General features: G+C 46.1%; 2 protein-coding genes across 2 annotated transcripts; one reads left to right on the plus strand and one right to left on the minus strand.

Annotated features, from left to right (window-relative positions):
• FGF23 (fibroblast growth factor 23) lies at window positions 28,094-36,574 on the plus strand. The gene is made up of 3 exons (XM_018049064.1): window positions 28,094-28,289; window positions 34,493-34,596; window positions 36,137-36,574. The coding sequence occupies exons 1-3, from the start codon at window positions 28,094-28,096 to the stop codon at window positions 36,572-36,574; spliced, it is 738 nt and encodes a 245-aa protein (XP_017904553.1).
• Window positions 41,891-60,499, minus strand: TIGAR (TP53 induced glycolysis regulatory phosphatase). The gene is made up of 6 exons (XM_018048615.1): window positions 60,252-60,499; window positions 54,651-54,688; window positions 48,227-48,348; window positions 45,791-45,868; window positions 45,046-45,156; window positions 41,891-44,010 (listed from the first exon to the last, which is right to left on the minus strand). Exons 1-6 carry the CDS (start codon window positions 60,281-60,283, stop codon window positions 43,579-43,581), a joined length of 813 nt encoding a protein of 270 aa, XP_017904104.1. The 5' UTR covers window positions 60,284-60,499; the 3' UTR covers window positions 41,891-43,578.

A 69,807-nucleotide genomic window follows, 5' to 3' on the forward strand; every position in this document is an offset into this window, starting at 1 on the left:
ATGAACACTGTTAGTAATTTCATAAATACAAGTGAACTGCAAGAGTTCAACACTTCCCAGCTTGATCCAACAAACTCCATCCCAGGCACCAAGGTTTGTGGCCAAGCATGGTCCCACCAAGTTCAGCTTTTGAGAAGTCCTTAAGAGTCAGTGCACATGGTTTGATGACTTTTATGCTTGACTCGCCAGTGCAGGAGACCTGGGTTCAATCCCTGGGTCTCCAAGATCTCCTGGAGAAAGAAATGGCAACCCACTCCAGTATTCTTGTCTGGAAAATTCCATGGACAGACATGCCTGGTGGGCTACAGTCCATGGGGTCGCAAAGAGTCAGACATGACTGAGCATCTGAGCAGGGACGCAGGCATGCACTCCTCTTAAGAGAATCAGTGTGACCAGATCTCTCAGAAAAAAAATGGTCAATTTGATGACTTATGCACAGAAGAAAATTTATAGAACAATCATAACTAAATCTACCAGCCCCTGCTAACGAAACATAACAAATGACCCTCTTGCTTACTCAAATCTTCCTAAAGTGAATAAGCTAATTTTCTTTGATGGCTGCAGGCTCCATTGTATTCATTTCTGTTGAGAACTTCTTCACAACAGCAGATGTGTGCTCCAGAGTATCTGGAGGTTTTGTTCCCATGGTTTCTGAAGTTCCAGCTTTTCCATACGGCTCACATCTGCCTCTTGACATTAACAAAGGAGTGGAGAATGTATAACTAGCCAAACTCTATCCAGGATGCTTTCAAATTGTGGTGCTGGAGAAGACTCTTGAGAGTACCTTGAGCTGCAAGGAGATCAAACCAGTCAATCCTAAAGGAAATCAACCCTGAATATTCATTGGAAGGACTGATGCCGAAGCTGAAGCTCCAATACTTTGGCCACCTGATGTGAAGAGCCAACTCATTGGAAAAGACCCTGATACTGGGAAAGATTGAGGGCAGGAGGAGAAGGGGGGTGACAGAGGACGAGATGGTTGGACGGTATCACTGACTCAATGAACATGAGTTTGAGCAAACTCTGGGAGATAATGGAGGAGAGAGGAGCCTGGCATGCTGCAGTCCATGGGGTCGAAAAGAGTCAGACATGACTTAGTGACTGAACAATAGCAGCAACAAAGCCCCATCCAGAGCACATCATTCAAGGCCTCTAGAGAGTGTTTCTCTTTCCTTCTGTCCTAATGATTCAGGCCCTTTCCGAGTTCCAACGATTCTTGGAATCTGAACCACACTCTGAGTACACTGCTGACAAGCAACAGTGGTCAGCGGGGAGTGCTGGGGGTAGGGAAGGGGGCAGGGGTCAGCGGAATGCTTGGCCTCTGTACCTTTGCAAGGTTTCGTTTCCCAGGACAAGAGCATCCGTGCCTGGACACAAGCGTTTTCTGAGAAATGATCATCACTGCTGCCCCTCTTCCTGGACCAACTTTGGCAGATGCTAGCCGGAAACAAGTCTCTTCTCTTTACTGGAATGTTATCCCTGTTGCTGTTTCTGGAATTAGCATGTCATCTCTGCCTGTTGCACCCCCTCTTTATTATAAAGAAACACAAGCCTCACGTGTGGGGCTGCGTCCGTTCATTTAGTCCATGCATTCAGTAAACAATCATCAAGAGCCTTCTGTGAGCTCAGACCATGTTAGCACTATGGATGTGGACACAGTTATTAGAGAATTAGAATTATTAGAAATATTCCCTCTTCCCAGAAAGACTATATAAACTAGGAGAAGCAGAGGACCATTTCCTGAAGGCAGCGCTCAGATCAATTCACTTTTACATAGTCACTATCTTCATGAAACCTGCAGCCCCCCAAATTTTTTTTCCAGAAATTGTATTCTAAGTACTCTAATTAAAGTTTCTCTAGTAAAGTTTATGAGGAAGGACACTTAACTAGAGAACAGTTGTATCAAGTCCTAAAGTCCCTTCCTTGCTTTCAAATTCCACGATTCTCTGAGATCAAGCCAGAGTATTAAAAGACTTTTAAAAAATGAATACTAAAAAAAGGCAAGGATGTAGTATGATCAAAGTCTGGCAAATACTAGTATCATTAAGGTAAACGTGTACTTTATATAGCAAATCTCAAAACATGAAAATGTCAGCTCCCTTGTCAAAACTTCTTAAAGTTTTGAAAAATTTTAAAATAGCTAAGTGCTATCAATTTCTGTGCAGGTGGCAAGGCTCTAGAACTCACTACTTCCAAGAGTTAATCTAGATGGAAAATATAGTTGGGCTTGGGACAGAAATTACATAAGTCAGCAGATGAGTTATCATCATGGGCATGTTTGGGGACATGTTCCTGACATAATGTATTCTGGCCCAGGTTCTACTAAGTGCGGCAACACTAAGCCAGCTGTGAAAACTCAGACAAGGCACTTCCCCTCTCTGGTCTCACCTGGAAAATAAGGGGGCGGACTGCATGATTGCCAAGTCCCTCCCGTCTCCACCGTTCTGAGAAACCATCTCTTGGAACAGCTGGAGAAAACAGGATACAGGGCTACATGCCCTTGTGGGATGCAACGGCAATTCTAAAAAGAAACCTACAGTGGTTTCTTTTGTCATTAATTCACTTGTTATTTGTAAGATTCTGTATGCTTGTCCACAACGACCTGTATGCATATAAGCAGAGCCTGCTCATTGGAAAAGACCCTGAAGCTGGGAAAGACTGAAGGCAGGATGACAGAGGATGAGATGGTTGGATAGCATCACCAACTCAATGCACATGAATCTGAGCAAATTCTGGAGACTGGTGAAGCACAGGGAAGCCTGGTGTGCTGCAGTCCATTGGGTTGCAGAGTCAGACACGACTTAGCGACCAACAACAGATGCAAGAGTGGAGAAGCTGTGTAGTCTGGGAGCGGTCAGAAGAGTCCAGGGATGAATCTTGCCTGGGTTTTGGAGGGTGATCCGGGCAATGGGAATAGGGAACAGAACTGTGTGCCCGGCAGTCGCTAAGGACACTGACTGAAGCCACTGACTCTCAGCAGATCCCAGGACTAGTTGCAGGTTAGCCGCTTACATGATGTGGTTCAAGGTGGGTCAGAAATTCCTCTGAACTTCTTTCCTCCACTCAGAAACACCCCTCCCACCAACATGCATGAAAACGGCCATACCTGTGGACTTCCTGACAGATTATAATTTGTATTTTTGATTAAGAAAAACCAAATCAGTGTTTCATGTCACTATGCTTTGAATTTCATTTCCCTCTTAGTGGGCGCGCTCATTTCTAGATTCTGTGGGGTCAGAGAACTTTATTGCCCCGAGACTGCTGGGTTGGCCATCTGTACCTTTGCAACTTGAATGAGCAAACATAGACAAAGGTGCCAGCAGTTACCAGCCTGAGAACCAGGTTCTAAAGATGGAAATCATCAGAAAATTTAAGAAACCAGGAAGTTTCCGAAACAAACTAACCTTTAGTTTCCTCATCTGCAAAGCAGGAATCAGAATTCATTTTTGTAGGGTTATTGTGAGGGTCAAATGTGATAACGTCTGTAAAATATCTGGTGGGTAGAAAGCAACTAGTATGTTTTTGTTGGGTGGTATTCAATATATTGCTGGATGTTGGAAAGCATTCACATTTTCATAGACGCCTACTGGAGATAGATCCTGACTATGAAGGAACGAATTTTTCACAGCCATAATGAGATAGCTGTTGGAGGAGGTACAGAGTTTCAGTGACCACAAGCTCAGAGGTATGGGGATTACTTAGGGATTTAAAAAATGATCCTTTTCTTGGCCAAGGTTAGGATTTCTCTGGGAACACAGTTTCCTTAATATTTTTGTTGCTGTTCAATCACTAAGTCATGTCTGACTCTTTGTGACCCCATGGACTGCAGCACGCCAGACTTCTCTGTCCTTCACTAGCTCCCTGAATTTGCTCAAACTCATGTCTATTGAGTCGGTGATGCCAGCCAACCATCTAGCCCTCTGTCATCCGCTTCTCCTCCTGCCTTCAATCTTTCCCAGCATCAGGGTCTTTTCCAGTGCAAATCAGGTGGACGAAGTATTGGAGCTTCAGTATTAGCATGAGTCCTTCCAATGAATATTCAGGGTTGATTTCCATTAGGTTTGACTGGTCTGAGCTCCTTGCTGTCCAAGGAATTATCAAGAGTCTTCTCATCACCACATGTAGCTTCCATCAATTTGCTTCTAGTCAGTTCTATGACTTATTAATCCTCAACCAAAGACTTGATCGGGATGTGGTCTCTGAGTCCCCTGATAATCGAGCTCTTGAGCCCAGTGTAAAGACGTCTGCCCAGAGGCACTTTAAATAACATTCCTGGGCAGGGAGCCCCCACCATAAAGCTGATCTTGCTGACACCCTGTCCAGAGCGTCTGGTGAAGAAACTCAAAGGAAGGTGTTTGGGAGGGTCCTGGCCACTAAGGTTTTTATGGGCTTAAGTATCTCCTGGAAACAAGATTCCCACCTCCTTCTCTGCTTTCCGATTGGCATAATCTTGTCTCTTTCTTGTAAGATTTACTAAAGGCCACCAAAAACAGTCAGTGCTCCAATATCCTGAATTTCCCCTCATTTCCCCTAACACCACGCCCTCAATGGGCACTCACTTATCACCCCACAGTTCTACTGAAAATAGTTGCATCTGGTAACTCACAGCCTCACAGCAGTGTCCAGTTGTCCAGCCTGGACCAGCGGGGATCTTGATTCTGGCTCCTGCTTCCCCACCTCCTCCCCTCGCCCATCCCTCATTTGAGGGCCACTCTCTTCCTCACGCCTGTCATCCCTTGGCTGTGCCCCTCTGCATGGACAACTTTCACTCCCACAGTGGCAGAAAAATAGCCGTAGACACAGCTAGCACATGCAGATACCACCACCCCTTTCATACACATTTCTTCGGGAGCAAGAATTTTCCCGAAGCCCACCGACAACCTCTCCTTTATGCCTCACCCCCCACACTGGGCTGTGTGCCCACTCCCAGGCCAGCTTCTGGTGCGGTCACCAGGACAGCTTTCAACATGTGTTTAGGGGCCCCTGGGGGCACTGAGATCCTTTCAGGAGGTCCATGAAGAGACAACTATTTTCCTAACGGTATTGCCTTTCTCTCTCAGTCTCTCATGATGGACTTTTACAGCAACTGCATGCTGGGTGATAACACAGCAGATGGAACACAGGAGCAAATGTGGGCATCCCGCTGTGCTGCTATCAAGCCAGACGCTGAAAGGAGTTTTGCAAACATGTGAAACAATGCTGCTCTTCTTCTCTAGGACTATTGCCTGGAAAATCCCATGGACAGAGGAGCCTGGTGGACTACAGCCCATGGGGTCGCAAAGAGTCGGACACGACTGAGCGACTTCACTTTCACTTTCTGTTTGTTTACATATGATCAGCGGATGCCATGGTGCTAGATTGGCAGAGTTGAGTATTTGCAGCATGGCCCACAAAACTGAAAAAAAAAAAAAAAATGCTGCTCTTCTTACTGAGTGTTTGTGGTTTGGGAAAATAAAAGATGTTTTCTTTAAAATATGCTAATCAGGTAAACATCTAACTGGCTTCTTGTTGCTATCTGTAAATTAATTCAAAAGAGTTCTTAAATTCCCTACTTCTAGTAGCAAATACAGTAAATATTGACAGACATAGCCCCTAGAAATGAAAGCTCTTTGAGTTCTTCAAAAAGTTTCAGAAGTGTGACGGTGTCTGACACAGATGCATGGATACCAAGGGGTGGGGGAGGGAGTGGGATGAACGGAGAGATCGGGATTGACACATACACACGACTGTGTATAACATAGGGAACTAATGAGAACCTACTGGTGTAGCGCCGGGAACTCTGCTCAGGGCTCTGTGGTGAGCTAAACGGGAAAGAACTCCTAAAAAGAGGGGATCTATGCATAGGTAGGGCTGATTCACTTTGCTGTGCTGCAGAAACTAACACAACATTGTAAACCAACTATCCTCCAATAAAACTTTATTTAAAAAAGAAAAAAGAGGGTAAAGCCGTCTGAGACCAAAAAGTGTAAGAACCACTGCTTAAATTAATCAGCTTCCACCTATTCAGGCTGGGGCGGCCCATGGTCAGCATCCCCAAGCTTGTCTTAGAGGAGGGGTGCGTGTCTGAGCCGATCAGGATCTGTTGGAAAGGAGTAGAGGGCAAATAATTATTGCGCAGGCAGACAACAGTGTTCACTACAGTACACAGAATTTTTCAACCAAACTTAGACGTGCACTCACCAACTTGCCCAAGGTCACACAAAAGCTCTGCTGGAGTCAAAGCTTAAAAGCAGGACTTCTGGTTGCTGGTTAGAATTCGTCAGAAGCCTGACTGTTGTGCTTCCTAAGCCCCACTGCCTTTTTTGCAATAGGTCTGAAAGAGGTTCAGAAGTCCTGGCAAGGCTGCCGTGATGGGCCACACTCATAAAATGCCGGTCGGAGTATAAATGGTACAACCCTTCCAGAAAGCAATTTGGCAGTAGGCAGGGGCAGTGTTGAAAAATGTTTTTACCCTTTCACTGAGTAATTCCACTTCTAGGAATTTACACAAAGGAAATCATCAGGAATGCGAACAGAATCTATGTGTGAGGATATTCATCAAAGTGTTATCTGTGGTGATGCAGACAACCTGGATGCCCAACAGCACGGAATAGTTATAAATTCTGATAAAGCTGCTGGCTGCTTCGAGTGGTTTTCTCTTGAGGTGAGAATATCAGGAATGTTCGTAAACATGAATATTTTACAGGGATGTGTAAGTTTGGTGATCCAGAAAAAGAAAGATAAATAATAAAAAAATAATTATGACCTTGAAAAACTAACGGTGTGGGAAAACACAATACTGAGGGTTTGTTTTTTTTTTTAAACAGCATGGTGCCATACCAAATATATAATATAATATCATCTACATATGTCAGGGGTGGATTTCTGGAAGGAAATGTTCTTAAATGTTAACAGTTGACACCATCTCTGGGGTATGAGATTATTGATGATTTTGCTTTCTTTTCTAATTTTTAATTTTTTAACAGCAAAGACATTTTATATTGGGGTATAGCCGATTAATAATGCTATGATAGTTTGTGGTGAAGGGTGAAGGGACTCAGTATCCATTCTCCCTCAAACTCCTCTCCTATCCAGGCTGCCACATAACTGTTGCTCTCTATTTTTTGTTTCCTGAATTTTCGAAGGCTTTAGAATGAGCATCTTTTCCACTTGTAGTCATGGGAAAAGGAAGGCTATTATACAAATATAAGAGGTGGCCAACAAGACATGAGACGAATCCTACCAGGGCCTCAGGAAGCTTTTCCTTCTGTTTCCCCTTTATCGCTGCCAGGAAAATGTACATGATGTCTGGAGTTGGAGTGGCCATCTTTCAACTCCAGGGTCAAGGCTGAAGAATCAAAATGATATAGCCCTGATGATAAGCCACTGGACCATTACCAGCAAACACCTACTAATATTTTCTTATTACCTGAGAAAAAAACCCTCTCTGTGTTTGAACTGTTGTCAGTTGGGTTCTCTGTCAATCGTAACGGTAAATATTCACTCTCAGTGGCAAATATTCATTTCATGGGAATTAGTCTAACAGACTTGCATAGATTTTTTTCAGAGCTATTCTCAACCTCATCCTTGAACCCAGAACAAGCAGAGTTGCTCAGACAGAGTGGGAAAAAAAAAAGTAGAAGTTATTTAAGTTTAGTCTCTAAGTTGTGTCTGACTCTATTGCAACCCTTCAGGCTCCTCTGTCCATGGGATTCCCCAGGTAAGAATACTGACTTGAGTTGCCATTTCCTTCTCCAGGAGATCTTCCCAACCCAGGGATCCAACCCACGTTGCCTGCTTGGCAGGCAGCTTCTTTATCACTGAGCCACCTGGGAAGCTCACTGTGGAAGAAGTGGTCGGGATCCATCATTAAGTGGATTTAAAAAAAAAAAAAAAGGACACAAAACTGTTTATAGAGTTGTTTTAGTTATCTATTTCTACATAACTAATCACTGTTAAACAACAATCAGTGGCTATGGCTTCAGTTCAGTTCAGTTCTGAATTTTCCAAGGCTTTAGAATGAGCATCTTTTCCACTTGTAGTCATGGGAAAAGGAAGGTTATTATACAAATATAAGAGGTGGCCAACGAGACATGAGATGAATCCTCAGTCGTGTCTGACTCTTTACGACCCTATGAATTGCAGCACACCAGGCCTCCCTGTCCATCACCAACTCCCGGAGTTCACTCAGACTCACATCCATCAAGTCGGTGATGCCATCCAGCCATCTCATCCTCTGTCGACCCCTTCTCCTCCTGCCCCCAATCCCTCCCAGCATCACAGTCTTTTCCAATGAGTCAACTCTTCGCATGAGGTGACCAAAGTACTTCAGCTTCAGCATCATTCCTTCCAAAGAACACCCAGGGCTGATCTCTTTCAGAATGGACTGATTGGATCTCCTTGCAGTCCAAGGAACTCTCAAGAGTCTTCTCCAACACCACAGTTCAAAACCATCAATTCTTCGGTGCTCAGCCTTCTTCACAGTCCTCTTCTCACATCCATACATGACCACTGGAAGAACCATAGCCTTGACTAGACGGACCTTAGTCGGCAAAGTAATGTCTCTGCTTTTGAATATGCTGTCTAGGTTGGTCATAACTTTTCTTCCAAGGAGCAAGCATCTTTTAATTTCATGGCTGCAGTCACCATCTGCAGTGATTTTGGAGCCTCAAAAAATAAAGTCTGACACTGTTTCCACTGTTTCCCCATCTATTTGCCATAAAGTGATGGGACCAGATGCCATGATCTTCATTTTCTGAATGTTGAGCTTTAAGCCAACTTTTTCACTCTCCTCTTTCACTTTCATCAAGAGACTTTTTAGTTCCTCTTCACTTTCTGCCATAAGGGTGGTGTCATCTGCATATCTGAGGTTATTGATATTTCTCCCGGCAATCTTGATTCCAGCTTGTGTTTCTTCCAGTCCAGTGTTTCTCATGATGTACTCTGCATAGAAGTTAAATAAGCAGGGTGACAATATACAGCCTTGACGTACTCCTTTTCCTATTTGGAACCAGTCTGTTGTTCTGCCGGGAGCCAGCGTGAGGAACTCCGCCCATGGCAAAGGTCATGAGGAACGAAGCTTGGCATACGCAAAGGCATGATCAAGCCTCAGGAAACCCCCTGTTCCCGAGCATCAACCCCAAAACCAGAGTCTGTTTTATGCTCTCACCTACACCTCTGACTTTACGGGGGGCTCTCCCCCATAACCGTTTCTCTCTGAGAAGGAGTAAACGTGCAGCTCCAAGGCAATAAAAATTCCTGGGCGTGACAAGAGTGTTTCAGCTTACGGACTCCTCTGAAGGTTATCTAGCCCACCTGTATAGGTTTGTCTGGCCACATGTGATTGTTTACAGCCTCCCAATCTGAGAGGCACGAGATGTTTTAGACTTACTAAAGGAAAATTCTTTTGGGGAGTTAGAAATTATTAGTATAGTGGGTTGATTAGGAATTATATTGGTGAAGGGTTTTTCATTTGTTGTGTCAATAATTGCTACTAATTCCCTGCCCTGGGTGGGACAAGGATGTCTCAGGTCAAACCTCTCTGCTTGTGTGAGACTAGCTTGTGTGACAGGATTATCCATACTCCTGCATGATTGTTTACTACCTTTCAACCATAAACAGCACAGAGTTTTGGAGTATTTTGAGAGTCCTAATTAGCATAGGGCTTTTTCTTCTTGTTGAGTCAATGATTGCCGCCAGGCCTCCATATCCTTAGGCACCTGGGAATATATTAATTAATGTATTTGGAATATAGAAAAGGAAATATAGTAGTTTTTAAGGTTAGCAATACTAGGCTTTTCGAGTTAATGGATTTTCTCTTTTGTAATAGATCACTGTACTTTATTATAAATCACTGTGTCCTTGTTATGTAAAAATGTAACTTTATCATATCTTAAGACTAAATAGATCTTAAGGGGAGCATTGGTGAAAGGATTTTCATTTGTTGGGCTGATGTTTGCTGCTAAATCTCCATGTTCCCTACCCTTATAATGAATATAACTAGCATATAGGAAGAAATAAGTATTAACCTTTAAGCATATAGAAGAAATAAGTATTAACCTTTAAGACTAATCATGTTAACCTTGGGTTAAATAAATTCCTTTCTTGACTGTAACTCACTACACCCTCACCCTATAGGAATGTAACTTTATTTGGAGGGGGGTGCCTGGTTTAAGAAAAAACACCCTTGGAAGAAATAAGTTTTTTGGTTATCAGAAAGAAAGGATCATAAAATGTCAGCAGGTCTCACTCATGGCCAGAAGATGATGTACCTTTTTTATACATTAATGTGAAGCACCTGATTTTGATAAAGGTCAGGACTGCTGACTTCCGCGTGACTCTGTATTCATCCCTATGTGTAACAAAAGGTATATAAGCAAACCCCAAAATAAAGAAATCGGATCAGTTTCCGGAAAGACTGATTCCCTCATGTCATTCTTTTCTGCTCCCCGTTTTTCTGGCTGAATTCCCATCTGGAGTGTGGGTGCCCTCCAAGTCTACTTATTTGCCCCGGTTTTCAAGCCCACACGAGAAGGAGCCCAAGGAGGGTCACCTTCCGATATTCAAGTGGCACCGGTGGCCCAACGTAGATGGTGCAAATTCCTTGTCTTGGAATTTTATTGGTATCCCACGTAAACCAAGCTATTCAGCCCCTTTTTCTCTCCTACTATTTTCTGGCCTAATTCCCATCTGGTGCATGGGTACCCACCAAGCCTATTAATTTTGCCTGGGCTTCTAAGATCGGATGGGGGTGCCTCAGTGCCTCCTCTCCTTTGGGAGAATGGGAAGACACCTGTGGCCTGTGTAGGTGGTGACTGGTATCCCATGTGAACCAAGTTATTCAGCCTCTTTTTCTCTGCTAATCTTCTAATCCCTTTCTATCTGTAATTAAGTAAGTTATTTCCAAAGACGCCAAAGCCGTCCCCACCTTCGAATTCCCTGGATCCACCAGGGCTGGACCCCGGCATTGTTCCATGTCCAGTTCTAACTGTTGCTTCCTGGCCTGCATATAGGTTTCTCAAGAGGCAGGTCAGGTGGTCTGGTATTCCCATCTCTTTCAGAATTTTCCACAGTTTCTTGTGATCCACACAGTCAAAGGCTTTGGCATAGGCAATAAACCAGAAATAGATGTTTTCCTGGAATTCTCTTGCTTTTTCCATGATCCAGGGGATGTTGGCAATTTGATCTCTGGTTCCTCTGCCTTTTCTAAAACCAGCTTGAACATCAGAGAGTTCACGGTTCACGTATTGCTGAAGCCTGGCTTGGAGAATTTTGAGCATTACTTTACTAGCATGTGAGATGAGTGCAATTGTGCGGTAGTTTGAGCATTCTTTGGCATTGCCTTTCTTTGGGATTGGAATGAAAACTGACCTTTTCCAGTCCTGTGGCCACTGCTGAGTTTTCCAAATTTGCTGGCATATTGAGTGCAGCACTTTCACAGCATCATAAATGAAGAATGTGAGTCGGGATTAGCTGGGGGCTTTTTCTGCTCCACGTCACCAGATGGCGTCAAGACCTGGCTGCATTTAGCGTTGGCTGTGCTGAACCAGAGGGTCCAAGAAGGTTTCGCTCACATGCCTGGCTTCCCTCTCTCTTGCCGGGTGGCTGGCTTAGATTTCCTCACAGTAGGGCAGTCTCATTGCATTCAGGCTCTTTACAAGACTGCTGGCTTTCAAGAGGGAAGACACTTCGTCCTTCCAAGTATAAAATCTAGCTATAGGAAACAATACACCTGCAAGGAAGTAGAGTCAAGCTGACCTCAGACTTCCAGGAGCATTGTTTACCTGACAAATAATGGGGCAATATTTACAAAGTTTTGAGGAAAAGAAAGCGGCACCCCAAATTATAACCACCAAGAAGTCATTTAGCCGAAGTCGAAAAACAAAATTTATCAAACCTGAAAGAACTTAGGAAGACAGCACCTAGAAACTCTACTTGGGATGAGGGGGGAAAGCTATTTAATAAAATTTTATATATTAAAATAAGAATCCAAACAAAAATTCAGGAAATGAGAAACAGCTGAAAAAGTACAGGTGGTAGGCACTAAAACAATTAGATACTGACTTAAGACTAAACAATCATAGAACAAGCCTTAAAGATGTAAAATTAAGAATATAATTAGCAAAATTAGGGCGTTGTGAGGAGAACACAGACATGTGAAAGACGCTAACTACCTTATTTTTCGTAGCATTTGCCCAGCTGAAATCGCCAAATTTCAATCAGTCACCAAAAAAATATTGACAGATAGGCAATGATTCTAACCTCTTAATGCTTTTATAATATTTTCATAATCTATTTTCTTAAATGTGGGAGGATTTCATCAAAACAGTATCTCTTTTGCAAATGACTCGTTTAACTGAAGTTCACCAATTACTTGGCCACTTTTACTTCCATTGTTTCCTTCCATTAAATCCAAGTAATACCGAATTAAAACATTTTTGCGTAAAACATGGATATGTGGTATGATTCCATTTTTGTAAAAACGTTTCTGTTAATGTTTCTGCCTGTTCTTCTATCCCTAAAGATATACATGGAATGGTGGTGGCGGTGCTCGGTCATGTCTGACTGTTTTGTGACCCCATGGACTGTAGCCCACCAGGCTCCTCTGTCCATGGGGATTTCCCAGGCGAGAATCCTGGATCGGCTCGCCATTTCCTCCTCCAGGGGATCTTCCCGACCCTCGAATCGAACCCTGGTCTCTTGCATTTCAGGCGGATTCCTTACCACTGAACCACCAGGGAAGCCTATATATGGAGATATATACAATGAAGTTCATTCAAGAGTGAGTATTGATAGATGGCAGGGTTGTTTTTTTAAGCTTTGTTCTTTCTATTTTATTCTTTTTTCTTTTTTCATTTTATTTTCTTAAGTTATTTATGAGTAACAAATTCTCACAAAACAAAAAAAGGTGTTCAATAAAGGAAGGTCTAAAGAAAATACACTGAGTTGTGATCAAATAATTTTTCTTGCTCAGACAGAGTATGAGTATTTTCTTGCCTCTCTACTTTTCTATAATTTACACAAGTACTCACCTTTCAGATCTCGGTTTAGCCCTCATCATGTCCTCCCGGTTATTCACTGTCCTGTTTGCCGGGATGTGACCCACTGACACACTTGCTCCTGGGTCTGTGTTCCACCCATATTGCAACATTTATCAACTTTTAATGCTTACTCCTTGGAAGGAAAGTTATGACCAACCTAGACAGCATATTCAAAAGCAGAGACATTGCTTTGCCAACAAAGGTCCATCTAGTCAAGGCTATGGTTTTCCAATGGTCATGTATGGATGTGAGAGTAGGACTGTGAAGAAAGCTGAGTGCCGAAAAATTGAAGCTTTTGAACTGTGGTGTTGGAGAAGACTCTTGAGAGTCCCTTGGACTGCAAGGAGATCCAATCAGTCCATTCTAAAGGAGATCAGCCCTGGGTGTTCTTTGGAAAGAATGATGCTGAAGCTGAAGTACTTTGGTCACCTCATGCGAAGAGCGGACTCATTGGAAAAGACTCTGATGCTGGGAGGGACTGGGGGCAGGAGGAGAAGGGGACGACAGAGGATGAGATGGCTGGATGGCATCACCAACTCGATGGACGCGAGCCTGAGTGAACTCCAGGAGTTGGTGATGGACAGGGAGGCCTGGCGTGCTGCGATTCATGGGGTCGCAAAGAGTTGGACACGACTGAGCAACTGAACTGAACTGAACTGAATGTGACTTCTAAAATAGTCTTTCTTCCCTGCTAGACAGTCACCACTTTGAGAGTGCAGGTCATGTCTATCACTTTTTCCTGCCAAAGTATCATATAGCAACACTCCTCAATAAAAATGTATTTTAAAAGTGTATGTGCTGGAGTCATATCAAACAGCAAATATTACCACTGCACATGGCAATTGCTTTTTATTTTCTAAATAGAATCCTCTGGTTTTTCCAGACTTATCAGGCTATAAGGTACATGAACATTTGAAGAAGGAAATCTTTTAAGAGTTTATTTTTTGATGCCAATTTTGGGTTCACAGCATGAAGGCACAGAGATTTTCCATCCTCCCTGCCCCCAACATGCATAGCCTTTTCCTTGATCAATATCCCACACCAGAGTGATACATTTGTTACAACTGATGAACCCATATTGACACAAGATCATCCAAAGTCCACAGCTTCCACCAGAGTTCACTTTTGATGTTGTTACAGATTCTATGGGTTTGGACACATGTATCAAGTGACATATATTCATCATTAGGGTATCATATAGAGTATTTTTACAGCCTTGTCTGTGTGCTCAGTCATGTCCAACTCTTTGCAACCCCATAGACTGTGTAGCCTGCCAAGCTCCTCTATCCATGGGATTTTCCAGGCAAGAATATTGGAGTGGGTTGCCATTTCCTCCTCCAGGGGATATTCCTGACCCAGGAATGGAACCCGAGTCTCCTGCATTGGCAGGTGGATTCTTTACCATCTGAGCCACCTAGGAAGCCCAAGAAATCTGCAGTTTGAACCCAGGGATAAATTCTCTCTGCTCTGTCTATTCATCCCTCCACCCTCGAACCGTGGAAATAACTGATCTTTCGCTGTCTCCATAGCATTGCTTTTTCCAAAAAGTCACATAGCTGGAATCACACAGTATGTAGCCTTTTTCAGATTGGCCTCTTTCACTTAATACTAGGCAATGAAGGTTCCTCTGTCTTTTCATGGCTTGATAGCATATTTATTTTTAGCACTGGAAGATCCCTTGGAGGAGGGTAGGGCAACCCACTCCAGTGTTCTTGCCTGGAGAATCCCCATGGACAGAGGAGCTTGGCAGGCTGCAGTCCATGGGGTCGCACAGAGTCAGGCATGACTGAAGCGACTCTGGCACACATGCGCACAGGGTAAGAGTATGTTTAATCTTGCAAGAAACTGCCAAGCTGTTTTCCAAAGTGGCAGCACCATTTTGCATTCCCACCAGCAATGAGTGAGCGTTCCTATTGCTCCGCGTTCTTGGCAGTATTTGGCACTGTCAATTCTGAATACCAATCTAATGAGTGTATAGTGTACAGGTGTGTAGTGGTATCTTACTGTTGTTTTAATTTGCCTTTCCCTGATGACATATGATGTGGAGTATCTTTTTGAATGCTTATTTGGCATCTGTATAGAATCTTTGTGTGAGGTGTCCAGGTTTTATGCTTATTTTTTAATTGTTTGTTTCTTTTCTTATCGATGAGTCTTAAGATTTCTTTGTATATTTTAGCTAACAGTCCTTTTTCAGATGTGCCTTTTGCAAATATTTCCTTCCAGTCTGCAGCTTCTCTTGACTTTACTTTCTCAGAGCCAAAGTTTTCATTTTAATGACTGGTATCTAAAAAGTCACCGCCAAACCCAAGTTTGCTTACATTTTCTCAACCATATTATCTTCTAGGAGTTTTATAGTTTTGCAGTTTGAACCCAGAATTTTAAAAATAGTCCCTGATTTCCCATCTCCTTGATTGGAGAAAACAGTCAGTCATGGATGGATTAGCCCTGTAAGCCCTTCCACAAAGAAAGCCTTATGAGCGGAACAAATGATACAATAGCAGTGGTATTCCTGTAAAGTTTTTCTTTTTGTGATTTGATAACTGCATCACTTTTCCTCTTGAGTTTAACTAATTAGCCTACACCATCACTCTATGGCTCTTCCTATTAATGTTTCTCCACACTTTAGAAGAATGTCCACACTCTCCACTTTCATCCCCTCATTTATCTTGACTTCAGTCCACACAATCTGGTTTCCAGCCCTATTCTGTTGAAAGAACTCTTAGCAAAATCAAGAATGAAAAATTGCAAAGCCTGATCCCTGAGCTTGTGTGTCCTCTGGGCAGTGTTGGGAATGGTTCTCCATGCCCTCTTTCTGGAAATCTTACTTCCTCAGGCTTCCCCAAGACCTCCACTCCCCTTTTTTCCTCTCCTCATTCCTGAGAATTAAAAACAAACAACAGGGAGCTGAAGACTTCCTCATCACTCCAGCCCTGGGAATGAAATCTCACATGTGAGTCAGTTATGAAAAGGGCTTGTTTCTCTGGGGTGTACACCTTGAGGTTCTGAGACACTAGTGGCTGGAGCTCTTTAGTAGAAGGAATGAATAAATCGTAGCTAGGAACATCATGGAGTACATCACACCAGGCTCTTCTCAGCCACTAAGTTCCCTTTCTTCCTTCCCTTCTCTCTGCCTCCTTAGATACCTGGTGGGAATCAAGGCCAGGCTGGAAGGAGGAGAGACCAGATGGGTTCTACTCCAGCCTCTCAGAGGAGGGTCTTCAGTTATTCCCTTTAGTTAACTGTTCATTCATTTCCTTCTTCAGGAAGTCACTGGAGATGAAGAATAATCCACCTAGAAGGAGCCATACGCTCGGCCTACCTGTTCCCACCCCCTTGGGACAAGGCTGGGCAGAGAGCGGGCCGGGGAGGGGGCGCTGAAATGGGGCCATCTCACTGATGCGGCTGGTGATGCCACTGGCCACGGGGTGGCTGGGACTTGAACCCAGGCTTTCTCTTTGTGTTCGTTTTCCTTCCAAGTTCAATGCCCTGCCCTTATATCAGGCTCAGGGGGGAAGTCATCCCTTCATTCCATAAATACTTAATAAGATCCTAACAGTGACTGCAGCCATGAAATTAAAAGATGCTTGCTCCTTGGAAGAAAAACTATGACAAACCTAGATAGCATATTAAAAAGTAGAGACATCACTTTGCTGACAAAGGTTCGTATAGTCAAAGCTATGGTTTTTCCACTAATCATGTACGAATGTGAGAGCTGGACCATAAAGAAGGCTGAGCACCAAAGAATTTATATTTTCAAATTATGGTGCTGGAGAAGACTTTTGAGAGTTCCTTAGCTGCAAGGGCAAAACAGTCAGTCCTAAAGGAAATCAACCCTGAATATTCATTGGAAGGACTGATGCTGAAGCTAAAGCTCCAATATTTTGGCTACGTGATGTGAAGAAGAACTGACTCACTGGAGAAGACCCTGATGCTGGGAAAGACTGAGGTCAAGAGGAGAAGGGGGCGACAAAGGATAAGATGGTTGGATGGCATCACCAGCTCAATGGACATGAATTTGAGCAAACTCCAGGAGATAGTGGAGGACAGAGGACCCTGGCGTGCTGCACAGTCCATGAGGTTGTAAAGAGTCGGACATGACCTAGGGACTGAACAACTCCAAACAAATACAACAAGCGCCAATATGTGACAGGCATCGGAAGTAACTCTGAAATGACAGTAGCTCTGAAGGTCACTTGTGAGGAATTATGGCTGCAGGAAAGATCCAGGTGGGAATGGTCAGACGGTTCCCACCTGGATCTACAGTAGGAGGTTAGAGTCTGGAAAAGGAACTGCCAGCAGCAAGAAAAACTGACCATCTACCAAGCAGGGCTACGTGACCCCTTCCCATGAGATTGTGTACCACACGTGTCATTGTGTTAAATCTTATTGACCATCTAATGAGACGGGTAAAATTATGGTTCCCTTTTTTTAACTTTTTCTTTTATATTGAAATATAGTTGATTAACAGTGTAGTGATAACTTCAGGTGTATAGCAAAGTGATTCAGTCTTACGTATGGTGATGGTGGTTTAGTCGCTCAGCCGTGTCCAACTCTTTTCAACCCCATGGACTGTAGCCCGCCAGGCTCCTCTGTCCATGGGATTTCCCAGGCAAGAATACTGGAGTGGGTTGCCATTTCCTACACCAGGGGATCGTCCCCATTCCAGGGAGGGAATCTGCGTCTCCTGCTTGGCAGGATTCTTCACCACTGAGACATCTGGGAAGCCCAGTTATACATACTCATGCATCTATTCTTTTTCAAATGCTTTTTCCATTTAGGTTGTTACATAATATTGAGCAGAAATCCCTGTGCCCTGCAATAGGTTTGACCTCCTTTTTGACAGATGAGAGAACTGAGTCTCAGAGTGGGGAAGTGGCTTGATGGTGCAGAGCTCGGGTTCTGGCCCAAACTGTCAAACCCCAGGGCCTTCCTTCAACCACAGAACTCTGCTCACTCCAAGCCACACTGAAGACAAGTGATTCCCGCGGGGAGACGGGGCAGGGGGTCAGAGCACAGAGGTGCCAGGCGGCTGGCTTCTCGCCTCGCCCTGTGGACTCCCCGCCCCTCCCCATCGTGAGGCAGGAGCATCCTGCCTGCCCCACCCCCATGTGTCAGCAGCTGTGACCTCCAGCAGCCCAAGGGGATGCCTTTCTCCGGAAGCCCCCGCATCCTGCTTTCTGCTGAACCCAAGCACATCGGGCCGCCCATCCCAGCTGCAGCACACAGACAACCTGACCCGACAGGCTGGGCTGAATCACCAGCCCCCTCAGCTAGAAATAGCCCTCCAAGAAATGTGCGGTGGCTACATGTCCACCGGGAGGGGAGGAGGCCGGGCAGGGGGGCCAAGGAGTCCCAGGACCCCGAGATAACACGGGCCCGGATGTGCGGCATCCCAAACGCGGTGGACTGGCCTGGGTCACAGGCTCCGAGGAGGTGAGTGGGCACCAGGATGTCTGCTCTCCGACGTGGGCTGCGTGACAAGCCCCAGGCATCCTGCGAGGGCGGGCTGGGTTCCGATGGGCAGCCTGCGAGTGCCAATCAGATCAGGCAGGCCGTGCGCACACACACACACACACACACACACACACACACACACAAGACAACTCTGCAGTTCACAGTTCCCATTGTTGTTCTCTGGACAGAGTCCCAGCTTGACAAGCATCCTCGTCTTCTCTCTGGTTCTGGTCAAAAGAGCAGAGTGGGAGGGGTTAGGAGGAGATAGCAGCCCAGCGAAGTTTAGCCAGCAGGATAACCAAGGCTTCTAGGCCTTGCTCCTTCTTCCCCACCTGTGCGAGTGTGCTCACTCATGTCTGACTCTTTGTGACCCCATAGACTATAGCCCACCAGGCTCCTCTGTCCACGGGTATTCTCCAGACAAGAATACTGAAGTGGGTTGCCATGCCCTTCTCCAGGGGATCTTCCCAACCCAAGGATGGAACCCTGGTCTCATGTCTCCCACACTGGCAGGCAGGTTCTTTACCACTGGTGCCACCTGGGAATCTCTCTTCCCCACCTAGAAGAGAGAAAACATTCCAAGTTCCTCCTGCAGAGCCTAATTCCAGGGTACCAGATCCCTCCAGCTCTCCCTGCCACTGCTCTCTGCCCACCATGTTCCCATCCCAGCCACTCAGTTAAAGTCCCTGAAAATGGGAACACACACCAGATATGGAGCGAGGGGGTGTCTTTGGCAGAGCTCTGAATTCAGAGCAAGAAGGCCAGGGTCTGTCTCCCGGCTGTGCCTCAGAGGAAACATAAAACCTTGCAGAAGTCCCAGATTGATCCTCGGTTTGTTCAGACATCAAATGGGATTCCTACTCTCCCACGGAGTGGTTGGGAAGATCAGATAAGAGACTGCATGTAAGAGGGGCTTTTCTGGTGGTCCAGTGGATAAGACTCTGAGCTTCTAATGCAGGGGCCGCAGGTTCGATCCCTGATCAGGGAACTAGAAATCCATACACTGCAGAGTAGCCAAGAAGAGAGAGAGAGAGAATGGATGTGAGGATGTTCTGTGAGACTGTTCCATTTGGAAAGCCCTTTGTAAATGTCAGGGGTGGAGCTTTTGTTATTACATGAGACCTAGGGCATGCGGGCCAGTCCCAGCTTCAGTGTGGATCACCTTGGAGACGCTGCTGAAAATCTCCTCTGGGACACTGCTCTTGCCTCCTCCCTGGGCTTACACGGGGGCTTGGGCTCGAGTAGGTGTGAGATAGCACTTTACCCCTAGGGCTGTTTTTATACCTGGAGCAAGTGTGATGATCTTGGAATGGGGCTTTCAAATCTTCCTCACACGGGGGTCGGGATAGAAGGTGGCATCTGTCTGCAAGCTGGCCACCCATCCCCCCAGGTCCCAGCCATGCCCTGCACATCTGCTATCCCTGGGGATTCACAGGACACAGAGCTCAGGAAAGCACCACTTCAAATTATAAACTTCTTTGAAAAAAAAAAAAGAGATTTGTTGGTGGGAGGCAGGGTAACAAATTGACAAACTTTATATTGAGAATCCTCAGGCGGTAGAGAATGAGATGGTTGGATGGCATCACTGACTCAATGGACTTGAATCTGAGCAAACTCTGGGAGACAGTGATGGACAAGAAGCCTGGTGTGCTGCAGTCCATGGGGTCGCAAAGAGTTGGACACGACTTGGCAACTGAACAACAACAGCAACAAATATTGAGAATCCTTATTCAAAAGCTGGCTACCCCAATCCATCCCATGCTCCCTTCCCCACTTGGTTTCCATGTTTGTTCTCTATGTCTGTGTCTCTCGTGCAAATAAGATCATTTATACCGTTTTCCTTTTACTGGCTTACTTCTCTCTGGATGACATTACTCTAGAGTCATCCCTGTCTGACTGGGACTGACATGTATACACTATCGATACTGTGTATAAAATAGATAACTAATGAGAACCTACTGTACAGCCCAGGGAACTCTACTCAGTGCTCCGAGCAACCTAGATGGGAAGGAAATCCCAAAGGGAGGGAATATATGTATATGTACAGCTGATTCACTTTGCTGCATAGCAGAAACTAACTCAGCATTGGAAAGCAACTAGATTCCGATAAAAATTAATTTTAAAAAATAAATAAATAAATAAAATCTTTTGTTTTTATGCAAAAACATATAAAGTCTTATCTCAAAATAAACTCTCATCTCAAAAACAAGCTGTGTTGCCCCATTCCCTCCCCCATACCCCCAGGCCCACCTCTCCCCGCTTCCCCAGCAAGCCTGACCCCAGTCTCTGGCTTTGCTCTGAATGGACCCAGCGCAGCCCCACTCTTGTCACCCAAAGTGAACCCTCTGACATCCCTCGCGCAGCCCGGGATGCGCAGCGTTGTCTTATCTCTCCCCGGCGGTCATGGAGGAGGCCAGGAGAGGGCTTCCAGTAAGAAGGGTGTCAGCGGAAAAGAGGAAGCGGGGAGGTGGCGGAGGAAGGGGGACGTGAGCTGCAGCCTCGGGTCAGTCTATGTTCCGCTGTCAAGCTCTGCTGTGGCCCACCCTTGACCGGGGTCCCCAGTGAAGGCGTCCACAGGGCTTTAACTCCTCTTTGTCTGGCAACATAAGCTTCATTCGGACCACCACAGGCCAGACAGCAGCAACATGGGTTCTGTGACATTCGAGAAGCTGTTTGCATTTCACTGGGGAATGTATCAGGCGGGTTCTAGCTATATATTTGGATTTCCTCTTGAGTACATCTGTTGGGCTGAGACTGATATTATAGGGACCTATAATACACAATCCTTTGTGTGATATTCAATATTAAATTAACAGCATCTGTAGTGTTTGTAACTTAAAAACTACATGATAAAGGACAGAGAGGAAACAGAGATTTAAAAAACAATTTTAAAAAATGAGCAAAACCAAGAGCTGGTTCATTGAAAGAATAAACAAGACTGGCAAACCTCTGACCAGGCTCACCAAGAAGAGAGAGAGAATCCAAATAAGCCAAATAAGAAATGGAAAAGGAGACATAACAACTGATACCGCAGAAACACCAAATAACACAAGGGAACACTATGAACAGTTACATACCAACAAATTCGACGACCTAGAAAGAATGCGCAAGTTTCTAGAAACACACAGCCCACCAAAATTGAATTAAGAAAAAAACAGATCATTTAAACAGACTGATCACCAAAAGTAAAAAAAAAAAAAAAAAATCTCCAATTTTAAAAAGTAGTACAATAAATAACATCTGTAATTTAAAACCAAATGATCGGAGAGGAAATACAAGAAAATAGAGAGTAAAGGCAACTTTCTTGCTTGAGTTAATCTCTAATCCAATGTGAACATAAGCAAGGCAAGAGGGGAAAAACGAGGCCAGCAGCAGAGAACAATAAACCTTCTGTCTACATCCACAGGTGGGCACTTCCCAGCTGACCAGGTCAAGTGTAGCAGGTGATAAAGTGAGTTATTGTGGAGGGGAATGGAAGACATGACAGGGTCTGACCCCCCAGAGACACTGCCAAACTGAGACACCCGGTAGGGACTTGAGAGATTATTCCATTCACACATCCACCTCCCCAGCAGACAGCTGGGAATACAGGTCAGAGAGGAGGATGCAGTTCCGCAGTTTGCAGGCACAGATTTAGAAAAACACAAGTCTGCCCAGCGACGGGGAAGCTGCTCCATGTGACTGGGCATGTGAGAGATTGAATGTGTCTTATCTTGAGGCACGAAAGGTAAGGAGTAAATGCAGGCAGATGGATGCTGTTTCAACAGATCTCATTTCTCTGACCCTGGAATGAATTGTTCCAGGTGGTGATCCCATTTCGACCCCCATTCAGGCAAATGCCATGGCTGAGTTTTGTTCTCATTCTTTGGAATATACGTTCTTTGCTTACGGCAGTTATACCAGTGGGCTTCCCAGATGGCTCAGTAGTAAAGAATCTGCCTGCCAATGCAGGAGACATCAGAGAGGCAGATTCGATCCCTGGGTCAGAAACAGCCCCTGGAGGAAGAAATGGCAACCCACTCCAGTATCCTTGACTGGAGAATCCCATGGACAGAGGAGCCTGGTGGGCTACAGTCCGTGGAGCCCCAAAGAGTCGGACACAACTGCTCGACTGAGCACACACACAGAAGTTAACAACCAAATTGAGCAGAGAGCTCTCATATGCCTCCCCCAGCACATAATCTCCTCTACTACCAGCGTCTTGCATTAAGTATTGTCACAATCAGTGAAGCAATATTGACATGTGATGACTAGGTCTCGAGTTTACATGAGGGTCCACTCCTTGGCTCGTGAACTCTATGCGGCTGTGTGTCCACCATTACAGTCTCTCCGAGAATAGTTTCACAGCCTTAAAGTTCCCTTGTGCTCCAGTGCTTAGCTGCGGGTGTCCTCCCCGCGCTCAGCTCCTCTCACTGTCTTAGACGGTGCCCGAGTGCCAGCAGCCACAGACGGCAGGGTGCAGGGCATGACTGTACGCTTGCAGGGCTGGCCGCCCTAAAGCCTTTGCCCTCCAGGGGTGCTGTTTCCTAGGATGTCCCCGTCTCCTGGTTCTCCTCGCCCCCAGCCACTCCTTCCACATTCTCATGACAGCTTGCTCTCAGTCACCAAGTAGCAGAGCCCCCTCCCCCTCCCACACACACAGACACACCTTGCAGCCTCTTCAGAATTCCTATCCAGCATGACGCATACCTTCTTGAAAAGCGTTAAACCCCTATGCTGAGCAAGCACTCAGATATCATTTTCGTCAAACACACTCAAACAATTGCTCTTCTCATTTTTTTTTTAAAGCTTTCAAGCTCTGTAGTGGTAGCGGTTTAGTCAGTAAGTTGTATCCCACTCTTTTGCGACCCCATGAACTATGCATAGCTCACCAGACTCCTCTGTCCATGAGATTTCCTAGGCAAGAATACTAGAGTGAGTAGCCGTTTCCTTCTCCAAGGGGACCTTCCCAACCCAGGGACTGAACCTGGCAGGCAGATTCTTTACCAGCTGAGCCACCAGGGAAACCCTTCAAGCTCTGTAGAAAGTTGATACTAGGTGGCAAAGTTGAATGGTATGCATTTGAAAGTCAAAGCTTATTTTTCCAAAAGTCAATAAATAACACCCAGATGCCTATCCTTTTCATCCACAGCTATTGCTGACCCATCAGTGTCAGTAATTACAGATTTACAAGGTCACTGGAAGCTTGAGGGTTCACTGGCAGAAGCAGCAGGTGTGGAAACAATTCTCACCTCAACGTTTTAGATGGATTTGAACTTCTTTCCAGGCCCTGATGGTGCATCCACTCTGCCTGGGTCCAAGGGTCCCTCTCTCAGGCTGTTGGAGAAGGGTGGGCCCAGATGACAAGTCCTCCCAAGGGCCTTTATTTTGGAAAGTTCTTTAAGAACTTCATCACCTCTCAGTCAAAACCTCCCATGGGGTCACTCACCTCCTCTTCCATCCTTTCCTTCCCAGAAGAGATGTTTCATTTTCTCCTTCCCAAGGCAGACATTTCAGCTCATTTTTCTGGTCATGTTAAGTGAAAGTCGCTCAGTCATGTCCTACTCTTTGTAACCCCATGGACTATACAGTCCATGGAATTCTCCAGGCCAGAATACTGGAGCGGGTAGCTTTTTCCTTCTGCAAGGGATCTTCCCAACCCAGGAATCGAACCCAGGTCTCCCACATTGCAGGCAGATTCTTTACCAGCTAAGGCACAAGCAGAGCCCAAGAATATGGGAGTGGGTAGCCTATCCCTTCTCCAGGGGATCTTCCTGACCTAGGAATCGAATCAGGGTCTCCTGCATTGCAGGCAGATTCTTTACCAACTGAGCTACCAGGGAAGATTTGGTCATGGTAGCCTTCCCAAAATAAAAGCCCTTGGGAGGACTTGGGAGGACAACTTGGGAGGTATTGACTCTTGACTGAGAGTTGATGAGCTTTTTTTAAGTGTATTTTATTGAACTACAGTTGATTTACAATGTGCGTTAGTGTCTGGTTATACATACGCTTATATATGTTAATATACATGGTTTATATACATATACATGCACTTGTTAATCCCAAACTCCCTGTCCATCCCTTCCCCAACCTGCCTCCCCCTTGACAACCACAAGTCTGTTCTGTGTCTGTGAGTCTGTTTCTGTTTTGTAAATAAGTCCATTTGTGCCATATGTGAGATTCCACGTAAGTGGTATCGTGTGATCTTGGTCTCTGTCCGATTCCCTTCACTTAGTGTGATAATCTCCAGGTCCATCCGTGTCGCTGCATCCTTTCACTCTTTTTATAACTGAGTAGTATTCCATTGTGCTTATATGCACCACGTCTTCTTTATCCATTCATCTGCTGATGGCTTTAAGTTGCTCCCATGTCTTGACTATTGGAAATAGTGTTGCTATGAACATAGAGTTCATGTCTCTTTTCAAATTATAGTTTTCTCCACATATATTCCCAGGAGTGGGATTGCTGGATCATATGGCAATTTTATTTTTAGTTTTTTGAGGAACTTCCATACTGCTCTCCATAATGGCGGCACCAATTTATATCCCCACTAGCAGTGTAGCGGTGGTTCATTTTTCTCCAGAATGTATTATTTGTAGATTTTTGCATGATGGCTCTTCTGACCAGTGTGAGGTGGTTCTTCATTGTAGGTTTGAGATGTGAAGTTCTTAAAGTGGCCTGACAGCCTGTCTCACAGGACTGTCAGAGCATCAGATGGGATGCTGAGTGTAGACGCAGATTATAGGTTGGGAAGAGCTGGACAGAAGCTAGCTGTCTCCTGCCCAGCATGTCATCAGCTCCTTGAAGAGCAGGACTGTCCTTTTTCATTCTTAGGCTTCCCTAAAGACTTCCTACAAAGCACTGGCTGTAAGGTAGGCTTCCTATAAACACTTATGTGAGGATGCATTGGGGAAGAGAGAATCTGATTGGATATTAGGAAACGCGCTTTAACTGTCAGCAGAACAACACACAGGATGACGCTTTCAGGAAGGCCATCCCTCCTGGAGGCTTAGGCATTGATCTTCCTGACTCCAGGGATTGGATGGGCAAGATGGCGGGGGAAACCACTGTTCAAATGATACACCCTGAAGACGTACAGGTAGGGAACAGAGACCTTCTTCTGCTGACAGGAGCTTCACAGTCCCACAAAGCAGAGAAAACCCTGACCCACTCTGAGACCACCTCCCCACAAGGGAAGGGGCCAGGGCGGTTTGCCTTCCAACCAGACTGGGACTGGAGCCAATGCCCACATCCTCCTCCCAAGACACCTGCCCTGCGTCCCACCGTGCCTTGGTGGGGGCTGGGACAACCCTCCCCATCCACCCTGTGAGTCTCCCTCGAGCCTCTCTTGCCCTCACGTCCTCCTGGACCACTGGGTCTACCCTGAGATCTGTCCCTCCTCCGGATGCCCTGCTAAGCCCCACCCACCCTGGCCATCCAGTCCCTCTCAGGTGGCAACTTGTAGGAAACAAATCACAGGATCATGGCGTGGGTCCCTTGAAGATAAGTTTGCATTGTATTCTGTAACTCCTCCCCTGCCCCTTCTGGCACAGGGAAGGCTCTCAGTACCCCTGCGGCTGGCTTTACAGTGCTACCCACCATCAGATGCTCCTGAATGACTTGTACTTCAATCCTCAAAGCTGTTTCTTTGGTTCGCTGAGGCATGGGGTTCTTTGTACGAACCATTCTGTGACTGTTCCTAAAGAAGGCTGTCTGACACATAGCATCAGTGGTGCTGGTTTCATCGCTCAGTCGTGTCTGACTTTTTGTGACCCCATGGGCTATAGCCCACCAGGCTCCTCCGTCCAAGGATTTCCCAGGCAAGAATATTGGAGTGGGTTGCCCTTTCCTCCTCCAGGGGATCTTCCTGACCCAGGGATGGAACCCAGGTCTCCTGCATTGGCAGGAGGATTCTTTACCAGCTGAGCCACCAGGGAAGCCCCACATAGAGCATTGAATCTTCTCTCTAACCTGGGGCGTCAGCACCCTGTGTCTTAGAGACACATCCTGGGTCCAGGTGAGAAGCACTGTGCACCTTTGCTCCTGGTCCTTCCTCTCCTGCTCTCGTGACTTCAGCCCCAACCCGCGGTGGGCTCAGGACATGCAGCTTCAGACTCGACCACTCCCGGTATAAGCTGCGTGTTATTTAAACTGTCTTCACCAGCCTCCTCATCTACACAGAGGAGGTAACAGTTCCTCCCCCAGAGAGTTACTATGAAGAATACATGAGTTACATGTAAAGCGCTTAGTAAGCTCTCCGTAAGTGCCACGTGTCACCAGGATTATTATGGGGCCAGCAGCCTGGGGAAACTAAGATGCTGTCCCTGCACTCCTGCTCATCTGCTTTGTGACTCCAGACATATAAACCCCAAGAGCTCCCTTTCTTCATGCAAAAAATTAAAATATTGTTAATGCCTGGTGTGTCTACCTCACAGGGTGGCAGTGAGATCAGATGAGCAAATACACGTGAAAAACGCTTTTATAAACTATGAAAACATGTATACGTGCAGAATAACAAACACGAGCTTTCTGTGCCTACATCTGTGTGACCTCGCACCCCGTGATGCCTTGTGCAATAGTTCCTGACTTTTCTCTGCCTCCTGTGTTAGCTGAGGGCTCCTGGGGCAGGCATCACATCTCTCTCCTCCAATCAGAAGACATATCCAGTCCCAGGACCCAGGCCCCCTAAGGACTAACTGTGGGGCCCCCTGGCCTGCAGCTCTGCTCCAGGGACCCTCCTGGGCGCTGCTCCCTGGGTATAGCCAGCAGATGTCCCATCTTCACAAGCTCTCTGAATTCAACTCCACGCTGCCAGGGAGACCACTATCCTGGTGGAGTGGCCTGGGCAGTCCACATCAGGGAAACCAAGCAATCGAACCTCAGCATTTCATAAAGGAGCAGTGACTTTGGGTCTTTATCCTTCCTTTCCATCTCAAATCCTTCCCAAGGTGGCAACTTTGGCTGTGGGTGCCTCAGCCTCTGGCTCCCAAATCTTCACGAGGATGGAGTCTTGGAGGATGCCACAGCCTGATGCTGACCTGGGTCACTTCTGCATCCCTCCAGACATCCACCTAGCACTGTGCACAGAGAACGTTCTGGATGCACAGCTCCTGATTGGAATTCAAAACACTCGTTTGGGAGAGAAGCAAAATGAGTGGACTTGATGGGAGATTAATTGCACAGACGTTTGTCGACTGCATGGCTGAAGCTGGATTTTTTCAGAACTGCTGGCTGCCTTCACATTTCCTGGTGGAAGTGGGGCAGGTCAGCAGACAGCCCAGAGTCGTAGATAACTTTTGCCCACACATCAGTCACTTTTGGGAGCGTTGGCTTGAAATTGAGGGGTGTGTGTGTTTATGTGTGTGTGTGTGCGTGTCTGGAACCGACGTGCCTTCCGTGAGCCTCAGAGATCCCTGTATTCTCTTCAAATGGGCTGATTACAACACAGAGGATGTGGACGGCGGAGTTTTTCCTGTTTGATGTCACACTGCTACCCTTTAAAAGTCCGAGGGGAAAAAAGGAGGGAATGCAGCTGAGGAGCCTCAGGCCAGAAACCAGCAAAGAAGAGGAGAAAGAGGCCGGCAGAGTCAGGGAGGCAGGGTCGGGTTTCAGACTCAGCCCCGATCGCTCAGAGAGCTGAGATGTTGGGGGTCCGCCTGGGGCTCTGGGTCTGCACCCTGAGCTGTGCAGTCCAAGCCTATCCCAACAGCTCCCCGCTGCTGGGCTCCAGCTGGGGCGGCCTCACCCACCTGTACACAGCCACGGCCAGGAACAGCTACCACCTGCAGATCCATGGAGACGGGCACATAGATGGCTCCCCGCAGCAGACCGTCTACAGTGAGTGGGGCTCCACCCATGCCGGGGGAAGGGGGCTGCTCCGAGCATCCACCTTCAGGGGCCTGGGGAGGCCTTAGCTGGGCCAGAGGGCGAATGCAGCCTCCTAGACCCTTGTCCAGTGTGTGTGTGTGTGTGTGTGTGTGTGTGTTTAGACCTCAGGAGAATATTCTGTCACCTCCCCAATTAGTGTTTATTGGTTTCTCCCAACAGGAATAATTTCCACCTGAACTAAAATCTGTCTTCCCACAAAGAGCAACCTCTTCCCCTTTGCCCTGTCCAAAAAGTCATAAAAATATACAAATGATAGACAAGGAGGCTGGGAGGAAGCCAGACCAGTCCGTAGATGCTGAGTTATGCTCACTTTGGACTGGCTTAGCCTTGGAGGTTGTAAAGAGGATTCTTGTACCAGACCAAGGCTTGGGATAGATGAATCCAGGGGCTCTTTCCAACTCCGGGCTTCTATTATTCTGGCCATGTAAAAGTTCTCAGGAAAAATGTATCAAAGACTAGACTAGACAGCGTTCACTGTCTTCATGAGTCTGACCCGGTGAATCCACACACCCATCCGTGCGCTCATCCATCCGACAACCTGAGGGCTTCAGTGGTACCCAGGCTGCTATGAGCCAGTGAGTCTTCTCTGTGGAGCTGAAAGGTCTACCTAGTAGCAAATTGAGCTGCTTGGAAACTCACTGAAAATATAAGACAATCAGAGTGTTTTTAAAGATCAGGTTTGTGGAAAATTGGACCACAGACTACAATAGTCAGCCAACTAGCTGTGCTTCCGATGTCCCCAGAAGGGAAAATGGGGTGGGAAGAGGATGGATGTTTAAAAAGACATGGTCTTCTCTTTTATGAGAACTAGCAAAAATTACTCTAAGGATACAGAAAAATGCCAACTGATTCAAAATTCAGTCAGAGGAGTGAAAGAGTAATCACAATCTCTGTTTAATTTTAAAAAATGTATTGTAAGAATGACTTGCCCTTTATTGCTGCAAGGAATGATTCAGTAATTTTGCGACGGCCTTGCAGTATGCAAGACATTCATTCTGCTAAGAATCAAAGGGCCTTAAACGTGGTAGCAAGACAGATGAACAAGCAAAGCCGAGAGATCAGACAGACCTCCTCAAATTCTCAGCAGGTGGTGACGGGAGATAGGAAGAAGGTCTCCCCAAAGATCAAATGGTTTCCAGAACTCAGGGGAATATGGTAGAATTCAGGCGCCAACATCTTGGAAGCCAAGTTTGAGCCACATGGCAAAAATCTGAACTAAATCGGGATACAGTTGTTGCCGCCAAAGGAGCGCGTGTTTTATTCAATGGATACTTAGCAGCATCTGCAATGTGTCCGACATTACCCAAAGCTAAGGTGACTTCAAAAGAAGACCCAGCCCTTCAAGCACCTCCAGGCTTCCAACCCTTCATGTCTTCCCGCTGTGAAGAGACTATTAGGAAACATGGTTTTGCACCTCTCGTGGAGGGTCACCCTCCCTTCAAGATGAAAGATGATTTTCAATGCAGGATAGTAGATTATGGTACATTACTGTGATTCCCCTAGATGGAAAGGGCTGCAGACAATTAGAGACTGCTTCTAGAACTTATCTTCCTTCGATGAAAGGAAGCCCCCAAAGATGCATCCTGGTGGGGATGGGAGGAGGGCTGTGAGCGGTGCCAGAAGGGGGCGGGGCTTAGCCTACTGAATTCGCAGAATGAATCAGAGAACTTTCCCTCTTGTAGCCACTGACCTCAGGCCCCCAAAAGGCACAGAGCGCTAGTTGGAATGAATTAAAATCACTGAGAGGAAACAAACTGAAATGGACTGACTTCAGATTTTTTTTTTTTTAACAGAAATGTGCTTTTGTTTTGTCATATATAGACTCTAGCTAAGCCTGTGTCTCTGGCAATTAAGAAACCTGGGAAGGGATGGAGTCAGGGGTGGGAGGGAGACACTTCTCCTAGTTTGTATAAACTTTTATATTATTCAGATCAGTTGTCATGAGCATTATATACATATAGATAAAGAAATAGATTAGAGAAAGAGAGAGGTAGGCTAAGATAAAAAGTTACCCAAAAAGGAAAGAAGAAACACTGATACGTGTAACTAGCTAGCACAACCAAGTAACAGGCTGAAGAATTTGTAATGACCTCCCCACCAAGCGATGCTGGAATTTTTGTAAAACCAATGATGGTTTCACATTGATGGAAAGATGTGAGGTGTATTTCCCCTCCTAATTAATTATGCATTTCCAGTAAAATGCAGTTCACTTGATTAATGTGCTTTACTAAATTCTTTTTTTTTAACTTTTATAAGTGAGGAACTTTGATTAATTGGTGAGTGTTCAGCCCATCTTTGGTTTGTTGATCATCATTACATTATCTGCTACAAGATGCTAGACCCTCAGGTCTAGGGAACATCTCTGAAGCCTGTATCTCCTCCCTACTGTAAACAAGGTCACCCTCTTGAACCCCGTGAGCCCCACTATGTGGCAAGAGTAGCAACGAGATGCTTATTACTCCCAGTTAATATTTCTGTCTAGATCCTAAACTTTTTACTTCCTTCACCTTCCCCAGTGTCACTTTCTTTACATGAAGCTGAACCGTCCTCGGGCTTTTTAATCTTTCAAAATAATATCTTTCTTTTGGGGACCCCAAGGCTGTTTTGGAGAAGGAAATGGCAACCCACTCCTGTATTCTTGCCTGGAGAATCTCATGGACAGAGGAGCCTGGTGGTCTACACCCCATGGGGTGGCAAGGAATCGGACATGACTGAGCAACTAACACACAACGCAAAGCTGTTTACACCCATCATCTTATTTGTCACTTACCGGCCATGAGATGAGAATAGGGGAGAAAATTTTCTACTTTTACAGCAGAGGTTGAAGCCAAATGGTCATAGTAACAATCACTGGTATTTAGAAAGTGTGTTTATAGTGGATAAAAATATTATCTCCTTACATCCCAAAGTCGACCAAATGGGGTAAATGATTGTGCTCCAAATGAGAAAACAGAGATTCAAGAACACAGATAACTGGCTTGTGGTCACATATGGTAAGTGACCTAAAGAACACCTGGACAGGGTCCCACGCTTCTCCTGGGGTCAGGTACACAGACATGGCATCATGAAAGGAAATGTCCTTCACACCTGCCGGGCTCCAACAGATGTGGTCCCAGCAGCCAGGGGTTGGCTGATGCCTTCTTTCTGCCAAATTCTGCCCATGGGTCTGTGCAGACCTGCCTTGGGCCCCTGCACCGGGGAGAGAAAGCAGCTCTTGCCTTTGCTAGACTTCTGCATCGGCTCCCATGGATTTGGTTCGAGCCTGCGCACCCTCACAGCAGCGGCTCCCTGTCCCTCTGCAGGCTGCCTTCTGTCCACAGTGGCCCTGGACACCACACACACCACCCAGAGGGACGCAGGCATCCGCCCGTGAGAGCCCAAGTGATGGCTTGTCGTCAAGGGCAGGCCAGCCTCCCTCCATGGAGCCTTCCATCTGCTAAACATTTTCAAGGCACTTTTACAGCATCATCCCTTTTGATCCTGCCGCAGGCCTGGGGAGCAGGCAGCGCAGCTGTGAGACGAGAGCGATGACTTGCGGAGGCTACAACATTAGTAAGAGCCGTAACAGGGAACAGAATCCTAGTGTCTGGGTTCCGGGCTGCTGGCTCAGAACCTCTCCCCTGACCCCCTCCAGGGCACCACGACCTGGAAGCCTCATAGCCATGGCCTGGATTTTGGCCCCTGATTGTGTCTTCTGAGGCTTGTCATGACAGGCTTGTCATGTTGGAGATGACCTCCTGGGCCGTGGGCAAAGGATGTCAGGGTCACGGACCGGAGTTTGAATATTGCCATAGTTTCCTCATCATTTAAATTGGGAGGTTGCTACTTCCAACATTAATAGTGGTGACATTAACAACATAGCAGCTGGGGTTTTAAAAAATTCTTTCTTATTTCTTTAGTTTTAGTGCCCAAGGCATGTGGGATCTAAGCTCTCCAACCAGGAATTGAACCTGAGCCCCCCTGCAATGGAAACTTAGGGTCTTAACCACTGGACAAGTAGGCAAGTCCCATATTTTGAGAACTTATCAAGTACTCAGAGTACAACCTCTCAAAAACAGTTATGAAGCGTAATTTTTTTTTCCAGCTAGACTGAAAAATCATCAGGCTAGAAACAGCTTCTTGTTCCTTATGTTTCAGGTCTTCCCTCGACAGTAACTGTAGATCTGAGACACCCCGACAGACGCCACTATGGAGGATTTCATATCCTCTGCACCTCCCATAACCCACCCCACTTCCAGAAGCTTCTGTCAAGGCCAATCCTTAGCCACACTTGGAAACCAACGACTGCTCCCCTTGGGCTTCTCTGGGCTCACTCTTGGCTTCACGGTCTCTGCCTGTCATCATTCTGACTGCTCTGAGCTCACCTAGGGTCTGAGCACTGCCTGCCGCTGTCCTTGGAGGGCTCTGCATGGAGCCCACAGTGGGTAGATCTGGGGTGTAACTCACCAACAAGGCGCCACCACTTACTGGGCACACATACCCGGCATCCACAGCTCTCCAGGCTACCTTTCTAGAAGACCCCTGCCTGAACTACCTCCCTGGGGACTCTGAGGCCAAATGAGACATTTGGGGAACAATTCTCTGGTTGGCTAAGGGAAGAGACCCTGAGACTTAAAAAAATGATCCTAGTAGAAAATGTCAGGAAATTAAACACATGTGGGGAGGAAGTCTTGCACTTTTTATGGTTTAATTGTACCCTTGCTACCAAACAGAAACTTTAGACTTTATTTAAAGTCACTGGTACTTCTTAAAACTGCAAGTCTCCACGGGGGTGGGCAAAGGAGGGGGGGGGTCACACTTAAAGCTGCTGTCACTTACTCAGGGTGTAAGTAGTATCAATGGCTGTCAGGCTTTTGTCCAGGGCTAGGGGGTTATTCAATTGTTATTTTCAGCTGTGCTGGGTCTTCACTGCCACATGTGACTTTCTCTAGTTGCAGCAAGTGGGGGACACTCTCCATTGCAGGGCAAGGGCTTCTCATTGCAGTGGCATCTCTTGCTGAGGAATACGGGCTCTAGAGCGTGTGGGCTTCGGTAGTTGTGGTGCCCAGGCTTAGTTGCCCCGCAGCATGTGGAATCTCCCGAACCAGGGATCGAACCCATGTCCCCTGCATTGGCAGGTGGATTCCCAACCACTGGACCACCAGGGAAGCCCCAGGGCTAGGTTTTGAGAGAGGCTGCCCCTGGGGGAGAGGGGCACCTGCAAGTGAGAAAAGGAAAAAGAATAGTGATGAAGAAGCAAGAAGTAATTCCCTGCATCCATTCACCATGGAAAGCTAAACCACCTGTTTCTCCACACTAGCGAGGCATAAACTTATTAACACAGGTGATGCAGTACATGCTGTGCTGGGGTGAGCCATTGTTTGGAGGGGCTGAGAAGAAGGAACAGTCCGTGCAGGTGAGGGAGATTACAAAAGTCTCCATAAAATGGAGACATATGAGCCTGGCCTTGGAGCATGAGTGACCTGGATACACAGAGAGGAGAGGAGAAGATTCACTCAAATACAGTTTTTGACACAGAAAGGGTGCTGACTGCTATATCACCGGCTCCACACAGCTATCTTGGTGGAGGATCAGGCTCCAAGTACAATCTGGATTCCTGAAAGACATCTGGGCATAGATTTCAAAATCACAAAAGCTTGGGAGAATGTGACCACCACGGCAAACATTAAGCAGTATGAGCCAAGGACTTCCCTGGTGGTCCAATGGTTAAGATTCTGCACTTCCAGTGTTGGGGGGAAGGGAGGACACAGGTTCAATCCCTGGACGGGGAACTAAGATCTATACTGTCAAAACATAAAAGTATGAGCCAAACTTATACTAGTATGAGTTACTAGTATAAGTTTGTCCCCTTATATGAAAGTATGTCCCCCGAAAGGGGACAACAGAGTCCAGGGAGAGAGAACCGTGTTGGCACGGGTAGAAGAATGCTGGGAGCTTGGGATGCTCCTGACAGGCAGGGGGAGAAACAGGAGGCAAGACGGAGGGGAGGGGCATGGGGAAGTGGGAGTCAGAAGAAAGAGGCTGAACAAGGACAACTGTGAGTAGTTCTGTGAAGTCCTCACCCTGCCCCCTTCAGATCAATCAAGGCAGGCTTCTTGGAGGTGGGGACCACATGTGAAGCCAGGTTTAGACCTGAATGATTTTCTCCACAGGCGCCCTGATGATCAGATCAGAGGATGCGGGCTTCGTGGTGATAACAGGTGTGATGAGCAGGCGGTACCTCTGCATGGACTTCACAGGCAACATTTTTGGATCCGTGAGTTTCTTTTTGTGCTGGGTTATTATTTGCAAATACTTATCTCACAGCTCTGGCAAAACATAGAACCTTATAGCTTAAAGATTTTCACTTGCAGTGTATCTTGGTGATCTTTTCACTGAGGACTTTTACCCATCTAAGTATCAGATGCTCTGGTTTATACAACTGGGTTCTGAACCCAGGATGTCCAGCTCTAGGGTTCCTGGGCTCTCAGCTTCTAATCTGACCTGCCCCACTTGGTCCCCATTCTTGTACCTGGCACAGCACCTTGTCTGCAGCCCAGGTCCTCATGTCACATCCGTTCATATTGTAAAGTCGGTTAGAAAGAAAGGGTGAGAAGCCACTGGCATCTCATGATGTTGTTCCTAGATGTCCGTGACCTTGGGCAAGTCCCCTATATCTGTCAACTTGTTTCCTGACCTGGAAGAAGTCAAGGGTGCGGATGTGGATCATATGCCCTGTGGGCTTCCCCCAGTTCAAGGTCTGTAAGGAATTCTCTCCGTCCCAGCTGTGACAGCTGCTCTGTGCTGGAGAGCAGCAGCGCCGGCCTTAGAACAGGAGCAGGAAGGCGGAGCTCCGGAGCTCCTCCCACCAGAAATGCCAAGACAGCAATTCCTTTGTTTGGCTTGCTGTGTCCCAGCACCCGCCACAGAGTCTGACCCAGAGCAGATAAATATCTGTTGAACAAATATAGATAAATAGATAGGAAAATACCTGTTGACCACATACAGGCATATAGAGAGTCCTCATCTTTAAAATACTGACCCCCTGGACTCTGGGGCTTCCCTAGCTCAGTCGGTAAAGAATCTGCCTACAGTGCAGGAGACCTGGGTTCAAACCCTAGGTGGGGAAGATCCCCTGAAGAAGGAAATGGCAAACTCACTCCAGTATTCTTGCCTGGAGAATTCCTCGGACAGAGGAGACTGGCAGGTCCATGGTGTCAGAAAGAGTCGGACACAACTGAGTGCCTAACACTTTCTTTCCTGGACTTTGAGGATTAAATGGCATACTCTGCAAAGGTCCCAGCGGTCACTGGGCAAAACCCAGCCCCAATGAGTGGCTGAGTGAGGGCTTGCCTAGGTCATCTGGTGATGAAATTCATGTCCTGAATTCCCACGTTCTGTCTCGGCTGGGAGCACCCTCACTTATGTGGGGCCCCACAATCCTCAGCCCACCTTTGTCCAGGTAAAAAGGCTGACCCAAGTCGCCACTGAGCCCAAAAAGGGTTTAAAGGGCAGTGACAGGGCAGGACGAGGCCGCATGGAAGTCGGCCTCCTTCCAGAAAGCTGGTTTTGACCAGCGTGGCTCCAGGAAGCCACACGCCGCCAGTGAGTCCTCAGGCGGGCCGAGAAGAACCGCGCTGGGGGCCTGGTAGCTTGGAAATGAGTGGAAATCCCTTTTGCCCAGCAGGGCACGAAGGGGTTTTAAAGGCAAGGCCCTAGCAGAGTGGGCGGGAGGGATGGGGTCCTCGGGGTGCGGCTGGTCGCATCCAGTCCCCGCAGGCTCCGGGCTCACCCCAGTCTCCCCGCCCCGCTTGCAGCATCACTTCAGCCCGGAGAGCTGCCGCTTCCGGCAGCGGACGCTGGAGAACGGCTACGACGTGTACCACTCGCCGCAGCACCGCTTCCTCGTCAGCCTGGGCCGGGCCAAGCGCGCCTTCCTGCCGGGCACCAACCCGCCCCCATACGCGCAGTTCCTGTCGCGCAGGAACGAGATCCCGCTGCCGCACTTCGCTGCCACCGCGCGGCCCCGGCGCCACACGCGCAGCGCGCACGACGGCGGGGACCCGCTCAGCGTGCTCAAGCCGCGCGCCCGCGCCACGCCCGTGCCCGCCGCCTGCTCCCAGGAGCTACCCAGCGCCGAGGACGCCGGCCCTGCCGCCAGCGACCCGCTCGGGGTGCTCCGCGGACACCGGCTGGACGTGCGCGCCGGCTCCGCGGGCGCCGAGCGCTGCCGGCCCTTCCCCGGCTTCGCCTAGGGCGCCCGACTTGGGAAAGCCACATCGTCTCCTGGGGGACAGGCTCCCTTGCCACCCCTAGCAAAGGAGGTGGAGTGGGGTGGTGGCTCCCTCCCCGGGAGGTCTGGCACTCCCCGCTCCAGGGGGAATCGCCCTTTGAGGCCTGCGGGATGGAACTCCTCACCTTCCTCATCCCACCTCTCCACGCACCCCTGGGAGAGAAGGGGTCCCCGCCCACTCTCCTCTTCCCTCTCCTGTCCTCTCCATCAGTCCAGTCATTAAGAACAAGGGCTTAGAGACTTCCCTGGTGGTCCAGTGGTTAAAATTCAGCCGTGCCAATGCAGGGCATGTGGGTTCGATCCCTGGTGGAGGAACTGAGATCCCACATGCCTTGCGGGCCAAAACAAACAAAATTTAAAAAGCAACAAAGGCTTAGGCAGTTGATCCCCCCCCAAACCCCCTCCTCTCACCCGGGGAGGTGAAGGGGAGAACCCAAGCCAGCAGATTCTTCACTACGCACTTCTTTGTGTCATCTGCCTGGACCCTGCTTGACCTTGACCTGAGAGGGCATTAACAGATCGACTGGACAATCCTACTGGCAAACATCCTTAAGCATCTCTGGAAAAGCCTGTCCACGAGATTGGCGGTAGGCTGGTCAAAGCTTAGCCAAAATGACTGCTCAGAGATGGGAGGCAAGGGATCAAGGTGGAAACATCCCCTCCCTACTGGGCGGTCCCCCTGCCCTGCCCTCTCCCTCTCTGCAGCCAAAGCCCAGTGCCCAGAGTGACCCCTGCGGCCCTGACACAGCTCTGCCTCTTGGACCGCCTCTGGCTTGAGTGAATTGAGCCTAAGGAGGGGATTCAGTCTTGGCTCCAGAGAATCTACACTGCTAGGATTTGTTTTTCCAAGGGGAAAAAAATTCAAACTCTCCTTAGAGGCGTTTAACTAAGTCTCTGCTTCCAGGTTGAGTGGCAATCCCAACTACACAACTGTTGCAGGGAGGTCTTGAGACCACTGCTGTGGGTTTTGGGGTCTTTGTGGCAATTGTGCCCTTTCACGAAGTGGCATTGAGGATCCTGGGGAAAGAAATGCAGGACCGGGGACCCCAGTGCAGGAGTTAGAAAAAGCCAGCATTGTCAGCTCTTCATCACGACCCTACCTGCCCTGCAGCCATGGCCAGAGGCTTAGCTAACACTCTCCTAGGCTGGCATGTCTGGGTGTTACTCCGCTTGGAAGTTCTGGGGGCACCAAAGACAGTTTTCAGTCCCAGAAGCCCCAGCGGCACCCTGAGGAATACCGACTCTCACTTACAGATGATGGAGCACCAGGCAGGGGACTGATGACTTAGGCATCCTCAGGGGCCCCGTTCCTACCTCTGTTTCAATGGCCATCTGAAGAGGAGAATGTGGGCAAGCAGGGCAGATCTGATAGCAGCTTCCTCCCAGTCACCTCACCACCCTCCTTGCCGTCCCGCGCTTCTCATCATGCACCCAATCTTAGAAACTGATCCGCTGTCCTCACTTGATGGTTTTAGGCTGAAGGACCGGTTCCTATTTTGAAACACTGACTGTGTATGACACTATATAGCAGTACATGGCAACTATTTCCTCTATAGTCTTCATTTCCCATCGGAGATACTATTATACTGTATAAGAGCTACTGGAGAACTCCATGGAAAGGACTTTGGCAGAAAACTGGTTCTTTAGGGTTTTCTCTTTGGCAGAGCCGAGGGAGCCCCACAGTCTTTTGTCCCTTAGCACATGGCAATATTTATTTATTTATTTGGAAGATTTTTGCCTCTTGCTCTATATTTATAGATATTTATAAAAATGTAACCCCACCCTTTTCCTTTCTGTTAAAAAAATAAAATTTATCTCAGCTTCTCTGAGTGTTTTTTTGTATGCACACATAAAAGTATTTCAAAATGAGAATAAAAGGAATCATGGTAGAGGAGCACTGGGAAAATGTAGAGAAAGCAAAACTGAAAAAAAATCAGAACTTTAAAATATTCCGGGTTTTCCCATACACAAACAAACTCAGTCATTTTGACTAATTCAGACAGAATTCTGGAAAACAAAGAAAAAATTTTAACCATGATTATATTTCTGGTCACTCTAGCTTGTTGTTTCCTTCAAAGAGAGAAAATTTCCTATTTGAAAAATACCCACAGAGACAACATCAAGATCCCAGTAACCCTCTGAAGGAACACGACACATCTCCAGGCTCTGGATGAAATAAGGGGAAATGGCCCACAGTCCAGAGAAAATGCAGGCACTAGAGACCAGCCATTGGATGAGCCAGGTCCTGGAACTGGTGACAGGAACTTTGAAGCAGTTATGACAAATAGATTTAAGGATTTAAAAGGAAAGAATGGTGCTAAGGAATAAACAGATCAGAGAAAAGAAACAATAAAGAACCAAGTAGAAATCAAGACTTGAAAATGTAATATCTGAAATAATAAATTTATTAAGCAGGTTTAACAGTAGATTGAAGATGAAAGAATAGCCACTGAAGATAATAAAGTCAACATATACCCTAAAGAAAGAAAAAATGTTAAAAAAAAAAAAACATCATGACCGGTGTCTCAATGATTTGTGTGACAGTATCAAACTGTCCAAAGTATGTGTAAGTGGAGTTCCAGGAAAGGAACAGAAAAAGTTGAGGAATATTATTTGAAGATATAATGGCTGAAATTTCCCAAAAATTGATGAAAAATGAATGCGCTGATACAAGAAGTTCGTCAAACCTCAAGAAAAATAACAACAAAGGTAATCAGTCAAACTGTGATTTGGGGATGGCTCAGTGGGTAAAGGGAGCAGGCGATGGCACCCCTCTCCAGTGCTCTTGCCTGGCAAATCCCATGGACGGAGGGGCCTGGAGGGCTGCAGTCCATGGGGTCGCTAGGTGTCAGACATGACTGAGCGACTTCACCTTCACTTTTCACTTTCATGCATTGGAGAAGGAAACGGCAACCCACCCCAGTGTTCTTGCCTGGAGAATCCCAGGGACGGGGGAGCCTGGTGGGCTGCCGTCTATGGGGTCGCACAGACTCGGACACGACTGAAGCGACTTAGTAGCAGCAGCAGTGGGTAAAGAATCCACCGGCAATACAGGAGACACAGGAGACCTGGGTTTGGTCCCTCGGTCGTGAAGACCCCCTGGAAGAGGAAATGACAGCCCACTCCAGTGTTCTTGCCTGGAGAATCCCATAGACAGAGCAATCTGGTGGGCTGGAGGCCATGCGGTGGCAGTCGGACATGACTGAGTGCCTAACACTTTCATTTCAACACATTGAAATTTTGCAGGGGAAAGTACATGGGATCTCCAGATTGCTCTCCAGTGTTTCAGGGGAAAAACATACACATGAGCCTGCAGGACAAAACAGATGGTTCAAAATGTAAGCAAGTGGTGAATCTGGGTTAAGAGGTTAACATGAGGAGTTTCTTGTATTATTCTTGCCAGTTTTCTGTAGGTATATCAAAAGCAAAAAGTTACCAACACACACACACACTTTATTATAATTATTCTCCATTTAATATGAGGAAATAGCAGCTCGGGGACATGGAGAGACTCATTCAGCCACAAAACTACTAGAAGCTGAATGCAAGTCTACTGACCATGAATCTTCCCCATGTTACTGCCTGGCCCCATCAGACACTAACCTATCAACAGATGAGCCCCAGCCCTTACAGCAGGCCTCCCTCCCTCATCCCTTCTGCTTTCTGCCCTCTTCTCCTGTCACCCACCCAGACTTCCCAGTACCCGCTCCCCCCTCACCAGCTTGGGTCCCACACAGAGCTAGACCCCTCCTCCTCCATTCCTGTGTCTCTCATCTCCATCTGGGTTGCTCGTCTCCTCCCACAGACGAGCAGAGTTCACTCTTGGTTTCAGTCTTTGGATCCCACCTTCTGCTCCCAGCATCCCTCAAATAAAGCAGCACGCCTCCCTTGGGTCTTCCGGCCTCATTTCCCTCCACTGCAAAGAGCCCACTGACAGGTCCTGTATTCATCTTCCCGGACAGAGTACAGCTTCCACAAGGATGGTCTATCTTCTTTGTTCATTGCTATATATTTGCAGTTCTTAGAATAGCTCTAATAATTCTTATAACAGCCTGGCATGTATGTGCCATGCTCAAAATATATTTACCGAATGACTAATTGAACACAGGCATGCGATTCCAGTTATAATTGCAACAGAATTTTTCTGGAAATTAATGAACTGATTCCAACATGGGTACAGAACAGAGGTGCTCACCGTGCAGGGTACTTGGCTGTGAAGCTGCAGTAACTGAGAAGGACAGTCCTATGGGAACAAAGTTGTTGTTGTTTAGTGGCTAAGTCACGTCTGACTGTTTGCGACCCCACAGACTGTAGCCCACCAGGCTCCTCTGTCCATGGGATTTCCCAGGCAAGTATACTTGAGTGCTTTACTGGGTTGCCATTTCCTTCGCCAGGGGATCTTGCCAACCCAGGGACTGAACTCAAGTCTCCTGCACTGCAGGTGGATTCTTTACAGCTGAACCACCTAGAGAGCCTGCATCGGAACCCAGAGCTCCCTAAAATGGGGCAAAGTCCACTCCCTCTAGCAAATGTGGGTGCATGGGGGTCTGACTGAGAATCAGGAACCAACTGGGAAAAGAAACACTTGGTAACCGTTTACCACATGGGAAAAAATATCTAAAACTGAATTCCGACTTTACAGTATTCAAAAACAAATTCCAGATGATTTAGAGAGGAAATATTCAGAAAACTCCTTAACACTGTAAGAAAAAGGAGATCAGGTTATGACCTCATGGTAGGAAAAGCTTCTTAAAGACACCCCCAACTCCCCCAAATCATAAACAATAGGGTATATCCGTTTGACCTCAAAATAAAAAAAGACACATATATTAAAAAGGTGTATGGTGGCGTACCCAAGAGACGAGTGAACTGGAGGACATCAAGGCCTCCTATAACTCACTAAGAAAAAGCTACACAGCTGAACAGAAAGCCAGACCAAGGATGCAGGCTGACTGATGACCTGCCAGAGAGGGAACCCCATGGTCAAGATGCACACACACAAAAACGCCCAGACTCCAGCAGCCACAGAAAAGCTCATTAACCCAGGGGCATATCCTTCATTCGTCACATTAACGCACTTTCACCAGACAAAATCAAGTGTTGCCGAAGATGTGGGGACCAGCTTTTGAAATACTTCCAGTGAGACGGAAAAACCACTGTTCTGGAGAATACTGGCTCCTGTCAGACGGGGGATGCACGCTTTCTCCAACACAGCACAAGGCCACTCCCTGAAGCACTGTTTCTATTCAGAAAATGGTGAATAAACCAAAACATCCACTGATGGGAGAATAAAGAAATAAAACGTAGTGTGTTTATTCTGCAGAATACAGTGGTTAGAGAAGTAACCGGATCTGTACAGACCACTATAGAGCCCCAAGATACACACAGGAAGTGAGAAGTCAGAATAGACCGATGCTGTGTCCGTTTGTAAAACGCCAGAATGATTCCGTTCCCTGATGATACCCGGTGGCCATGTGAAGGATGGTGGGGTGTGTGGACCCAAGGTGCTGGCCGCCTCTGCGGAGAACAGGAGGGAACAGGGCAGTGATGGCTGCTGAGAGGAACTTTACTTCTATCTCAGTGTTATTAAAAAAAAAAGGAGGGGGTTAGTTACTACTTCTGGAGGGTGGGGAAGCGGGCACTTATTATTCATCCTTTTCTGGTTACTTTGCAGCTGTCTGTCTGCCATGAGCTTCCTGCGTGCGCGACCACACCCTCTGTTCCAGGACCACCAGCGGCACTGGGCACACTGAGGACTGCATGATCCTGAACCTGGCATGCGTCTACGTGTGCCTTTAGCCTTAAGTGACAGACAGACTCAGTCTCACCCTCTTGTGAGCTGAGGCTCACAGCATTCATCAACATGACTATTTATAGGCAGAACTGCATGGCATACACTTTCTCCATAGAGACGAGGACTTCAGAAGGACCCCCATCTGCTGCACAGAATTTCAGTTCAGCTCCGTCGCTCAGTCCTGTCTGACTCTCTGCGACCCCAACAGCAGCAGCATGCCAGGCTTCCCTGTCCATCACCAACTTCCTGAGCTTGCTCAAACTCAGGTCCATGAAGTCGGTGATGATAACCCAAATCCCTCTTCTCTAGCACCATCTGGTGGAAAAGAGAGGAAACCTCATCTTGAACAAATCCCCACTGCTTTGAAGCAAATCAGCAACTGTGTGCTTTCTTAAGCACCATGTTCAAACTAAATTCTTCAGCCCACAGGTTAGATATGAAAAGTCTGCTCTTTTTGTTTCTCCTGCTTTGATTCCCTCTTTAAAATTCTTTACTAGATGATGGTTCTTCCTCACTATAATGTTCTGCAACTACAAGCCACATTTATCTATTATCTCAAACCCTCCAGAGTCCACAGTTACAACAGTTGATTTCCATAGTAGATTTAGTGTCGTTTGCTTTTACGTAAACTATGACAGCAGGCTTCCTTTAAGGACTTTTTGAATATAACATACTGTCACACAAATATGGAGTGGAAATTACAAGTTCCCTCTTCCAAGCACTGGATGAAGACGGCAAAAGAAAAAAAAAATACAGTATCATACCAAGAGCCAAGAAAACAAGTTAGAGTTTTCAGACATTAAAGAAAAACATTAAAAAAAAAAAAAGACATAGTAACCTAAACCATAGTAACAGGGCTATTCATGCCTCAATTCACAATACTGAGTTCCCTCATCCATTTACAATACAGAGAGGTCTCTGAGCAGGGTGGTAAAATTACCCTGGAAAATTCCAACTGTAGTTGCACCAAAGAAGTCCATTTTCGATGGTTTTCTATTAGTGTTTTCTATTAGTGTTTCACATGGCTCTGATTCCACTCGAGTTTTATAACCTGCTGTAATGGACAGCTTTTTAACTGTTTCCAAATCTGCATTAGCAGAGGATGGAAGTAAAGTCAAGAGGCACTCGCTCAGAGGCTCACATTTGTTGATTTCCATGCAGATGATTCAGATTTAGGGAGTTTTGCTCACCCCGGCCAGGTGGCCCTGCAGGTTCACACACACACACTGGGCGGTTGGTTTCCCTTTGCCTCCTTTCTCAAAGTTCAGGATGAAGACAGTCATCCCTGTGTTAGGGCTAACTGACGTGAGCTCAGACCTGCTCAGAGTCGCTGGGAACGAGCACTTGAGGTCGGTCAGAAAGTAATCCAACAGGCTTCGCATGTAGGCGCCGTGACTCACGACTAAGACACTGGCTGCTAGGCCCGGGGCACCGCTGTCCGAGTTAAATGTGGAGGCACAGTTTTTCCCTAATGGAAATATCTCTGCCAGGGAACTTTCCAGACAGCTGCTCGGGGAATCCTGGGAAAACTGTTCATTCTGACTGGCTTCTTTCAGGATCAGTTGACAAAGAAATTCAAAAAAGTCTTTGCCACGCATTTTCAGCTGCAATGAAAGAAAAAAAAAGGTGAAATAAAGTGACATTAATGACTATCTTAAGATATAAATAGGCTTCCCTGGTGGCTCAGATGGTAAACAATGTGCCTGCAATGCAGGAGACCAGGGTTCAATCCCTGGGTCAGGAAGATTCCCTGAAGAAGGGAATGGCAACCGACTCCAGTATTCTTGCCTGAAGAATTCTACAGACAGAGGAGCCTGGCAGGCTACCATCCATGGGGTCACAAAGAGCTGGACACAACTGACCGAATAATACTTAGGATATAAACAGAACTGATTTTTCTGCAAGCCAGTAATACCACAGAAGCAGATGAAACTCTATTTCTATTCATTCAGTCAGTACTTCCACTGATACTAGTACGTGAGTGCCCAATATATTTCTGGAACCAAGAGAGCACTTTGGGGGCAAAGGTGAGTAAGATACAATGCCTGACTCCTGACTTGAAGCAGACAGAAGGTCATGAAACAGTGTCACCTAGGAAACTGCATCCAACACTTCTGAAGTTCAATGACAGCAAGGATGAAAAGCCGTCCCTCGCTAAACTCATACAAAGTCCTTACAAGGAAACTATGAAAATTAAAAATAGGGGGAGAGATGATCACCCGTAACACAACTGAGCAGCAGAAGACTCCAGGGGCTATGGAGGGGTGGGGCAGGGGAGGCGTGATGGCCCTGCGCCTGAGTCTATCGGCTGCCCTCCCCCAGAGTGGTACACACCTGCTTCACTGACCCCCACCCCGTCACTGCAAAGACTCCTGCTCCCCGTTCTTAACAAGACCATCTAATAACCCATTTCCTCAAATCCATGATCAGTAATGATGCCAAATTAATAAATGAGATAAGACAGGACAGGTTAAAAGGGGGGATAAAATGGTATCGTGCAGAGTTGTTTTGTGAACCAAACAACTTGCAAATTGCTTAGCTAAAACTCAGAAACGTCTTGCTCACACAAAGCGTCAGGTTTCAGCTCCTCAGATGTCGACCAGCTCGTGGACACAGCCACTTTCCCCTGGGCTGCATACCTGGTCCAGGGTCTCTCCTCCGGGTGGTGTGAACGCTGGGCACTCCTCCCCCACTGCTTTAGCCATGGCCCTCAGCTCGCTCAGCGGCCTGCCTTCTGCAGCCCCATATTTCTGCAATGATCCAACAGACAAAAGAGCCTCAAGGGGAATTTGCAATACACAGACAATTAAGTACATGTTTACGGCACACTTTCAGCTTACTTTATCTTATCTCCTCTGAAAAGATGCAAACCCAGATCCACGTGACTTCAGAGCTCCTTAGCTGTTTAGGCTCTTAAAAATCAAGCCTTAGCAAAACGCACAAGTCACAGAGGAAATACCAATGGCCAAGAAACATGGGAAATCTACCTTCTCAGGAATCCATAGTAAGAAAGATTAAAATGACACCTTTCATAAGTCATTAAATCAGAAGACCACAGAGACCACTAACAGCCAGTGCTGATGTAGGAGGATTGGAGGCTGGGAAGAGAACTTTTCACTTTTAAACTCTTCTGTACTAAGTCCTCACAAGTATGCCTTGCTTTTATACTTTAAGATGCCTCTCGCCTACAATTTTAACAATTAAATAAGACACTATTCACAAGAGTAAGTAAGAGTAATTGCCACACAGTAGATTCTTCATGTAATAGCCAATTTCACACCCCAAGCAGGAAGGCACTTGATTTCTAGCCATGGGATAAACTGAGTTGCTGTAGTGATATTTTATGGTAGAAGAACAACATGTAAGTAAGCTATTAATACTTACCCTTTCTCGAAGTCTTGAATCATACTCTACTGTCACATCTTTGCAAAATTTGTTCTTCTCCAAAATCCCATGCACGGTCTACAAATCAGAAGACAACCATTTCTTTTCCCATAAAAATAATCATTATTGGGGAATCCCTAGCACGCCAATGGTCAGGGCATGCTCCCATTGCAGGCAGCACCGTTCAGACCCTTGGCTGGGGAACTAAGGTTCTGCATGACACGCACCCCGCCCCCCGAAAAAAATCATTCTGGGAGGGCTCAGGATGGCATCATAGGAAGACCCTCAACTCCCCTCCTCCCAAGGACAAGAAAAACCCCAAAAGGCTAATAGTAGATTTTCTAGCAGAAATCTTACAGGTCAGAGGTAGTGGTGTGACATATTCAAAGTGCTGAGAATTCCAGCTAAAACTACTCTACCCAGCAAAGTTGCTCAGAATTGAAGATAGAATCAAGGGTTTTCCAGATAAACAAAAACTAAAGGAGTTCATCACCACGAAATCAGCCCTATAAGAAATATATATGGGGCTTCTTTAAGCTGAAAAGAAAGGGCACTGATTATATCAAGAATACATGAAAGCAAAAATCTAATTGGAAAAGCTATATATATTAATAAAGGTTGTAGCTCAATCACTTATAAAAAGTTATTTACTGACAAATACATATATGTGTCAAATATATACACATATATGTAACATACACATTTATAATTTTCTCCATCCCTGTGTCTTATTTCTGTTTTGTCCCAAAAAACTTTTATGAAGACTTTTCTCCTGTGTTTTCTTATAGAAGTCCCATAGCTTTAGCTTGTAGACTTGTTCTATGAGTGGCTGCAGGTTAGTTTTTGTGTACTGTGTGAGGCAAGAGTCCCATGTCATGTTTTCCCAGATGGCTGGCCCATTGTTTCAACACCTTTTATTGAAAAGACCACCCTTTCAAACACAGAATTATCTTGGCATCTCTGTCAACAAAGTTCAACTGACCAAACACACTTACAAAAACAACTGACCATGGAACTGTGGGTCCCTCAACTTGCGCTGGAAAGTCTTTATTTCACCTTAATTTTCAAAAGCACTTCTGAGTCGTCATTTCTTCAAAGTATCTTTTACCTTCACACTCACCCCAACTCTCTTCCCTCTTTCCCTTTTGAGACTTCAACTATATGTGATAGTGCACTGCCTGGTCCCGTCCCACAGTTCGGAGGCTCTTCATTTTTCCTTCTCCAGCCTTTTTTCCTTCCGCAGTTAATTTTGGAATGTTCCGTTTCCATGTCTTCACGTTCACTGGCCTCTTCTTCTACAGTGTCTAACCTACTGCTAATCCCACCCTGTGAAATTCTCGTTTCAGAGCACTGCATTTTTTATCTCTAGAAGATGGAGTTGCTTCTGCCGTCTCCTACTTCTCGCCTCATGATGCTGTTCTGAGGGCAGTTTAGCCTCACCGTGAAGGGATGACACGCTCCCTGTGTTCAGCACAGCCTCCGCTTGTGCTGTGGGAGCTCTAACACCTCCCCACTTTGTGTGGGCCCCAGGAATCAGCTGGACAACCGCACCCCAGCGACTGGTCTCCCCCAGAGTTCTTGTTTTCTGCCCTCGTGTGGTTCCAGCCACAGGTGTGCAGACTAACCGTTCACCAAAGACTGAAGAGGACTTCTATACACGTGTCTAGAGTCTTCTCTGTGCATTTCTCTCTCCAGCACACCCCACAGATTTTAGTTACTTAAGCCTTCCAAATTCTAAGCTTTGTCCCCTCAACTCAGAGACCACTGACTGCTAGCTGGCTGCTTTTGCAGACGTCTGGGGATCACTTCAGTCAGAAAACTACGATGAGCTGAGGGCTCATCCCCTATGTTTCACTCCAGCTGATGTTGCAGCCCGGGCTTCCTGGAGTCCACTACCTGAAAAGAGTTGTCTCACAGCTTTTGTCTTGTTTTCTGGTGGTTTGTTGGGGGAGGCTACATTCCAGCCCTGTTATTCCCCCATGGTTGTCACTAAAGTCTCCTTCCCTTGGCTTTCAGAAGTTGATTTGGGTTTTCCAAACCTCTGGAATTGTTTTTATAATAATCTGTTCCCTAAAGATATTTCACAGATCTTTCATTTCTTTATAGCAACATAATTGCTTTTTAAACTCTGAGTTCCAATATCTGATGTCTCAATCGTTTAATCTCTGTGGTGTTTCCACTGGGTTTCTCTCACAACACCCTCTTTGCCTTTTTTTTGGCATTTTGTTAGACATTTTCCCCCAAGCTTCTCTGATTAAATTACCAAAATAAAATAAAATATAGAAGTGAAATAAAAAGAACTTCTGTCATCGAGGAAAGGGGATTGGGGATGATGGTTGTGTGCGATTTAATTCTCTATGAACTCTGGGAGGAAATTTTCCAATGTACAGCTGTTGAAACTTTTGACTCACGAGCCTCATCCCTGACTAAACTTACCTGCTTTGTCCTTTTAAGGTCACTGGAGAAAACATGAGTAAACTTCACATCTTTAAGAAATATACCAGCAGCAGCTGCTTGTTTAAATCCAGTTTCTGAAAGAGGCTCATCTATTCCTTGTCCTGCAGTATTAACAGAAGGAACAGCAACGTTCAAATATATAACAGATGCAAATGAAAATAACACCTAAGAGAATATAAAGAGCGTTCATCCATGTTTCACTAAAAGACTTCCTTGAGTACTTTCCACATAACTTTTCAGAAAACTAAAAGCAAGCAAAATTAAGCTATAATCCCTATAGAGGTTCAGGTATCCAAGTGTTTTCCAGAAGAACGTCTGCCTGATGGGAACTGGTGGGTGATGAGACTGTTCCCCAGCCTTGCACTGCCCACCACTTTCCCAGTCTGTTTGATTAGTGCTGCCTCAGATCTACCTTCTCGGCCCAGCTGCTGTATCTGGGTGGCTGGATGATCACCTAGAGAAGTTTTCCTTCTTCATCTCCACTGTTCAAATTCTGTAACATACAGTACTGCAAATCACTCTCCATAAAGGCAGACCAGCCTTCTACCAGCTTAGAGCAAGTATCAGTTCGGCCAGCGACACAACCCACAGGCCAATAACCCATCGTGAATGAGGGTCAGCAGAAACGACGGTTTACAGACTTGGAAACACCAGTACTTCAGACAGCAGAGACTGCACACTGAACCACAGAAACAAGCAGCAGCAAGTCCTCAAAAACCAGAAAGGTTTCTAAAAGGACTACACAAACTTTCTAACAATGAAAAACGGAATTGCTGTGGAGGTTAAAAAAATATCCCTCAGTGGATAAAAGGAAATACATTAAGCTGAGAAGCTTCACGAACCCAAAGGTAAGGCTGAAGTCGTCCCCTGTGCTCCTTTCCCACAGATACGAGGAGATAAGAGCACATCTCAGACATGTTAAAGACATGGAGGAAGGACAAGGATTCCTAACTACAGCTAGTGGGAACTCAAGAAAGAAATGGAGAACAGGAAGCATGAAACGGAACAGGAAGTGCGAAATGAAGAATAGCAAGTGTGAATGGAGAACAGGAAGTGCGAAATAGAGAACAGGAAGTATGAAATGGAGAACAGGAAGTATGAAACAACAGGAAGTGTGAAATGGAGACCAGGAAGTATGAAATGGAGAACAGGAAGTATGAATGGAGAATAGGAAGTGTGAAATGGAGAACAGGAAGTGCAAAATGAAGAACAGCAAGTGTGAATGGAGAACAGCAAGTGTGAAATGGAGAACAGGAAGTGCGAAATGGAGAACAGGAAGTGCGAAATGGAGACCAGGAAGTGCGAAATGGAGAACAGGAAGCATGAAATGGAACAGGAAGTGCGAAATGAAGAATAGCAAGTGTGAACGGAGAACAGGAAGTGCGAAATAGAGAACAGGAAGTATGAAATGGAGAACAGGAAGTATGAAACAACAGGAAGTGTGAAATGGAGAACAGGAAGTGTGAATGGAGAACAGGAAGTGCGAAATGGAGACCAGGAAGTATGAAATGGAGAACAGGAAGTGTGAATGGAGAATAGGAAGTGTGAAAAGGAGAACAGGAAGTGCAAAATGAAGAACAGCAAGTGTGAATGGAGAACAGGAAGTGTGAAATGGAGAACAGGAAGTGCGAAATGAAGAACAGCAAGTGTGAATGGAGAACAGGAAGTGTGAAATGGAGAACAGGAAGTGTGAATGGAGAACAGGAAGTGCGAAATGGAGACCAGGAAGTATGAAATGGAGAACAGGAAGTGTGAATGGAGAATAGGAAGTGTGAAATGGAGAACAGGAAGTGCAAAATGAAGAACAGCAAGTGTGAATGGAGAACAGGAAGTGTGAAATGGAGAACAGGAAGTGCGAAATGAAGAACAGCAAGTGCGGAATGGAGAACAGGAAGTGTGAAATGGAGAACAGGAAGTGTGAATGGAGAACAGGAAGTGTGAAATGGAGAACAAGAAGTGCAAAATGGAGAACAGGAAGTGCAGAATGGAGAACAGGAAGTGTGAATGGAGAACAGGAAGTGTGAATGGAGAACAGGAACTATGAAACAGAACAGGAAGTGTGAAATGGAGAACACAAAGTATGAAATGGAGAACAGAAATCAGGAAAGACATAAAACTACAGATAAAGGAAACATGATGTACACCAAGAAGGATAAATTATTAAAAAAAAAAAAAAACTACCAGATTTAGCAAGAGAAACTGTATAAAACCAAAATAAAAAGACTTTAAAAACAGCTACAGAGGAAGACAGATGGGACACGATGGGACATGATGGGACACCATGGCCATGATGGGATATCCACCATGGGACACCATTTGGTTGAGAGATCTCTGGACAGGAGCAAGGAAAGCCAAAATAAAAAAAACCCAGCAGAGTAATAGCTTCTAAAAGAACCATCAGTCTAGAACTGGACTAAAAAAGTCTAAAGAAAATAAAAACAGAACTGCCTGGAATAGAACTGATTGAAACTATCTTTACCACCAACCGATTTACACGAGAGGACTTCTCAGAAAAGATGCTTCAGGAATGAAGGTCTGAGATGCAAAAGAAATGGTGACAGGAGAAACTGGCAAGTACGGCTGTAAATTTAAACAAACACTAAGTAAAATAATGCCTAAGTTGCATAGGTGCAAAAGGACAGGAGAGTAAAACAGCAGCACATGCCGTCACATTTTTCAGGAGAGAGGATATTGAGCATATACTTTATTAGGTATGAATGGTGAAGATATAAAGACAACTGTTAAAAGCACGGACATGGCTTATTTCAAGGCCAGAAGGCAAGGTAACAGTGGGTTGGATAAGGGAAAGAAAAGCAGGCACCTAAGAAGTAAAGGTGAGTGAGAAGGAAAAGACTAGAAAACGAAGGGAAAAAAACCACCACAAAGGAAAAATCCAAACACACCAGAAACCAGAGTCAACATGGGTCAAACCACTCTCACCAGTTAACAAAAAGACTGCTTTTTTTTTTTCTTTTTTTAAAGAGAACCAGAATCAGCTGCCTACCATTGACAAGGTAACACTTAGGAGACCAGTCCAGCAAGGCTGAAAAGAAAGGGATGGGAAAATACACACCAGGAAAATTCCAACCCCACACAGCTGGAGCTGCCATATCACTCTCAGAAATACATGACTTTGTGACAGAAGTCTTACTAAGGATTGTGAAGATCACTATAAATAAGATTCAATTCACCTGGAAGATAGAGCAATCTAAATTTGCATGCGCCTAATAAAATAGCCTTAAAGTATATAAAAGCAGAATATATAAACCACAAATTGATAAAACTGAAGGTATTGAAGGATAAATTGGCTATCACAGTGGCAAATTCAATATACCTCATGCATAAACTGACCCTTAGGTCATACAGGCACATGAGTAAATTGACAAAACTAGTGAAGTATGGGAAGATTTGAATGGCAAAATCAAGATTAATGATTTGATATAAAATCCCAAACCCAATAATTAGAAAACAAAGATTTTTCTCAAACATATAGTAAATTTATAATAAAAACTGACCACGCTAACCAATCAGACATATTACCAAATAAACCATATTGTCAAAACAGAAATCAATCACACTCTAAGTCAATCACAAATGATGAAGAACAAAACCACACAGTCCACTCATTTGGAAATTTAAAAACAGTTCAAAATAACTTACAGGTCAATGAAGAAATCATAATGGAAATTCTAAGATACTTGGTACTAAATGCTTACTAGACCACTGTAAATCAAAACTGTAGGCATGCGACAAAAACAGTACGCTCAGAGTTTAAAGCATCTGCCTGGAATGAGGGAGACCTGGGTTCGATCCTTGGGTCAGGAAGATCCCCTGGAGAAGGAAATGGCAACCCACTCCAGTACTCTTGCCTGGAGAATCCCATGGAGGGAGGAGCCTGGCAGACTTCAGTCCATGGGGTCGCAAAGAGTCGGACACGACTGAGCGACTTCACTTCACTTCAGAACCATATAGCTTGAATGCTTACAAAAATTAAAAGAAAAAGAAGCTGGCTGTAACTGAAGAAACTAAGCATCTAACTTCCAAAGTTAGGAAAAGAACACAAAACAAATTTTAAAAACAGGTAATGAAAATGAAAACTTTTATTCATGGCCTTAGAAAACATCACTACGAACAAAGCAAGTGGAGGTGATGGAATTCCAGTTGCACTATTTCAAATCCTGAAAGATGATGCTGTGAAAGTGCTGCACTCAATATGCCAGTAAATTTGGAAAACTCAGCAGTGGCCACAGGACTGGAAAAGGTCAGTTTTCATTCCAATCTCAAAGGCAACACCAAAGAATGCTCAAATTACCGCACAACTGCACTCATCTCACATACTAGTAAAGTAATGCTCAAAATTCTCCAAGCCAGGCTTCAGCAATACGTGAATCATGAACTTCTAGATGTTCAAGCTGGTGTTAAAAAAGGCAGAGGAACCAGAGATCAAATTGCCAACATCCGCTGGATTATCGAAAAGGCAAGAGAATTCCAGAAAAACATCTATTTCTGCTTTATTGCCTATGCCAAAGCCTTTGACTGTGTGGATCACAAGAAACTGTGGAAAATTCTGAAAGAGATGGGAATACCAGACCACCTGACTTGCCTCTTGAGAAACCTATATGCAGGTCAGGAAACAACAGTTAGAACTGGACATGGAACAAAAGACTGGTTTCAAATAGGAAAAGGACTATGTCAAGGCTGTCTATTGTCACCCTGCTTATTTAACTTATATGCAGAGTACATCATGAGAAACGCTGGGCTGGAAGAAGCACAAGTCAGAATCAAGATTGCCGGGAGAAATATCAATAACCTCAGATATGCAGATGACACCACCCTTATGGCAGAAAGTGAAGAGGAACTAAAAAGCCTCTTGATGAAAGTGAAAGAGGAGAGTGAAAAAGTTGGCTTAAATCTCAACATTCAGAAAACGAAGATCATGGCATCTGGTCCCATCACTTCATGGGAAATAGACGGGGAAACAGTGGAAACAGTGTCAGACTTTATTTTTGGGGGGCTCCAAAATCACTGCAGATGGTGACTGCAGCCATGAAATTAAAAGACGCTTACTCCTTGGAAGGAAAGTTATGACCAACCTAGATAGCATATTGAAAAGCAGAGACATTACTTTGCCAACAAAGGTCCCTCTAGTCAAGGCTATGGTTTTTCCAGTGGTTATGTATGGATGTGAGAGTTGGACTGTGAAGAAAGCTGAGTGCTGAAGAATTGATGCTTTTGAACTGTGGTGTTAGAGAAGACTCTTGAGAGTCCCTTAGACTGCAAGGAGATCCAACCAGTCCATTCTGAAGGAGATCAGTCCTGGGATTTCTTTGAAGGGAATGATGCTGAAGCTGAAACTCCAGTAGTTTGGCCACCTCATGCGAAGTGTTGACTCATTGGAAAAGACCCTGATGCTAGGAGGGATTGGGGGCAGGAGGAGAAGGGGACGACAGAGGGTGAGATGGCTGGATGGCATCACTGACTCGATGGACGTGAGTCTGAGTGAACTGTGGGAGCTGGTGATGGACAGGGAGGCCTGGGGTGCTGTGATTCATGGAATCGCAAAGAGTCAGACACGACTGAGGGACTGAACTGAACTGAACTGTCAGTTTCAAATGAAATGAGACAAGTGAGCAGGGCCCATGAACAAACAAGGTAATGAGTCCTGAGGATGCTCTGGGTGGGTCCCAGGTCAGTGGGAAACAGAGCCTGGTTTCCAGCAGGAGGAGGCAGGTACGTGAGGTATTAAAAATCAGCTCCTGCAAACACCAGGTGTCCCTAGCCCCAAAATATAAAACTCAACGCTTGTATCACCAGAGCACAGAAATAGCATGTCTAGCTGAAAGATATTCTTTAGAAGCCAGAAAAGCTGGATCACAGGGAGATTAAAAGAACCTGAGCCCAAATGAACAGAACAAGCTCGGCTGAGGTGGGTGGGGAGGAAGACAGAATAAAGTAACAACCCCATGTGAGAACAGGAATTCTCTTTTTAAACTACTTCTTTGTTATTACTAAAAATAATACATCTTAGCAGGAAAAATACCATTAACACCAGCCAGTAAATTTTTGTTTCCAAATATGAAGTCATTTTAAACTCTGGCAGATATATTTGAAGACAATTAGATCCAATACAACTCCTTAATCAGCTGAGAGGTCGCTCTGAAGCCTCCCACAAACAACTTGGAGCACTCGTCTTCACATCCAATTCACTCTAGAGACTTACTCCTCTTGAGTACCGTCTACTCATACTACTCATACTTCTGTGACCATATGCTTTAATTCTGTAATCCCAGGTCACAGTCCAGACCTGCCCCTGGTCCATCCTACCCTATCAGATCTCTTTACCCTGCATTTCACATGAACATGAACAGAGAGAGCTAAAAAATATAAGTCAGAGAATACCAACCTTGAATTATTTTCTCCTTGTTAAGTCTTGTTTCTCCACTAAAATAGAAAGACAGGGAGAAAGCCCTTATTATCAAATTAGGTTACTTTTGAAATTAGGGAAAAAAATTGGCAAGGAAAGGTCATATTTGTAAAGATAGCACATTGTACATACGTTAGACTCTAACCTGTAAAAATGACACTCTACTATCTGCAGTTGTCTATTCTATGGACCGAACTGAGCTAAAAATTTCAAACTGTTCCGAAGTAAAATGTATAGATAAATCTTAAGTGAACTGAAGGCAGAGAATATTATTTTTCAAAGTATATATACAGATACACAATGGAATATCACTCAGCCATAAAAAGGAATTAAACTCAGTTGTTAAGTGATGTCGATAAACCTAGAGCCTGTCGTACAGAGTGAAGCAAGTCAGAAAGAGAAAACAAATACTGTATATTAACACATATATACGGAAACTAGAAAAAAGGATTGATGCACGTCCTTGCAGGGTAGGAATAGAGACGCAGAGGTAGAAAGCACATCAGTGGACATGGCTGGGGGGGATGGGTGGGTGGGCAGACAAATTGAGTAGCACTGGGATGTACACACGACCACGTGTACCACAGACAGCTAGAGGGAAGCTGCTGCACAGTGCAGGGGACTCAGCTCGGTGCTCCGTGACAACCTGGCAGGGAGGGAAGGGAGGGAGGCCATGTACGTACACGTGTATCTGACACACACTGTTGTAGAGCAGAAACTAACAAAACACTAAAGCAATTATACCCCAATTAAAAAAAAAAAAGTGTATGTACAGACAGAAAATTTTTGTTAAATCATCTTCTTAAATATGTTGACCAAAACTACTTCCCCAGGCATCAGGACCAAATAGGCCAGCCAGTCCATCCATTCATCTGCTGGGCTGAGCGAGCAGGTCCAGGGGACCATGAGCGGAGCAGAAAGGGGTACAGTGACCCACAGCCCCCACCCTGGCTTCTGAGTCCTCGAGCGGCTCCAGCTGCTCCGCTCTGCAATGCTAAGGGATCACAAAACCAAACCCAGCCCATTCTGAAGCAACCAGAAGAGCAACAGGATGAGAAATACTGTCACAGAACAACTGGACTGAGGCTGGGCAGGGGAGGGCGGGGGCACACTGGCACTCTATGGGGCGTATTTTGCTTTCAAAGCACCTTATAAACATCACAGAGGAGCAATCTAGCAACAGAACTTCCCCCCCCAAAAAAATGTGCGCGAATATTTAGTTTTACAGCTTTGTAAATGTTTGTTACAAACCAAACATTTCTCGAGAGGTTTGTACAAATCCTTGAAGCAACTGGTTATAGCTAGCTTATTTGGGGAGTGGGAAAGAAAAGTGGGTGGCTAGAACAGGTTTATTATTAATCCACTTCCGTAACCAAAGCTTGGCTTGTAGCAGCCACAGGGAAAATCAGGAGAGTGGAAAGGTCAGAGGAATATATTTTGAAGGAGTCAGGAGTAACAGCACTCATTTTCAAAATCTGCAGTGTGATTCACTCCCAAGACAGATATCTGACTCTGTAAGAATCCCAAGCCTTATGATAAGAAGCCAAGTCTGATGACTGGCCATTTATAGGCCCTCAAATATGCACCGTTCATTTGGGGGATTATCACGCTGTTCTTCACTTTAAAAGACATTTTGTTAGTTCTGGTTTATGCTTGACAGCGTTTCTCTAGAAACCATATAAGAGAGCTTAATTTCCTAACCACATCCTTTTAAATAATTCAATTTCAGCAGACAAGTACTTGGGTTTGCCACAGGAGAGACAAATCATGGGACATTAGTGTACAACTGGGGAGAGTTGTCAAAGTAGATATGCTCTGGTATACACGAGAATGGAGTGTGCTCTCCTGCTATTCAACCATGAATATACAGCCTTACAGTGATTCCTCCAAACCAATTAATTCATTTGAAAATAGAGAAGTCTGCAAGGGCTAGGAATGTGAGGATTTTCACTGGATGGTTGGGTGGGAGTTAGGGAACGTAAAATACCCAATTCATGATACATTTGTCTATATTAGATTAGTCTTAGCTGCACAGGCTCTTCAAATTAATCAATCCCAGAAAACACACATCACAGGAACATAACAATTACATGTGTCTTTATAAGAGTTTACAGATGATCCAATATTCAACTTGCCTGCTCTATTAGAACAATGATTAGCATTCAATGAAAACTAAGTTAACTGCCCAAAGAGGCAGAATTAAAAACATAAAATCAGTGTTGTCAATACCTATACTAATTTATCATCTTTCAGGAATTAAAAGTAAATGAAACTTAATTTGTAAAAATGTTTAAAGAACTAGCTAAAAATGGAGTGAAATGGGATAGTTTTGCAGGCAACTAATTGCAAACATCTACAAGAACGTTTGAAGGGAACCAGAGGCCTTTCTGCATTTATTGGGCTTTTCAACAATGCTGTTCTAAGACCATGAGAAACTACAGCTCAATCAGATCAGCAGACTTGAAGTCTGAAATCTGGGGTATTCTGTTCCAACAATGACACACACTGGCACTCTCACGTTCAAGGATGTTGATGAAGATCAACATGCTGATAGTAACAGCACAAGATTCATAAAGAATTTGGCTGAGCTTAAAGCACAAGATTCATAAAGGGTTTGGCTGAGCTTAAATTGCAATTAAAAAGTTTTCTTCCATTATCAGAAGAGTCACCGTTCAATAAAACTCAGTTCAGTTCAGTCGCTCAGTCCTGTCTGACTCTTTGCGACCCCACTGACCGCAGCACGCCAGGCCTCCCTGTCCATCACCAACTCCCAGAGTCTACCCAAACCATGGAGTCAGTGATGCCATCCAACCAACTCATCCTCTGTCGGCCCCTTCTCCTCCTGCCTTCAATCTTTCCCAGCATCAGGGTCTTTCCAACGAATCAGCTCTTCACATCAGGTGGCCAACGTATTGGAGTTTCAGCTTCAACATCACTCCTTCCAATAAACACTCAGGACTGATCTCCCCTAGGATGGATTGGTTGGATCTCCTTGCAGTCCAAGGGACTCCCAAGAGTCTTCTCCAACACCACAGTTCGAAAGCATCATTTCTTTGGCACTCAGCCTTCTTCACAGTCCAACTCTCACATCCATACATGACCACTGGAAAAACCATAGCCTTGACTAGACGGACCTTTGTTGGCAAAGTAATGTCTCTGCTTTTTAATATGCTGTCTAGGTTGGTCACAACTTTCCTTCCAAGGAGTAAGCGTCTTTTAGCATTTTGTTTCTTTTCCTGAATGAATTATCAAATTTTAGCTTTGAGAATTCTGAAGGAGGAAACTAACTATGCCCTATCAATTATTTCAACACTTTCTCTGCAATTTCTTATGGGTGCATGTGTGCTCTGTGGCTAAGTAGTGTCCGACTTTTTGACCCCATGGACTGCGGCCCCCCAGGTTCCTCTGTTCATGGGATTTTCCAGGCAAGATTACTGGAGTGGGTTGCCATTTCCTCCTCCAGTGGATCTTCCTGACCCAGGGATCAAACCTGCATCTCCTGCATTACAGGTGGATTCTTTATCACTGAACCACCAGAGAAGCCCTTTCCCATGAACGGAACAGAACAAACCAAGTTGTTCTTATCACTCGTCACAGTCAAATCACAAGAAGTAAAAAGTAGCTTCTGAAATGGCTGCTGGAAGTCAAGCAATCCACAAACACTAGGCTTTAATTCTAAAGTAGGAGGCAGAAGGGAAAAGCAGTTAACAGGATGGGCCACAGTACTGCCACCTCAGTTTAAACCCCCTTCCCAACTCATCATGTGATTTTAAGCAAGTCACATGACCTCTGTGTCTGTTTCCTAATCTGCAAATTGAGAGGCCGTCTTTACCTCACTGGATGGTAGTCAGAATTTAATTACAACAGTACCTGGCAAATACTAATTAATTAAGACTTATTTTTAAATTAATTCCTCAAAGGATTTCTTTTAGGAAACAATTTTACACCTTTCAAGCCCTTTTTAAGAAGGGAGGAGGGGATAAAATATACATTCATGTAACAATTGTCTACTAAGCATCTAAATAGGGATCAGCTTGTTTTTCAAGGGGTGGTTTAGCCTAGATTTTCTAAGGCTTCTGGGCTTCAATTTTATGTCAGGCCCTGGGTCAGGCATCTAGAAAGTGCTCCAAATTAACAGGAAAGAGAATCCCATGGACAGAGGAGCCTGGTGGGCTACAGTCCATGGGGTCGCAAGGAGTCGGAAACGACTGAGCGACTTCACTTCACTTCTTCACTTCACAATTAAGACTAGTTCCTGGTCTGCTACTGAGTAGCTATAGGTCCTTCGAAGGTCACATGATGGTCATAAATCATTCTATAAAACGCAGAGGAATGGGGTGGAGAAAGCATCTCCATTTCTCACTTGGCCATTAAAATCCTGTGAGTCCTAAAGGGACAACTTCAGATAACAGCTGAGATAACCTTCCTATTAAGGAAGAACAGGACCAAAAAAAGACAGCAACTAAAAGCAGCTTGACAAGGTTAGACCATTCTGATGTTCCTTGCAAGCTCCAAGAAGTCAAAACTGGAATCTTAGTTACCTGCAACCCAGTCCTCTGATACACAGAACTCACTCAGAATGCTGGTCCCACTAACCACACACACATATTGGACGACAGGCTGCATTTTTATCAGAGTTGTCCCTTACAAAAACAAAAGTTCCTTAATTCTCTTACATGCTCCCCACCCCTCCCCAGTGCGATGCGCTTTACCTTTCTAACATTCAATGATCACACTAATCCAGTGGGGTGGGGCCTGTAACTATCCCCATTTTATAAATCAGGAAACTGAGGTGGTGTAAATTAAGTCGGTTAAAGGAAGCCCAGGTTACAAGGCTCCCAGGTGGAGCCCAGATTCCAATCTGTGTCGCCCTTGCTTGAAAAATCTGTGCTCCTGACCGCCCTGAACTCAGTTAACAACACCGGGCAAACAGAGTCGAAAAGGAAAAGGAAGGCATGGCAAGACATGTCAGCATTTGGCTCCCTGTAACGTTGTATGTTAAAAATATCTGTCGAGGGCAGTGCAGGCGGCTGAAAGCAGGGCGAGGCGCACCCCCCACCCCGCCCCGCCAGCCCCCAGCTCCTCCCCCAGCGACCGAAGCTCTGCGGGGAAGAAGAGAATCTCAGACCCGAGCCTGGGGGACCGAGGGGACAAGAGTGGGAGCAGAGCCTGCAGGGGAAAGGTCAGCCCCGAGCCGGTCCACGCTGCAGACCCTGTGGGCCCAGCTGGGGGCAAACGCGCGGCCCGGGAAGTGCGGGGACTCGACTGTGTCTTCGGATTCAGCCGCCCCACCCAGCTGGGGTGAGGTGGGGGGGTGACCTTGACCTCACTCCTTCCGACATCCCTGTCCCCACGTACTGGGGGACCAATGACATCTGACCCCTGGCCTTCTGCTCGGCGTCGCTGGGCCAGGAGGGCCGGAAGAGGATAACTCACGGGGAACACCCAGAACTCGCCAGGCCGAGCCGCAGGGGAACACAGGACAGGACTGGCGGGGCGGGTGCGGATCCTCGGTCCCCCCGGCCCAGCCCCACAGCACGCCACGGAAGGGACAGGGCAGCCCGCGACGGCCGTACTCACTGCCGGATCACGGTCAGAGCGAAGCGCGTCATCCCGCCCACGCCCGGAGCCAGAAGACCAAGGACCGCAGCGCCGCCCGAATCCGCACCCGCTGCCCCGCACTGCGACCGCCAAGCCCCTCCGCTTCCGCACCGCGCCGCCGGCCGGCTCCACAGCTATAGGTGAAGGCGGCCTTACGTCACTCCCTGACCAGCCAATCAGGGAGGCGGGGGCCCGGCTGGTCGCGAAGACTGATGGGCGGCCAGATCCCGCCCAGGGCCGTGGCGCGTGCGCAGCTGCGCGCAGGCCCTTGATTGGAGCGCGGCAGGTGCGGCGGCCCCGCCCCGGCAGACGGGTCGCGCCAGGGCAAACCCAGAGCTGGAGGCTCCGCGATGATAAGGCTGCTGCAGCTCCGATTGCGGTTAGTCTGATTTGAGGCTGGAGTGAGGCCAGCAGTCCTGCTTCGTGGATGTACAGCTCCAGACACGTTCAGTCCTAGGGTTTATGTTAACCGCTGGCACTGGGAGCGGGGGTCAGCAGTGTGCTTAGACCGACCTTGGCTTCAGCCCCCAACTCCGCCTAGACAGACCTGCTCCGGGCGCAAAGTCTAGGCTTGGCCCCTGGCAGCCCTTATCTGGACTCAGTTCAGTTCAGTCGCTCAGTCGTGTCCGACTCTTTGCGACCCCATGAATCACAGCACGCCAGGCCTCCCTGTCCATCACCAACTCACGGAGTTCACTCAGACTCACGTCCATCGAGTCGGTGATGACATCCAGCCATCTCATCCTCTGCCGTCCCCTTCTCTTCCTGCCCCCAATCCCTCCCAGCATCACAGTCTTTTCCAATGAGTCAACCCTTCGCATTAGGTGGACAAAGTACTGGAGTTTCAGCTTTAGCATCATTCCTTCCAAAGAACACCCAGGGCTGATCTTTAGAATGGACTGGTTGGATCTCCTTGCAGTCCAAGCTGTCTAGGTTGGTTATAAGTTTCCTTCCAAGGAGTAAGCATCTTTTAATTTCATGGCCGCAGTCACCATCTGCAGTGATCTTGGAGCCCCCCAAAATAAAGTCTGACACTGTTTCCCCATCTATTTCCCATGAAGTGATGGGACCAGATGCCATGATCTTCGTTTCTGAATGTTGAGCTTTAGGCCAACTTTTCACTCTCCTCTTTCACTTTCATCAAGAGGCTTTTTAGTTCCTCTTCACTTTTTGCCATGAGGGTGGTGTCATGTGCATATCTGAGGTTCTTGATATTTCTCCCAGCAATCTTGATTCCAGCTTGTGCTTCTTCCAGCCCAGCGTTTCTCATGATGTACTCTGCATATAAGTTAAATAAGCAGAGAGACAGTATACAGCCTTGATGTACTCTTTTCCCTATTTGGAACCAGTCTGTTGTTCCATGTCCAGTTCTAACTGTTGCTTCCTTTCCTGCATATAGGTTTCTCAAGAGGCAGGTCAGGTGGTCTGCTGTTCCCATCTCTTTCAGAATTTTCCACAGTTTCTTGTGATCCACACAGTCAAAGGCTTTGGCATAGGCAATAAAGCAGAAATAGATGTTTTTCTGGAACTCTCTTGCTTTTTCCATGATCTAGCAGATGTTGGCAATTTGATCTCTGGTTCCTCTGCCTTTTTTAAAACCAGCTTGAACATCCGGAAGTTCATGGTTCACATACTGTTGAAGCCTGGCTTGGAGAATTTTGAGCATTACTTTACTAGCGAGTGAGATGAGTGCAATGGTGCGGTAGTTTGAGCATTCTTTGGCATTGCCTTTCTTTGGGATTTTGGAATAAAAGTTATGACCAACCTAGACAGCATATTGAAAAGCAGAGACATTACTTTGCCAACAAAGGTCCCTCTAGTCAAGGCTATGGTTTTTCCAGTGGTCATGTATGGATGTGAGAGTTGGACTGTGAAGAAAGCTGAGCGCCGAAGACTTGATGCTGTTGAACTGTGGTGTTGGAGAAGACTCTTGAGAGTCCCTTGGACTGCAAAGAGATCCAACCAGTCCATTCTGAAGGAGATCAGCCCTGGGATTTCTTTGGAAGGAATGATGCTGAAGCTGAAACTCCAGTACTTTGGCCACCTAATGCGAAGGGTTGACTCATTGGAAAAGACTGTGATGCTGGGAGGGATTGGGGGCAGGAGGAGAAGGGGATGACAGAGGATGAGATGGCTGGATGTCATCACTGACTCGATGGACGTGAGTCTGAGTGAACTCTGGGAGTTGGTGATGGACAGAGAGGCCTGGCATGCTGCGATTCATGGGATGGCAAAGAGTCAGACACTACTGAGCGACTGAACTGAACTGAACTTCTTTGGGATTGGAATGAAAACTGACCTTTTCCAGTCCTGTGGCCACTGCTGAGTTTTCCAAATTTGCTGGCATATTGAGTGCAGCACTTTCATGCATCATCTTTCAGGATTAGCTCAACTGGAATTCCATCACCTCCACTAGCTTTGTTCATAGCGATGCTTTCTAAGGCCCACTTGACTTCACATTCCAGGATGTCTGGCTCTAGGTGAGTGATCATACCATCATGATTATCTTGGCCGTGAAGATCTTTTTTGTACAGTTCTTCTGTGTATTCTTGCCACCTCTTCTTAATATCTCTGCTTCTGTTAGGTCCATACCGTTTCTCGATTAGGCCTCCTGTTTCACCTGCAGGGCCTGATTTTTACCAAAAATCCTGCAAAGCCACTTGCTGGAGAATCCTTCCACGTTTGATTTCCAATCAAACTCCTCTTCATCCATTCTGTTAATAATATCATGTTCCTCTCCGTTCCCATTCCCCCAATATCTCACCTAGTTCCTCATGGTCATATTTTCTGTTCTCTACCTCATTTTCTATTCTGTCCTTCACCCTGCACCCTTGGCTATGCATGTGTGCTCAGCTGTGTGTGACTCTGTGATCTTATGCACTCTAGCCTGCCAGGCTCTTCGGTCCATGGAATTTTCCAGGCAAGAATACTGGAGTACGGTATAATTAATTTCCTCTTCCAGGGGATCTTCCCAACCCAGGAACTGAACCTGAGTCTTTTGCACTGCAGGCTGATTCTTTTCTGCTCAGCCTCCGGGTAGCCCACCCTTTATAAATTTCCATTCGTCCTTGTGTTCAGAGTTGCATTCATTCGGCAAATAAATCAAACATCTAAAAAAAATTAGCTTCATAATGTAAGGGGAGAGAATTGTTTTGGAAAAATTTAGAAAATTAAAATAATACAAAATGTTTAATTATCTAAGAACTACTTATAAAAACCATGTATGTTTTCAAAAACTTTGAGAATCATGAAAAAAACAGTTGAAAAATGAGAATCTTTGAAAGAATGGACATTATTCTACGTTATTCGTTCAAGAGTTCAGACACTACCCTACAGTTTATAAAATGGACAAGGAATTCATTTCAACTGTGTTTAGATATAAGCTGGAAATGACCACTGATATACTTTTGTTGACAACAGATAAAATAACCTGCTGGTTTGTTTGTTTGTTTCATAAAAAAGGATGCTTTGTTGTGGCAACTCATATGATAGAATTCTGAATTAGTCAGGATAGGCCAAGTTATGGTGCCAAATTAATCCTGGATTTCCCATGGTTTACTACATTAAAGTTTTATTTCTCTCTCATGCTACATGTCTGACATGGATCAGGAAGGGGCTTTGCTCCACAAAGTCCTAAGTTAACAGTTAACAATGACCTCCTTACATGGATTCTCAATAACTAGGGCGGGAAGTGAGAACGACTGAGGGTGTTGAGCCAGTTTTTAGAGACTTCTTCAGTGCCCAAAGCTGCTCACGTGACCCTCCTTAACTGCAAAGGTGATAAGAAAAGTGAGGAACACAGGAGTGGTTAGTGTGCGGACAATGCCACCCACACAGTGTGCGTCCAGGTCGCCGTGGGTTATTTATGCCTTGGTCCTCTTCCGTCCTCCACCATGAGTCTCCTCAGTGATCCTACCTCCAGCCTGCAGTCCCCTCCCTCCGCTTTCTCCTTATTCGTCTACTTTTTCCTCCAGGTTTACTGAGATATAATGGACATCCAGCCCTCTATAAATTTAAGGTGTGCAACATAATGATGTAATTTATACCCATCACGGAATGACTGTCACAAAAAGCTTAGTGAATATCCCTCATCTTGTCATCTCATGTGTTAGTTGCTCTCAGTCGTGTCTGACTCTTTGCGACCCCCGGACTGTAGCCTGCCAGGCTCCTCTGTCCGTGGGATTTTTCAGGCAAGAGTACTGGAGTGAGTTGCCATTTCCTACTCCAGGGGATCTTCCCAACCCAGGGATCAAACCCAGGTCTCCCGCACTGCAGGCAGATGCTTTACCATCTGAGTCACCAGGGGAGTCCAGTAAAACTCTAGTGATTATCAATCAAGTTCGAAATTGTTTCTTTTCCTGAAAGAATCATCTTAGAAACACAAAATTATAGCAAAAAAAAAAAAAAAAAAAAAGCTTTTCTCCTGATGAGAACTCAGGATTTACTCTCTACAGCTGTGTTTATATCTTTATCATGTTGTACATTATATCTCTAGTATTTATTTATCTTAGGTCTTCCCAGATGGCTCAGTGGTAAAGAATCCACCTGCCACTGCAGGAGACACCCATTTGACCCCTGGGTCGGGAAGATCCCCTGGAGAGGAAATGGTAACCCATTCCAGTAGTCTTGCCTAGGAAATCCCGTGGACGGAGAAGCCTGGCAGGCTACAGCCCATGGTGTCAAAAAAAGAGTCAGACATGACTTAGAGACAAAATTTTATTTATCCTGTAACTGGAAGTGCGTACCTTTTGACTGCTTTCATCCAATTTCCCCACTCCTCAGCCCCCAGTAACTACAAATCTGATCTCCCCCCCTCCATGGGTTTGTTGTTGAAGTATAATTGAGCTAAAACTCTGTTAGTTCCTGTTACAACATAGTGGCTTGACACATTTCAGAATGATCACCAAGATAAGTGGTTACAACATGTCACCTGTATTCCTCTCACTGAACCTTTAATACCCACTGACTCATTTATTTTGCAATGGGAAGTTTGTACCTCCTCATCTTTCTCACCTTATCTCTTTCCTCCCACTACCCCCATTTTGCCGCCTGTTTGCCCTCTGTATGTATAAATCCATTTCTGTTTTGTTATATGCTGGAATGTAGGTTTTTTTTTGTTTGTTTGTTTGTTTTTTAAGGAAGGGACTCTCTTGTTCTCTTACACAGGCCTGGAATGGTGACAGTCATGTTGCAGAAGCCCAATCAACATTTGTCATCCACAAAAATCATGCTCCTAAAGAATAAAGGGGGGGAAAAAAAGGAAAAATCGTAAGATAGAAAACTCTTCACTATGGTCCAGGAAGATCCCACATGCTCCTGAGCAACTGAGCCCGTGCACCACAACTTCTGAGTCTGCATGCTTAGAGCTCATGCTCGGCAACATGACAAGCCACTGCTGTGACAAGCCCAGGTACTGCAATGAAGAGGAGCCCCCACTCGCCACAACTAGAGAAAGCCCACGGTCAGCAACAAGAACCCAGAGCAACTAAAAAAATAAAGAGAACCAAAATGTTTTTAAAGACTCACCAAAATAGAGATGACAAGATTTTGAGTTGAAGACTCAAAATGGACAAAGCTGACATCAGATGTTAGTCTAAACTAACAAGAGTCTTCAGGACCAACTAAGATTTGGTGCTTTTTCAATTACCCCCCAGTTACTGTACTTTTAACACCATGACTTTGCTTTTTGCTCCTCTGGCTTTTAAGTTGGAAATTGTCAGGGTTTGTGCAAATGTAATAAAAGAGAAAGTCTTGGACATTTATTGGCAGGGACTTTTTTTTTTTTACACCACCCACTGTCATAATTGATTACATGCTGTACCCTGATGGAAGAACAGAACTTCAAGGCCAATAACAAGTCACAAATACATGGTAAACCATCTGCTTTGTCCGGCGACTGAGAAATAATAATGTGAGCAGTGATCCAAGCAGGAAGGGGCTGCCAGTCCAACTGTGCCCAGTCCTCCATCAGTTTGATGTCTGAAGGTGCAAGGAGATTTGTTTTGGCAGTCACTCTGCCAACATCTGACATCTGTCACCCAGAGTTCGCCATTACTGCTGCTTCCAAAAAATTATATCTGCCAGTCAAACAGCTTTTCTACTGGATGGTGGAAGGAGGCCTTCTCAGCCTGCTTCTGGGGAACTCCCCTTTATTTGAATACATGTATCCAGTAATCCCTTTTCATGCCTCGCCTGATAGCCTGTCACTTAGTGGGGGAAGAGAACTTTGCCTAAGCCCAAGTTCACTGATGTTTGGGAGAAGGGCAGCAGAATGAAGGGGGTACTGTAGACAGAGTAAACGCTTATGGCTTCACTGTCGTGGGTCAGAGCAGTCTCTTCCATCAGGATCTACAGGAAAGCGATACCTCTGTCATCCCTGCCCTTCTGGAAAGTTAACATTTGCATTCATAATGCCTTTAAAAATAGTTGACAAGGCACTTGATGTGTTTGCATATACTTCACTGCCCACTGGAAACTGGTTCCAGGACCTTCCTTGGGTACCACCCTCTGTGAATGTCCAAGTCCCTTATATATGATGGCGCATATATAACGCACCATTTACGACTGTCAGGTAACATATGCACGTCCTCCCAGACACTTTTAGTCACCTCTAGGTTACTCAGAATACCCAGAATGTAAAAGCTCTGTGAATAGCTGTCAGCCCTCTCCAGATTCAAACTTTGCTTTCTAGGAGTGTAAGTCACTCAGTCGTTTCCAACTCTTTGCAACCTCATGGACTGCGCCCTGCCAGGCTCCTCTGTTCGTGGGATTCTCCAGGCAAGAATACTGGAATGGGTAGCCATTCCCTTCTCCAGGGGATCTTCCCCACCCAGGGATCAAAGCCAGGTCTCCTGCATTACCGGCAGATTCTTCTCTGTCTGAGCCACTAGGGAACTTGCTGGAATTTTTTTCTCAAATATTCTCGATCTTTGGTTGAACCTGTGGATATGGAAGGGCCATGGTCAGACACTGCTTGCAACTTCCAGTATTAGGTGTTGTACCTACACTACCTCATGTAATCCCTTTAATAATCCAGCATCTTACAGTTAACAAGCAACCGCCTTGGGATTCAAATATAGATCCTCTTGCTTGAGTGAAACGGCCTCTGCGCTGTGCCATCCTGACTCTTCCCATCACTGTGACAATCTGCATGAGATGAATAAATGTACAACACTGTCAGCAACACTCCAGGCAGAGAGCAAGCATTGTTGGGTCTTGATTGGGAAGGTTCCCCCTAGAGCCAGGAAGAGTGCTCAGCAAGACCCTAGAATCCTGTTCTCCTGGCCGTCATTTCTGAAAGATTTAGGATGTGGAGTGGGTAAGGCCATAGGAAGTGTCATATTGAAGCAGATCTTCCCTACCCTCTTATCTGGTTTTGTTTTTCAATTTTTGGTCACACTCCATGGCGTGTGGGACCTTAGTTACCAGACTGGGGATCAATCCTCTCCCCTTGCGTTAGAAGACATAGTCTTAACCTAGGGACCACCAGGGAAGTCCCCCGTAGACTCTTCATTCTGATTCTACAGGGACACATGGGAGATAGAAGTGAATGATTGCTGTCAAAACATCTGAGGCATCAAGACTTTCCAGGAAGGTACTGACTGAGGTGTCCAGACTCACTGAGCCCAGCCACAAACGGAAACCCACACAAGCTGAGAGCACTTTCCCTGTCGAGGCCTCCATTGCTGAGTGACCCTATGCTGAGAACAGCATAAGCCCTTGCAGGGATCAGGTGATCATGTCCACGGCAGGATACTTTTTGAGATAGTAATCAGTGTTTTTCCTCCAGCATTTTTCCCTTGCATTTTTTTGGCTCTTTATCCCATGTCCCCTTTTCAGGGAAGAGTAGGTGCCAGAGGCCAGGGAAATGACCATCTCTCCTTGGAGGATAAAGAAAATAACCTTGACATAAGCAAGGGCTTGGGAGCCTGTGATGAGGTCTTCCCTGTCCCCTGGACCAGGAAGATTCTCTGGACTGAGTCATTGTTCAGTTGCTAAGTCACGTCTGACTCTGTGTCCCCATGGACTACAGAACACCAGGCTTCCCTGTCCTTCAGCATCTCCTGGAGCTTGCTCAAATTCATGTCTATTGAGTTGGTGATGCCATCCAATCATCTGTGGACCCCTTCTCCTTCTACCTTCAATCTTTCTCAGCATCAGGGTCTTTTCCAGAGTCAACTCTTCGCGTCAGGTGGCCAAAGTATTGGAGCTTGAGCATCAGTACTTCCAATGAATACAAGTCGTGATGCGAGTCAAGCTAAACATGCCCGAGGGCTGGATTTGGTCCATAAATTACTTTTTGCATCTCCAAATTAGACAGTGAGAAGAACAGTAAGAAGTCATAAGTGGCACCAGCCCATCCCAGGAGAAGTCAGAAGGCAGCAGTGCTGAGAGATGCTGGGGAGGCAGCTGTCAGTTCTGCTCACCTGTGGGAGGGAGGTGTCGCCCTACACCTGTCTGCCAAGGTTCTCTCTGCTAGTTGCTCCCGCCCATGGCATTAGTGACACCTAGCGGACTTTCCAGGAAGTTGATACCCACAAAGGCCAGAGGATGGCAGGGGCCCAGCTTGCGTGCTCAGTTGCTCAGTCGTGACTGACTCCTTTCTGACCCCATGGACTGTAGCCCACCAGGCTCGTCTGTCCATGGAATTCTCCAGGCAAGAATACTGGAGTGGTTTGCCATGCCCTCCTCCGGGGGATCTTCTCCACCCAGGGATCGAACCTGTAGTCTCCTGCGTTTCTCCAGGTGGACTCCTCACCCACTGAGCCACCTGGAGCAAAGGCCAGAGTCAGAGCAAGTCACCACCAGTGAAATGGAAGCTGTGTTTTGGATAAGCATAGATACCAAGTTCCCGTGGGATGCTGAGGCAAGGCCCTGGGGCTTGTCTTGCTGTGTTCTCAGGCCGCCCAGTTCTGTCTGCCTTCCTGACGGGATCCTGACGGAATCTGCCCCTCAAGAGCAGGACATCCCTGAGCCCACGCCATCAGCTCAGAAAGGCCGGCTGTATGTATTTTCCTAAAACTCATCTTGTCAGAAAGCACCCTGAGCCACCCAGGGCATCGGCGTTTGCCATCAGAGCTCTGTGCCACCTCAGGGGTCTCATGGAAAACCTCCTACACCAGAGAGCATGGGTTATGTCTGCTCTGCTTCTCCTTGAAGGCCAAGTGTAGTTGGCCCCGCACACACGTGCTGGCCGTGGCCAGTCAGCTCTTTGAGACACGCTAAACGTCACAACGTCTCCACCATTCTTGCTGCCGTTGTTGCTGAAAGGACAGGGCAGAAATGATCCAGTGTGACACTCAGCTCTGAACACTCTCCTCATGGCAGCAAGTTAAGCATGCTACTCGGGCAACTGGAACTTTTCATTTTGGTGTGACCTCTGTATCCCGACTCAAAGCCCCAGATCTCTGCAAAGCTGTTAGAAAAGTTCTCCCTAGAGCAGAAACAAAGTGAAAGTGTTAGTCACTGAGTCGCGTCCGACTCTGTGACCCCACTGCCTGCAGCCTGCCAGGCTCCTCTGTCCATGGGATTTTTC

The sequence above is a fragment of the Capra hircus genome, chromosome 5 (genome assembly GCF_001704415.2).
Source record: "Capra hircus breed San Clemente chromosome 5, ASM170441v1, whole genome shotgun sequence".
NCBI classification, from domain to species: domain Eukaryota; kingdom Metazoa; phylum Chordata; class Mammalia; order Artiodactyla; family Bovidae; genus Capra; species Capra hircus.

Excerpts from the sequence above, each read along its gene's own strand:
- FGF23 (XM_018049064.1), top strand. The coding sequence starts at position 28,094 with ATGTTGGGGGTCCGCCTGGGGCTCTGGGTCTGCACCCTGAGCTGTGCA. Across the intron at positions 28,290-34,492 it reads CCCGCAGCAGACCGTCTACA|GCGCCCTGATGATCAGATCA; the intron begins GTGAGTGGGGCT and ends TTTTCTCCACAG. Across the intron at positions 34,597-36,136 it reads CAGGCAACATTTTTGGATCC|CATCACTTCAGCCCGGAGAG; the intron begins GTGAGTTTCTTT and ends CCCCGCTTGCAG.
- TIGAR (XM_018048615.1), bottom strand. The coding sequence starts at position 60,283 with ATGACGCGCTTCGCTCTGACCGTGATCCGGCA. Across the intron at positions 54,689-60,251 it reads GCTCTGACCGTGATCCGGCA|TGGAGAAACAAGACTTAACA; the intron begins GTGAGTACGGCC and ends TTTCTATTTTAG. Across the intron at positions 44,011-45,045 it reads GAGGAGAGACCCTGGACCAG|CTGAAAATGCGTGGCAAAGA; the intron begins GTATGCAGCCCA and ends CTTTCATTGCAG.